This window comes from Dipodomys spectabilis, unplaced genomic scaffold (assembly GCF_019054845.1).
Source record: "Dipodomys spectabilis isolate Male_0828 unplaced genomic scaffold, ASM1905484v1 ptg000021l, whole genome shotgun sequence".
NCBI classification, from domain to species: domain Eukaryota; kingdom Metazoa; phylum Chordata; class Mammalia; order Rodentia; family Heteromyidae; genus Dipodomys; species Dipodomys spectabilis.
Window position 1 is genome coordinate 632,167 of NW_024870698.1, and position 72,089 is coordinate 704,255.

Below are 72,089 nucleotides of genomic sequence, written 5' to 3' on the forward strand. Positions count from 1 at the left end.
ATAATTCAGAAGTGATAGAGAGTGCGCATAACTCCTTTTTATGCTTAATGATTTAATTGGTTACATAGATTGTTTGTGCATCCATTTTACCTGTGGCCAAATTCTAGCTGCTCTTTCGCTATGTAGGACAAAATGTCCATTACCTCATCATTGACTAATTATTCATTCAGGGCATTTTGTGCACAAATTATATACTTAGCAAATGTTCTTTGTATAACGTCTTCCATGCACAATAATTAAATATTTGAGACAATACTGAAAAGATGAGGCTGAGCAAAAGTTCTTTTGACATCTGAGGATGAAAAAATGCACATTGATTTGTAAAAACCTGTCCTCACAGACTTGTGCTGGGAAATGTGTGCAAATCATTCATTTTCTTCTTTTTCTTTTCTTTTTTTTGTTGGTTGTGGGGCTTGAACTCTGGGCCTGGGTGTAGTGCTCTTCAGCTCAAGGCAAGTGCTCTACCACTTGAGCCACAGCCCACTTCCAGTTTTCTGATAGTTTATCGGAGATAAGAGTTTCACAGACTTTCCTGTCCTGGGTTGGTTTTGAACCGTGATCCTCAGATCTCAGCCTCCTGAGTAGCTAGGATTTACAGGTGTGAGCCAAGAGCTCCCAGCTTTCCTTCTTTATCTTAATAATACCTCTAATAGCTCCAAAGAAAAACAGGAATGGGAAAGATTTAAAATCAGCTTCACAGGGTTGCTAAGGAACATTTTCTTGTACTCAACTGCTCATACAGATACTCGAGTAGATACTTGAATATTTGCAGTTCCCCCATATTTGTCACCCTGCAGGATTCTGCTTTTCTGTATTCCTAGGAACAATCACTGTGTAAGGGGAGATTTTGATTGGATTGTGTTTAGGATTGATTAGCACAGTTCTCAGTGAGTTTGGGGTCAGGATGATTCTCAAGACCCAGGAAAAAAGTGCAGAAGAGACTAATACACTCTCCTTTTGATCAGCACTATATCTCATTTTTTATTGGATTAAATCAGTTATACTGAGTGAGGAGAACTCCTTATTACATTATTACCTCTCTGCTCTTGTACATTCCAATCAGCCACACCCCTTCACTCTCCTTGGCCCTCCTCCCCCTCAAAAACAGCATCTTTACAATAAAAATAGATATTAAAATGTTTTTAAAAATAAATGCACTATTACATTCACACATTAAGTGCTTCCTAAGAAAAATAAATCTTTTTTTTATATTTCAATATTTTTTATTGTGAAAATACTGTACAGAGGGGTAACAATTACATGGGCAAGGTAATGAGTACATTACTTATCTCCTCCTTTGTTTCCCCTTCCCATCCCTTCCCATCTCCCCCCCTACCCCCCCCCCCTCACCAAAGTTGTAAAGTTCGTTTTTCGACATAACGACTTGTACATCTCATTGTTGCAATGGGTCCACCTGTATCCCTATTTAAACAATTTGTTTTCATTTCCCCTCCCCAAATTATACCAACATCAAATACAGTGAAAACATGGGTTATACCATGAGGGAGGGACATACAAAGCAACAAAGAAATCATCTTATAAATATGTTAGAAACAATCGCAAGAAAGAAAAACCATTTGAGTCCTTATCTTGGAGTTTATTTCGCCTAACATCAACTTATCTGACCATTTCTGCTTAAGAAATCTTATGATGTATAAATTTCAAATCATATTTGTCACACATTGTAAGAAGAAGTTTAACTTACTCATTTTAAAAAGAACTGAGAAAATCTTTCCATGAAGAGAAGTGTATAGTACAGCATAGCAAAAATCAGCCACTTTGATTTATAAAGATAAGTTTTCAAATACTGATATTGTCCTGATCTTATCAGTGTGTATATTGTATTTATGTTCTATGGAGTTTCATTCATCCTTTGTAGACAGGCTATGTTAACTTTTCACTAGGAATTATTGTATTTTTTTCTCTGTGTAACAAAGGCAATACCCATTGCCTTATCATAGAAAATGTTCTTTTAAGCAGAACAGGGAAGTTGAGAAGCATTATTTTCAAACATAATCATTTGAACTCTCACTGGTTATTTTTCTCATTGGCTTAATTCTATTAAAGTATATACTTGTAAAAAAATTCCAAACTTTTCATTGTTCCATTTTCACTGTGACAGTTTATAGCCCCACTATTCAATCTCGTCGATCCTCTCATCCTGCTACCATGTGCCTCTAAATAAGCCTAACTCTCTTTCTTCAACTTCTCAACGCCCTTACTGTTGATCAGTAATTCTATCTTACTCAAGTAATTTGCATGAAATTGCATTGGTTGGACCTGACTTGTGCAGTTTCAGACTTGATGAGAACAATTTTCTTGCTAGTTTTTATTGTTTTGACAGATAATGGAGTCTTCTCTTACATTAAGTATTTGCAGTGCAATATCTGCTAATTTGATATGATTCCTTGAGAAAAAAAGTCTACTTACTTTTAGTATTTCTAGTTCTAAATAGATTAATTTTTTCTTTTTTGTTCCTTTAAATATTTTTCTTCACCGAGATAAATTCTCCTTCTTATGAATAGTATCATAATTTCAAATCATACTTGTTCTAAATGATTTAAAAGAATGAGGCATAAAATATGACTGGGTTCATTTTACAAAGTTTTCATATATTTTCTTCAAAAATGTACATAGGTTATTATAAAAAAAAAACAGAATAATTTAATTGGAATTTTTCCGAAATTCTCAAATATTTTGAAAGTAAAATATATTTTTATACTTTTTTTTCAGACGTGGGGCTTGAACTCTGGGCCTGACCGCTGTCCCTGAGCCCTTCAGCTCAAGGCTAGTGCTCTACCACTTGAACTACATTGCCACTTCTGGTTTTCTGGTGGTTTATTGGAGATAAGAGTTTCACGGACTTTCCTGCCCAGACTGGCTTTGAACCATGATCCTCAGATCTCAGCCTCTTGAGTAGCTAGGATTACAGGCATGAGCCACCAGCGCTGGTTTTTATACCATTTTAATAATATAAAAATACCAACATTTAAATTCAAACTATGTAAATAAATCTGAAAGTTTTCATTTGTTTCCAAATTTAAATCTTCAACATATTTTTGGTGGTAATACTATCTGCTCTTCTAGTATATACTTCCCACCTAGTTACTCACATAAAGTATAGATTTTGTCTTTTGTGCCTATTTCATGAATACTAAAAACACATAAAAGTTTAAAATCAATATGAGTGGTTGAGTACAAGAAAATGTTCCCTAGCAACCTTGGAAAGCTGACGTGCAATCTTTCTAATTCCTTTCTTTCTTTGGAGCTGTGAGAGGCACTATTAAGATAAAGGAGGAAATGAATGATTTGCACACATTTCCTGGCACAAGTCTGTTGTGCTTGTATTGTCTGTGAGGACAGGTTTTCACAAATTAACTTGTAATTTTTTCTGGTTGGTGTTTCTCCTGCTCTAGTCCCCCAGGCATCTGTCTCCGACATTGTCAGTAAGAGCACACCTGCAAGCCTTCCTGGCATTTAGATGCACTGACCTTTTGCTTCAAAGACAAGAGAGCTGGGGATAAGCTTTGCTCTGGGCAGCTCAGACATGCATGGGAAGGAGGCTCAGACTTAGCAGTCAGACTGTGTCGGTGCTGAGAAGTGTTGTCAAGAAGTAGAGGTGATGGTATATTCCTCTGACAAGTTCGTGTTTAATGTGTGTGTAATATACGAAGGTCTTTTAAAGACTTCATGCCCAGAATGGGAGCTCTTGTTATCTAATCCTAAGGGTAGGATACACAGGGACAAGTTGGGAAGGGATTAACTGAACATAGAATGAAATTGAAGATGAGCCCTAACAAGCAAGAGAGCAAGGAAAGAGAACTTGGAAGATAACCTGTTTTAACTCTGTCTATGAATATTAAAAGCCCATAGCTTCATGATTTCTTTGAAGTTTCTGGTTAGAATAATACCACAAGAGCTACTCTCTCTCTTTCCCCTCTCTCTCTTTCTCTCTCTTTAGGATTTACCACCTTGCCTTGCCTATGTGAAAGATAACACTGCTGCATACAAGGGCATAGAGAAACACACCTTCTTCCCCTTGCTCCTGACCCAAGTGGAACATAAAAGTGCCTACAAAGGGCTCATCCTGAACTAATCACTAATAACATTCCTCTAGAGAATTCAGGAGTCAGCACTTTTTCAGAGTCAACATATTTTAGAGATATTCAGATTTTTCATGGTGATTTACTGGATCATTAAGGTAAAGCTTAAATTGCAAAACAATGCAGATTACCTGCCCTCTGCCTCTCTGAATGATCTTTTTAAGACTTTCCACATTATTCCTGGAGAAGACACTAACCTGGAGAGCCAGCACTCTGAGCCGTGAGTCTGTCTTTGAGGAGGAGAGTCAGAATGCATTCCGGCTACAAGGGCAGACCTTGCTCACATGGTCAGGAGGTTGGTCAGTGGTACACAGATCCTCTTAGCTCCAAAATTGGCTATCTTCCTGTGCCTAACACAACTCTGCCTGCCAAGGACACCTAAAGAAGCTAATCAAGTTGCTGACAGCCTAAAGCTTATATTTGTTAGTATAGAAGGCAGTGGGCAAAGATCAATGTAAACCCATAACAGACACGAAACATTGGACAGGGGTGAGATCCCTGCTAATGTGATGTTTAAACAGAGACTTGAATGGAATGAGGATCCAAGTTGTGAATATACCCGGGCCAACTGCGCTGGCCACAGAAGAGAGGCCCACAAGTAGAGAGACACTGAGGTGCAGTTGCTCACACAGGGGTCAGAGGAGAGAGGTGGGTGAGACCGGCCACAGTGGTGGGGCCTGAGGTCAGAGAGGGAAGGGGTCCAGGTTAATGGGAGATTGACTGTTTTTACTCAAAGCAGGATGGCTGGCTTCTGGAGAGTTTTCAGCTGAGTAAGAAGTAATGTAATTTATTTATTAATATACGCTAGTTCCTCCACTCTGGAAAGCAGTATGGAAGTACCTCCAACAACCAAACATGGAGCTACCCTATGTCCCAGCAATTCCACTCAAAACAAGGTTCCAGAAAATCCACCAGCACAGTCATGTTCACTGTACCAACCATTCACCACATCTAAGAAATGGGATCAGCCTAGATGAATGGATCAAGATGAATGGATCAAGAAGATATGGTATATATACACAATGAATTTTTACTCATTTATTACAAAGAATGATATTGCACCATTCATAAGGAAATGGAAAGACTTGGAAAAAAATGATATTAAGTGAAGTAAGCCAGACTTGGAGAAAATAAAGATCACAAGGTTTCCCTCATTTGTGGTAACTAGAAAGTGCCCATAAATCTACAAGTTAACACAACGGGTGGTATGCAAGTGGCTATAAATGAACTAACTGAAGGATAATGGACAACTCGGAGAGCTCAAATAGTATAATTCTTTAGGTCACAACACAATAAAAATAATAGCAGGAAATAGGTATTTGCAAGAGGAGGACTAGGTCCCAGGGAAGTGGGGAGTCAAACAAAGAGGGGAAGAGGGAGGGGAATGGCAGCCAAGAATTCATTGCATATACAACAAAATGAGAAAAGTAAGGGAAGAGGTGGGTCATGGGGGACAAGACTGGAAAAGGGGGACATGGAACAACAGGCCCTAGATTTATAAACTGTCCGTTAAATGGCACCTTCTTTGAACAACTACTAAAGATAATAAAAAAATTTTAAAATGTTGTTCTGTACAGTCCTAGGAAGAGATCCAAGAGGAAGAGAGGAAGCAGGCAAGCAGGTGGGAGGCTACTGCAAAGAAGTGCTAATCACAGACATGCCACACTTACTCAGAATGTGCCACTGGCCAGGGTCTAGGTTTCCCTTAAAAAGTACTTTGTGTGTTTTGGTTTACAAGTGCTTACAACATCTCTACAAATCACATGACATCTCCAGGCTCTGAGGTTGAATCTCTTTAGAGATGAAGAGGCTGAAGAAGGGAGAATTTAAATCATTAGCCCAAGGTCATACAGAAATAGTCGAGTTTAGTCTCAGTAGTCATTTTGGAGGTGGTTAGATACAGTATGTGGGACCAACTAGATATATTGCTGGGACATTTTCAATTTTTTTATTTTAAATTTTATTGTAAAGGTGATGCACAGAGGGGTTCCAGTTATATAAGTCAGGTAATGAATATATTTCATTTTGAACAGTGTCACCCCTCCTTCATTTTCCCCCAGTTTTTTTCCCTCCCAACCTCCTACCCCCAAGTTGCATCGTTCATTTCCAACATGGTGTCTAGTGAGAATCACTGCTGAATTAGTTCACCCTTGTCCCACCATTTCCATGCCCCCTTCCCCAAATCAGATAAACTTACATACAAGATAAAGTGTACAAAAACAAAAAAACAGTGACAAAGGGGAAAAAAACAGAGAGAGGAAAAAAAGAACCACAAACAGCATTGTTTTCCATAGCTCAGATATGAAATCAACCCACATGCCCCTAAGTGGACAAATGGATCAAGAAAATGTGGTATATCTATACAATGGTGGTCTATGCTTCCATCAAAATATAAAAATCTGTAAGGAAATGGAAAGACTTGGAAAAAGTTCTATTAAGGGAAGTAAGCCAGACCCAGAGAAACAGTTTTCAGGTTTTCCCTTAGGTATAATAATTAGAATGTGCCTATAAATCTACAAGTAATCCCAATGGGCAGGAAAAGACAACAAATAAGTGAACTTTACAATTTAGGCAGGGCCGGGGGGGATGTAATTGTGGAGATGGGAAGGAAGGGATGGTAGGGGAAAAACAAAGGAGGAGGCAAAAATGCTTGATAAGAAATGTACTCAATACATTGCTCACATGATTGTAATCCCTCTGTATGGTATTTTCACAATAAAAAGCTTATTTAAAAATTACACTTGGATATGATAAGTAAACAGGATTCTACACATTCACATAGTGAGACCAATGAAGGATATTCTTAGTAGAGATCACAAGGGCTCAATAGCTATATGTATATGGTCATATAAAGTGATGCTTACTGAAAGGAGCTGAAGTTTTTGACACAGAGTCCTGCTATATAGCCAGGCTATCCTCAAACTCACGATCCTCCCTCCTCAGCCACCTGCATGCTGGACTTACAGGCAAGTATCACCATTTCAGGCCAATATTTTTAATAGCAGCAGCTCCCATTTATCAACCATGTATAATGGGACAGCTTTGAGGCTGAGCTGTTTGTGTAAATTCCTACGTGCAAATTTCACATACGAAACGTTCACTGCCCTGTAAGTGAGCTATTTTCACACTTCCTATTTTATAATTAAGGAAATCAATGCTCAGAGGATCAATAGTCATGATTGTAGTTGGTAATGCCTACATTCTGACTGACTGTATACACAAGGTCCCGGCCATGGGACCTCTATCTCTCCGCTTTACTCTTAGTTTCCTCTCCTCTGTGTAGTCTGTAACTTTTTTGTTCTTGTTGTTGTTATCATAGGGCTTCAACACTGTCCCTGAGCTTTTAAGCTCAAGGCTACTGCTCTACCACTTAGAGCAACAGCTCCACTTCTGGCTTTTGAGTGATTTATTGGAGGTAAGAGTCTCACAGGGACTTTTCTGCCTGGGCTGGCTTTGAACCACAGTCCTCAGATCTTAGGCGCCCGGCTAGTCAGTATCTTTTTGAATCACTCTCCAGTTTCTGTCTCTGTGTTTAGCCTTCTGGACAATACATTTGCGGTTCTGTTTTGCATCCTGTAATGATCTTTCTTTGATTTTTTTTTCCTCTTTCCGTCTTTGAGTCTTTGCAGCCTCAAATTTCTGTATCATGACGTAGCACATTGTACATATGGAAATCCACTCTCCATGAAATGATGTGTGTGTACTTCCCAAATTTGTGCTGAATATATAATCCCCCAAATCTTACTCAGCTTAATGATCATTGGAGGTGTGGACTTGGGGAGATAATTAGATTCAGAAGTCCTCAGGATCAGACAACTTTCTACATAAAAAGAGAAATCCCACAGTCAGTTTCCCCACCGGGTACAATTAGTATACACTAATAGAATTGTAGAAAAAAGAAGTATCAGGGAGCTTGCATGGACTCTTTGTCTCATTTTCTTCTTCCCCTGTCTCCTTTCTCTTTCAGGCAGTGATATGTCAAGACAGTGACCCATCAGAAGAGCCTTCTTCAGAATCTACCTGTGCCATAAGTGAGAAAATTAATTTCTATTATTTAATTCCTCGTAACTGAGTTTAACTTCTGTATTGTACATTGTTAAGGGGCCTGGCAGAGTAAAGTTAGTCTGTTTACTTTGTGCCTTCTTGATTCATTGTTTAAATCTTCAGACATTTGAATAGTTTTCAGCACATAGTAGGAAGATAGGAATATTGATTGAATGCATACATGAATCAAGGAGGCACAAAGTAAACAAACTAACAGAAAACAGATAGTATAATATATAATGCTGTGGAATATGACAGCATGTAGAAGTATTTTATTATATAGTGTAATATATGTAATTTTATGTGGTATTTATGTGCATGCTACTTTACTCTGCCAGTTGCTTTGAATAGCATCCTGCCAATTGAATTATTATCCAACCTGGCAATAACATGTTTGATCAGTGTCTCTAGGAAGCCTCCTGTTAGGTCCAGTTGAAAATCTAACTCATTACCTCCTCACTTACAACCAGTTAATTCAGTCCATCAACGTTTACTGAGCGACCTCAGTGCTGTGACTACGTCCACGGGAAAATCATTTCTCCTTCTTGCACATCAAGTTCCTTAGCCAGACGCCAGTGCCTCTAACACTAAGAGAATCTCCCAAATCATCGCCTAGGACAACATAACAGAAAGAGAAAGGTATGCCAGGAAATCTTCCAAGTCAGTAATTCCTCCCGGGAATCCAGGAGTGATCCTGCCCGTGCCGGGATGAGGGTGCGGCCGCAGAGCAGGCTGCTGATTGCCTCCAGCTGCTGGGCTTCCCTGGGTGGGGAAACACGCGCAGGCAGGGGCTGGGTTTTGTAATCTCTCAGCAGGCTGAGCCTACAGAAGCTGCAGATCAATTTGTGGTGCTAAAGTGCTCCTGCCCTTTCCGGAGGGGCAGCGCCCTGAATATTTAACAAGGCAAGTAAGAGTCTTAAACGAGGGTGGAATGGAGTTGGGTGGTTTTGGGTCGCCACAGCTTGAATTATGAAACTGAAAAGAGTGGACAGACCCATTTTTATTGATTCGGGGCCAATTTGCTCTTACTTTATTTGCTGCTCTGAACCTATGAACTCTGCTCCCAGCAGCTTCCTGTTTGGATAATAGAAAACACGTTCTCTAAGTGGCCAACATAACAGGCTTTCCTTTGTGCCTGTGTTACCAGGAGCCGGTTGTATTTCCTATCTTGCGTCTCATAGTTCTCCATTTATCTAGGAGTCATTCATTCAGGCAGCTTTGATTGAGTTTCTATTATGTCGAAGCTTTGCAACCCAGATGAATAAAATTGTTTCTGTGCTGCAATGAAGATGCTCCAAGTCTACAGAGCCGGACAGCTCAGGATTCATTGGTGATGTATGTAATGGGGATGTGCTCTGATGAGGAGAGAGCGGCGTCCTCCAGAAGGCTGGTGCACTCCCCACACAGGGGCCACCTGTCCAGGAGGACATTTCAGTAGCTGTGTGTCTGACTCCATCTCCACTCAGGTTATCTCCACACTCGATATTCAAATAGGTAATTCACTGAATACCTTGAAGCTCTTCCTATTTTTCAAAGTGAGTTATTTAGACTAGCTGGTAAGAGCTTTCCTGGCATCTTTACAAAACCCCTCTGGGAGTCTAGGCTTTAGTGGTTTGAGCAAAAGTGGATAGAAGTGGCTAAGTTATTTTGAAGTTAAAGAGCTGGGATTTAAATTCTGGCCTCCCTTCTCATTTTCTCTATCACACTGGGAGAAAAAAAGACCATAAATTTCTTATCTCAGGAATAGTATTAATAGCAGAAACTCTTTCACAGATACCTGGGAAATAGTATTTAACTAATAACATCTATACCTTTAGGTACATAGTAGAAACTCCATGGAAGCTTATTGTGGTTGTAAAAGAAAGAAGCCATGGGTATATATAAAACATGCTAGCTACATATAGAATAGGTCAGTATGTCTCAACCGTAGGTGGTTTTCCTTCCACAGAGGACATTTCACAGAAGGAAGCATTTCTGGTTTTTATAATCTGAGAGACCTTGCTAATGGTGTAGTGAAGCAAGAAAGGGTGGAAAACATCCAATAGTACATGAAAAACTACCACAGGAAAGAAGCATATATACAAAAGTGTCAATACAGGTAAGGTCGAAACCCTTTGGATTAGCTGTTCGGGACACTATTTATCAATAAGACTTACTTTGCAACCTGGGTGACAAAAATCTGTTAGTATTTTCAGTTACCAGTAACCTTGGTTAATTAAGATCGGTAAGAAGGTAATCAGACCATCAGTCACACCTGCTAACTTCTAAGTCAACAACAAAGTTTACAAATGTAAAGGAAGACTGAGGAGAAGGAAAAAAAAGGGAGAAAGAGTAAAATTAAAGAGGGGAATATGATCCAAGTACATTATTCCTATGTCAGGATGAAACCCCTTACTGTCTATAATTTAATGTATACCAATTAAAAGAAGAGAAATGTATATGTCATCTAATCTCTGACACTAAGTTGCTGACTGACTCAACCATATCTTTCTTTTTTTGTTAGATTTTTTTTATTGTGAAAATACTGTACAGAGGGGTTACAATTACATGGGCAAGATAATGAGTACATTTCTTATCAAGCATTGTAGCCTCCTCCTTTGTTTACCCTTCCCATCCCATCCGCCCCCCCCCACCCCCCAACCCTCCTCCCACCCCAAAGTTGTAAAGTTCCTTTTCAACCTAACGACTTGTAAGTCTCATTGTTGCAATGGGTCCACCTGTATCCCTATTTAAACGATTTGTTTTTTCCCTTCCTTTCCACAAATTATAACAACATCAAATACAGTGAAAGCAGGGGTTTTCTTAATAGATACCCAGAAACACAACAAATCAAAGAAAGGTTGGACAAATGGGATCGCATGAAGTTGCAGAGCTTCTGCATGGCAAAGGACTCATAGCTAGCAAGATCAATAGAAAGCCCACAGATTGGGAGAAGATCTTCACTAGCCATACAACGGACAAGGGTCTCATATCTAAAATATACTTGGAACTCAAAAAATTAAATCCCCCAACAATAAATCTTCAAAGAAACAACTGCCCAATAAATAAGTGGGCTAAAGACTTACAGAGAAACTTCTCTGAAGAGGAAAAGGATGGCCAATAGACACATTAAGAAATGCTCAACCTCTCTAGCTATAAAAGAAATGCAAATCAAAACAACACTGAGATACCACTTCACCCCAGTTAGAATGGCTATAATCAAGAACTCTAATAACAACAGATACTGGAGGGGATGTGGACAGGAGGAAATCCTACTGCATTGTTGGTGGGAGTGTAAACTTGCTCAACCACTTTGGAAAGTAGTATGGAGGTTCCTCAAAAGACTCCACATAGAGCTCCCCTATGACCCAGCAATCCCACTTTTGGGCATTTACCCAAATGTTCACAAACAAGATCACATTAAAGCTACCAGCACAACTATGTTTATTGCAGCCTTATTTACCATAGCTAAGATATGGAACCAACCCAGATGTACCTCAGTAGATGAATGGATCAAGAAAATGTGGTATATAACCATATCTTTCAAGTCCTTGTCTTGGATGAGAAATAGAGTATAAAATACATGGTTATAGAGATCATGAGAAATTTTTAATAAATTGTCCTGTGTGAGAGCCCTTTGTAGTTGATAAAAATGGTGTATGTATTATTGTGTAATTATTGGTTCCAGAAGGATATGGATAAAGGGAAGAATATCATTGGATTTTTTGACAAAAGTATTACCTGAAAGACTGAAAGCCAACCATTCCACAGAACTCATATGTAGAAATGAGGCAACCCTGAGTTTGAAGCGCTTCCTACTTGAGAGAAGTCATTCCATAGTGCATCTATGGAATGATTTCTCCTTTCATTCCCTCCTTTTTCTCTCATGACTTCTATTTATTCCTTAACTCACATCAGCTTTCCAATTCAAACCATTCCAGTTAGTGTTTGGGCAATTGAATAAGAATCCTGGCCAGAGATTGCAAAAGTCACAATTCGTAGAAGAATTCTTTTTTAAAATAAGTTTTTATTGTGAAAATACCATACAGAGGAATTACAATTACATGAGCAAGGTAATGAGTACATTTCTTATCAAGCATTGTTGTAGAAGAATTCTAAACAGAGTAGTAGCTTGCTCACCCGACTCACCATCCTGTGTTTAACTTAAAAGCTATTGGGTTGGTGCAAAATACAAACACACAGAGACTCTCACAGAGAAAAACTTCCTGGCTCAAGGCCTACGTAGAGGAGTGAAAATCTGAAAGATTCATTAACCAAAGTGGGAAGCAATTTTTTAGTGAGCCTATGTATTTACAACAGCCTTAGTAACAAGTTTAAACACATTGGTGGAGCTTGGTGAAACAATGTGGAGAATGGAATGTGGTCAGTCGTTAATTCCAAGTTGTTCTGAATTTAGCAAATTGTCACTTTAAGCCTTTAGGCAGAAGGCATGTGTTATTTATATATATACATATGTATATCACACACACATAATTTAGTTTTTAATGAAAAGACCAGGAAGAAAAAAATCAGAGAATAGGGGGATTGTTTATGATTGAGAAAGCTAGTGACTAACATGCTCATTAAAGGGAATTAATAAACACTTTTAAGATATGGAATGTCATGGTGAATGAGGTACAAATTAAATAGGGTATCTAGCTATAACTATGGAGTTGACTGTATTGTTTGTAATTTTAAAGTTTTTTGGTTTTCATGGAAAATATTCCACTGATACCTCTAAGAGATGAGTCTGTGGGAGCCAGTAGATGGATAGAGAAGAGGTAATTGGCCTGAGATGTCAGGCTAGGCAATGGTCAGTATTACATCTATTGGAGAGTAGAACATGCTTGTCCAGAAGAGGAAACTATACCATCTCTTCAGTTTCTTAGCTCATTTCTCAGATAGGTAAGGAGAGCCATGTGCTGAGTAACCCATTATAAGGTTCAAAAAAGAGAAGAATAACCCATTATAAGGTTCAAAGCTAAGAGATACTACAGAGGATTCTAGAAAAGTGAGAACACAGGGACTGTAACTGGCCTTTCAAAAATTCATGCAACTCAACAGATCAGACCGGAAGACTGGCATCCAAACGCAGGTAGTCTGGTTCTGGAACCTGTGGGTTTGACTGCCAGGCAACACTCTTTACAACCATGCTATCCGGAACATTCTATTCTATATTTGGGAAATTAGACTATAATTAGTAAGGGAGGTCTCCGTTACTAATGTTACAGAGACAGCCTTCACTTTCACTGCCGAATAAGGTGAAACAGAAAACTTGCACGATCAAATAGTTCATTCTCTCATATTCTCCTTGTAGTTCCCAGTCTCTTTTCCAAGATGATCTTACCTGCATAAACAAACCATTCGCCATTTCCCCCCACATAGGCTGGATCCATATTTGTTGTAGGGACTGTTTTCAGAGTTTGCGTTTCACTCTGATGACTCAGTCCGGGGTGTTGTCGTACTTGTGTGCTCAGGGCGAGGTACCAGGGAGAACACATGGTGACTCTCAAGAGCTTCTGTGCTTTGCAGTTCTTAGGATTTTCCACAGTTCACAGAACGCTGGTGATGGGATTGCTCAGTAGAAGCAGCCCTTTTAATTATTGGAGGATTTGCATTAATGACACGGCGGTCCAGCTGTTGAAGGAAAGTACGCTCTTCAATGTTCCTTTCCAGTGCCTGTGGGCCAACTCTAGAACTAAGCCCCTCACACCCAAAGAGCCACATTACACATGCACCATCGCTTCCATCCTCTCACCGTTGCTTGGCAACAGCAGTACTTATTCCACTTGCACGATGGGAGAGAGACAAATGGATAACCAGAAAAACCTCCAGCCTTGTAATTTTTCACACCATTTGTAAAAAAGGGCACAAAGTGAGTGCTTAGCTTCAGTGCTATCTCACAATTGCAGCCTGAAGATATTTTTGTTACAAGAAGAGAGCCATTAGTATCCACCACACTTAAAATCAGGGGCTCTGTTAGCTCCCAAGTTTCAGCAGTTAAGGGAGTGGTCTGTATTTATAAACCTGATTACATTGCTGACTTCTGGAGGCATGCGAATGGTAAATGACCTGATAGTTAGGGTGCAGGGAAACTGATGGAGAGAAATCAATCACTCATGCAATCTTTACTCCGGACTTATTAGGAATACTAATAGCTACCATTTAATGAGTACTGTCTATGTGTGTAGCTTCATGCTAAATGCTCTATACATCACCTTGTTTAATGCTTATGACATGCTTGGGAGATCAGATCTATTATTCTTGCCTTAGAGATAAGGAAATGACCGCTTAAACACATTAAATCAATTGTGTTGGTGTCATACAGGGTTTCAAAATAGAGCGTAGGGCTGTTTTTCTCCGAAGTCTCTTAACCTCTAAGATCATCCGTCTACTTACTCTAGCTGCTCTTCACTCTTCCCTCGCCAGGCTCTGAGCTGCTTTCTATGCCAGTCATTGTAAAAGATTTAGCATGCCTGCTTCATGTGGCTACTCACAGACGACTGATTAAGGCTGTTTGATTAATTGTAATCCTTGCCTTTAATTCCTTTATGTTTTGTTTGATGGCTTGAGAGTTAGGAAACCCTGGGATCAAATATTTGTTCTAGAGTTTTTAAGTTTAGTGACCATGGGTACCTCCCGTCGCACTGTCCCCGATGATTAACCTATAGCTACCATGCCAGTCATATCTTTTTAAGAACATGAAGGCTCTGGGATTGTTGCATTTGCAAGCTAATGAGTTGTTGCCACACACAGATGTTGGCAGAAGTTTAAGAAGGTGGTGGACTTTGTTTCTCAAAGCACCTGAACTTTCTTTGGGTAAACCTCACTTGCATGTGCCACATAAGAAAGACATGGATACTTATTTCTCTCCAAGGAACTAATGTAGAGTACTATGCACTCAGGAAGATGCTATATATTCAACAGGCCTACATCCCAGTTGAGCTAACCTGAGACAATAAAACTTCAGTCTTTCAAATAAGTCTGGTCAGTGTTTGTGCCAGAAGGAGATATTCTTTTTTTGTTGTAATGACCAGAAAGCAAATATTTCCTCTGCTCTGGAGGGAGATGCTAACTCTATCTTCTGAAGGTGTTTGTAAGGTAAACATTGTTGAAAAGCTCTTAGTTGATACGAGGCTACAGGAGTTGAGTAGTATGTAGAAAATTACCTCCCAACAATAGACTAGGAGAAATATTTTCTGTGTAGTATCTTTTATTAGTGAATGAATGACTGAAAAAAATGACTGATATTGGCATCCAAATGAGATGTAAAAAGCATATAAAAATGAAAAAAATATGCATGTGAGAAATAAAAATGGCAAAAGTATTTCAAAGTGTATCTTAGGAAGCAAATGCATTAAAAATTAAATCAAGTTAAATAAAATATATTCATGTATTGAAAATAGTATATATGTATGTATATGCCTACTTATATGTATTACGTATGTATGGTTGTATATTTCTGTATATTATTTTCCAGGAAAAAGAATAAAATAGCCGAATTAAAACTTCATAGAATGTATGCAAGTAAAAGAACAAAGCTTCGAAATGTAATCAGTTTGTTATCTTCCAATTGTGAGATCTTGGGTAAATAACTAAAAAAAGTACTTAAAAATTAACATGTTCATATATACATCATATAAATTTTTATTAACTACATAGAGAAGCATTCGGCACAATGTAAGGGCTTGATATATGTTATAATAATTTTGAATATTCTATTTCCACTTGAAATGAAGAAACAGACCACCTGAGCATTGAGTGTTTTTTAAGGTTTCACAAGCAGCACATAGGAACGTTTGTAATCTAAGATCTCTCCCTTGAGTCTCTTTCCAGAACTCGGCTAAGGTAACTCAGAAGGTACGCCTGTGCAGGCTTGCTTGCCTCCAGTAGGAAATGGGTATTTAGAGGGTTTCCAGTTTTACTCCTTGGAGCCACTGGGCTCCATGGAACTTTTCTTCATCTTGTATTCACAAAATAGAGAAGATATATGATTGTACAGCATAGTATTTAAACAGAAGTTATAAATTCAGTTTAGAGACTACAGAGGGGAATATTTTTTGGGCAGAGTAATTTGGACATGTGGACAGTGGAAAGGAAATTAATGACCACCCAGGGCCTCGTTTCTTTACCCGGAACTCTCCAGTGCTCACTTGGATCAAGCCCGTAGCACAAGTGGAGGAGAGACTCTGGCTTGTAGACACTTACTACTCATGATCAACAAGAGAGAGGTTAGTCTTAAAATAGATTGTGATCTGTGCTAAGCACTGGGGAAGAGGCAACATAGTCAAGCGCTTTAGCTAACAGGAGGAGAACACTAGATTCTTTCCTTTATCTTAAATTCTGCATAGACTGTGATTTTATTACAAGCAAGAGGGTTGATATGTAGAAATCCAAGAGAGAAAGACACACAGAGAGACACAGACAGGGAGACAGAGACAGAGAAGGGGGGAGAGAGGATCAAAGGAAAGAAGGAAGAAGAAAAGAGATAGAAAAGGAGAATGAAAAGAAAGAGGGAAAGAAGGAAGGAAAGAGAGAAAAGGTAGGAAAAATGAGTTGGATGAAGTTGATTTAAGGACTTCAAACTTCTCATACCTCTGGGACATATATTTTTGTTGTTGTTGTTGTTGTTGTTGGTTGTGGAGCTTGAACTCAACCTGATGTTTGTCCTTGAGCCTCTTTGTACTCAAGGCTAGCGCTCTACCACTTCAGCCACAGTGCCACTTCCAGTTTTTTAGTGGTAAATTTGAGATAAGAGTCTTACAGGGATATTTCTGCCCAGGCTGGCTTCGAACCATGCTCCTCAGATTTCAGCTTCTTGAGTAGCTAGGATTGCAGGTATGAGCCACCAGGGGCTGATGACATATACTTTTAAAGGTGTATACTTGTGAAATAAATAAGACTACAATGAACAATTATTTTATTTTTGACGTTTGTAATCTGACATTGAAAACTGTTGCTATGCGCACTCAGTCATGATGAAATAACCTAGGCTTTTTTTTTTTTTGTCAGTATTGAAAAGTATAAAGCAAATCCACATTTTGATAGGCTGATAATCCTTAGGTCAGAAAACAAAGGGTTCCGCACAGAGAGAAAATTCAGCTCCCCACAGCCTTGAGAGCCATGCTGTGACTCTTTCTATACGACTTCTCCACGGCTCCCCTTCCATCACCCACTGTCCCCAAATACCACTGGCTTCCATTAGATTCTTTCATCGTCAAGTTCTTTCATGTATAAAGCCTTCATTCACGTCTCTACCCTTTGCATAGACTGTTCTTCATGCAGTTTTGGTTTAAATGACATTTTCTCAGAGAAGCTCTGAGTCCCAGTTTATTTTCTCTCATTATTTTAAAAAATTCTTATTTTATTATAAAGATGCTGTACAGAGGGTCACAGCTACATGAGCAGGGTAATGAGCACATTTCTTGTCAAGCATTGTTACCCCTCCTTTGTTTTTCTCCTACTATCCCTTCCCTCCCTCACCTCTACAACCCACCCCCCCAGTTGTAAAGTTCATTTCCAACATAGTGTCTTGTGAGTATCAGTGTTGTAATGGGTCATCCTGTGTCCTTGTTTCAGCATTTTATTATTCCCCTATCCCTCCTCAAAGATGCAGGGTACCAAAATCAAGTACAGTGACAACAGGGGATATACCATAGGGGGAAGAACATACAAAATAAACAGAAAAAAGAGGAATCACAATCACTTTAAAACCCACTCTGCTTTTTTTCCATTCATTATCTTTATGGTGGCTTTCATATATAAATATATTAATAGATATATGTATTATCTTTTCACAAAGAAGCAAAAATCAATCATAAAATTAACATAAAATGTGAAAAATTATTTGAAGGTCTTCTCTACTAACTTTAAGAAACTCTCAGGGTCTGAGCAAGTTGTGGGATTAGCTGGTCCTAAATTATAGTCAACCTCACATAATCTCAGCCTGGATGTGACTGCTATTAGGACAGATGATTCAGGAAAGTAGGATCTGTGTATTATGGGATGTTTAGACATATCCTTGGCTTCGAACTGCTGAATGACAACAACACATCGCCATATTGTGACAACCAAATACTTCCTTCAGAAATGTCTCATAGGGACAAAAGTGTTTTCTGATTGAAAACCACTGACCTAAGATGGCAAGCCACAATACCCAATCTGAAACCATTTCTCTTCACCATCTCATGAACAGAGGCCATTAACATTCTTTTAATAATTATTTTTATAACACTTCTTTCCCTGTTATGTGCATAAAGCAATTTACCAGCCAAAAAATATTTAACAGTAACACACAAAGTTTCTTTGACTGATACAAGGAGAGGAATTTCTTAAAAGGCTATTAAGGGATTATAAAGTTACCAGAGAGCTTGGACAACCTGGGACAGAAACAAAACAAAACAAAAAAAACAGAATGAGGAAACCAAAGTGATCATGACCTGTGCCAAAATAAGGACCCATATGAGTTTGTTGCTTTTGCTCACATGCTCTGGAAGTCCTTATATTTCTTCTGTGGTCATCTGAAGTCTTCCTACCTTAGTATTTAGACATTGCTGCCACCACTACCATAGCTCTCCAGGGTGAATTCTCTAAGACCTTGCCTTTCCGTATCCCTTCTCTCCAGTTAATTTACTGCTGTGAGTGTTTGATTATTCGAGGCTAGGATATGTGCCGAGTCTTAAGAAGCAAATGAGGCTGGAGAAGTACGTATCTAAGCCAAAGTAGACTTTTGACTTGCAAAGTAGATTAGCATCTGCCTTTCACCAGAACCATGTGGAGAAGAATCCACTGAACACACTCCAGAAAACCCCATAGCAACTAATCACGCACCAACCAAGAGACAAAATATGGCAACCATTAGAAGTGTTTGCAGTGGAAGAGAGTCAGTTGGAAAGTCCTTGCTTCCGGTGAAGGACCAAGCACTTGCTGTGATTAGGTAAATCCACTCTTTTTCTCAAGAGATACTTGACCATCTTTTTTTTTTTTGAAGTAGCATTCCATAGAACAGCTTCAGCATCCTACTGCTTTCCCTCCATGCCCAAGTCAGGAAGAGAGAGACCCTGAGAGGCCACAGCCAGCCAGCCTTAAATAACCATTGCAAAACCAACTTCTTCAGTTCCCCAGGGTATACGGAAACGATTCCCAGACACAGACAGGCACAAGGTGTTCCAGCAGCCAAAGGGCAGTAGCTGTTGCTGGGTCTTCAACCTGACCTGATTGCATTTCAATGTGTGATCTCTGATCTCTGTGGACTAGCCTGCATGACAAACAGGCAGGACCTTCTCGGATAATTCAGGCTCCAGCAGTTTCTCAGCTCAGATGAATCAGCTCAGGCCTTGCTACAGTGGAAAACAGATTATAAACTGCAGACTCATTAATCCTACAAATGTTTGCTAAACTCAGAGAGAGCAGTTTCCTCATAATTTGCTTCTTTCCTTTCAAGAGTCACCTTGGCTCTTTGAACATTTCCTAGAAGAATAGCTCCAATGAACATGAGAGCTGAGAAAGAAAACTAGTAGGAGCCTAACTTTTCTTCGCTTCATTCTTCACTTGCGAAGTATTAGCCACAGTTTACTTGAGATTTGCAGAGGAATAGGTCACAAATTAACCCCCTGATCTCAAAGTCTTTACATCACCAAAAGTCATGTCCAACGTGCTTTCCCACCCAATTTGATTTTGTATATAATCACAAGGCATTGTATGAGCAGAATAGTATGACCAAATCCAGTTTGGACAGGAATGTAGAGACCTTGAGATATAACTTCAAGAATGTGAAGAAGGAGGTAGCTAGGATTTGGATAATTTTCTTTAAGCAAAATCATGAATATGAGAAGGAACACATGTGTGCAGAAAGCTATGACTGCTAATCATGAAGTTAGGGATACAAAAAGGAAAGACTGAAAACCCGGAAGAGATCAACTTGTGGAAGGTCAAAATGTTTTGGAAGCTGGACTACATATTATACAAAAGCTATTTGGGTTAGAGTACAAAGTACAAAGAACATTTTGATTGTGATGTGGAAAATCTGGCCAGTTTGAGACCAAGGACATGGAGAAAGACAGGAAGCTCCCAAGATTTCTAGGTAGAGAAATTGACTGTGCTAACTGATGAAGATGGAACAAAGAAGAATTCAATAAATATTTGAAAATAGAAGGGACAAAGCACAATAGCCATTGATAGGATACAGGAATAAAATGAGTTGTCACATTGTTAAATAAACAGATACAATTTACAGAATAAAGTAAGAGAAGAGGAGCAAGTGGAGAAAAATAATTCACATTAAATCCACCTGAGCTTAAAACACAAATAACAAGTATACTGGATAGTTAAAAAAATACACTGAGACGTGATAAATTATACAGGTCTCTAGACATTCACACAAAGGAGGATATTCATAGGAGCGGATCGTGTGCCTATGATAATATAGAATAATAATTTATGAAATGAACTCTAAGAAATGAAAACAAGAGATTTTGTGTTTGTTGTTGCTGTTTTGGTGTCTTTTCATTTTGTCTTTTAAGTTGGTCTTAAATGGGGCACAGAAAAGGTGGGACAAATGCACTAGTGGTACTCACTAAACTCTATGTGAAAAATGAATTATACGACTTGTGGGTGGGGACAGAAGGAAGGAAAAACCGGGAGAGAGTGGGTTAAAAAAGAAATGTACTCATCCCATGGCTTATGTGCGTGTAACCACTCTGTATGTCACCTCTACAATACCAATAAGATACATTTTGGTAAAAATAAAGTGCAAATGAGATACCATACTGAACAGATAATATAGCAAAATTAGAATACAGTAACTCAAGAGAGAAATCTAGGATGAACTTCAAAATACTGTTAAGTTACTCCACTCTTTGAATTTGAGTACTGAGGAGGTCCAAAGGGGAAAAATTACAAGGTACAGCCCTATTTGTCAATGGGTGCATCAAAAATGATGAAGTAGTGCTAATGGAGTGATTCAAGTGGTAGAGAACCTGATTAGCAAGCATGAGGCCTGAAGTGAATGCTTTAGTACTGCAAAAGAAAAGGAAAAATAAAAGGAAGAAATAGGTATTTGTAGATTGAGAAAGAACCAGCAGAATATAGGCAAATGGATTAGGAACATCAAAGAATTAGAAGAGAGAAACTCGGAATCTAAAGAAATCAAGGAACTTAAAGAAATCTTATGGTACAAACGCAGCAGAATACTTCAGGTAATTTAAGACAGCAATTTACCCTTTAGATTTAGTAATAAAAATGTCATTCTTATTAGTAATAATAATATTATAATGTCATAGCAATATCAGTTTTCAAATTACAGTGGATTCCTTTATTAAATATGCACTAAGCAGTTATTAAGTCCTTATCATATGCTGGGACGTGGGTGAGCATTGGGCTTTAGGGTGAGTAAAACAGCTTTGCTCAATCATTTGTAGAATTTGGGGTAGAATGAGTGGTATGATCAATCGCAATCAGACAGTATATCAATAATTTTCTGATGCATTATGATGATAAATATTTAGAAATAAATTGGAAATACGCATAGACTTTGTTCTGAGACTGGGTACTGACTGGGTACTAGAGAGACTGAACTGCACTTACCGGTTGAGTATAGTGTAAGTCAACCATTTGTAGGGTGAGAGAGCTGAACAAATGCATAGACTAAAGAAACAAAGTTCCAGATATATTTTAGATATAAGAGCTTTGTTCGTTGTATGGCTAGTGAAGATCTTCTCCCAATCCGTGGGCTTTCTATGCATCTTGCTAGCAATGTCCTATGCCATGCAGAAGCTCTGTAGCTTCATGCAATCCCATTTGTCCGACACTTCTCTGAATTATTGTGTTTCTGTGTCTCAATTAAGAAAATTTTGTCCTGTACCAAGGAGACCTAGGGTTTCTCCTATTCCTTCCTGTAATGTTTTCAGGGTGTCTACTTTGTCTCCAAGGTCTTTGATCCACTTGGAGTTGATTCTGGTGCAGGGCGATATATAAAGATCTAGCTTTAGTTTTCTAGAAGTGGTTAACCAATTTTTCCAGCACCATTTACTGAAGAGGCTGTCTTTCTTCCATCCTATTTTTTTAGCTCCCTTATCGAAGATTAGATGGCTATAGGTCTGTGGGTTCATTTCTGGGTTTTCAATTCTATTCCATTGGTCCTGAGGTCTGTTCTTGTGCCAGTACCAAGCTGTTTTGATTACTATGGCTTTGTAGTAGTTTGAAATTTGGTATTGATATTCCTCCAGCACTGTTCTTTCTGTTAAGGATCTTTTTTTGCTATTCAGGGTCTTTTACTGTTCCATATGAAATTTTGGATTGCCTCTTCTATTTCCTTGAAGAATAAGGTTGGAATATTGATAGATATTACATTGAATTTGGAGATAGCCTTGAACTCAAAAAATAAAATCCCTCAACAACAAATCCTCAAAGAAACAACTGCCCAATAAACAAGTGAGCTAAAGACTTAAAGAGAAACTTCTCTGAAGAGGAAAGAAGGATGACCAATAGACACATGAAGAAATGCTCAACCTCTCTAGCCATAAAAGAAATGCAAATCAAAACAACACTGAGATACCACCTCACCCCAGTTAGAATGGTTATAATCAAGAACTCTAATAACAATAGAGGCTGGAGGGGATGGACAGAAGGGACCCCTACTGCATTGTTCGTGGGAGTGTAAACTTGTTCAACCATTTTGGAAAGTAGTATGGAGGTTTCTCAAAAGACTCCACATAGAGCTCCCCTATGACCCAGCAATCCCACTTTTGGGCATTTACCCAAATGATCACAAACGAGACCATCCTAAAGCTACCAGCACAACTATGTTTATTGCAGCATTATTTACCATAGCTAAGACATGGAACCAACCTAGATATCCCTCAATAGATGAATGGGTCAAGAAAATGTGGTATATATACACAATGGAATTCTATGCCTTCATAAAAAAGAATGACCTTGCCCCATTTGTTAGGAAATGGAAAGACTTGGAAAAAAATATATTAAGTGAAGTAAGGCAGGCCCAAAGAAATATAGGTCCCATGGTTTCCCTTATTTGCAATAACTAGTATATGTCTGAGACAAGTGGAAAATGTCAGATAAGATGATGTTAGGTGAAACGAACCCCAAGATAAGGACACAAGTGGTTTTTTTCTTTCTTGCTATTGTTTCTAACGTATTTATAAGGTTATTGTTTTGTTGCTTTGTATGTCCCTCCCTCATAGTATGACCTCAGTTTTCACTGTATTTGATGTTGGTATAATTTGTGGAGGGGAAGGGGAAAAAACCAAATTGTTTAAATATGGATACAGGTGGACCTATTGCAACAATGAGATGTACAAAATACTATGTTGAAAAACGAACTTTACAACTTTGGGCAGGGGAATGTAGTCATGGAGATGGGAGGGCAGGGATGGTAGGGGAAAATCAAAGGAGGAGGCAACAATGCTTGATAATGTACTTATTACCTTGCTCATGTAACTGTAAACCCTCTGTATGGTATTTTCACAATAAAAGACATTAAAAAAAAGAAACAAAAGCATATAGAAATAAAGACACAGAAGAAAAGGAAATAATTAATATAGCAAGGTCTGTAAGAATCAAGAGAACTCTGTTGTATAAAAAGAATTCTAGCTTAAAACTCTGACATTTCTTGGTATGTCTGTAATTGTTTTTCAGTCTAGTCTATTCTTTTAAAAATGTTATTGTTATTATAAAGGTGATGTGCAGAGGGGTTCCATAAGTCAGGTAAAGAGCATATTTTTTTGGATGGTGTCATAGCCCATCCTTCTTGAAAAACATAATTTTAGTTAAATTTTAATCATATATTCATCTAAGTGTTTTGGTCTCATTTACTTTGATATAGTATGAGTTTGGCAGGATACGATTGTGTTTATTGTTTGGATATTCCGGTGGATTTCTTTTGGAAACAACGGATTAGAGTCTAAAGCATAAGGCTTGCTGTAACAAAGACAGCATTTCTTTATGGCACAATTTGTCCAATTGATAAGATCCTGCACTCAACCACTGGGAGCCATTTTTCCCAACCTATTTCTTTGCTTTCAAAATCAAATTGCTCCTCTCCACATGTACCTCAGAACATAGGTCTCCTCAAAGAGTCAGGTATTGATTGGCAAAGACAAAAAGAGAAAATACCTCTGTTTTCTTGAGAGAAATAACTCTACCTTCCAATTATCTCTGACAGAATAGAGCATGTAATAGGAGGTCTTTCAGAATCTTACAATCCAAGATTATAGAACTTAGAGGCCATCCATTTTACCTTTTATCTTTTTTTTTACATAGAAGTATTTTTTCCTACCCTGCTCTTCTCTTTTCTATATAAAACATTCAAAATTCTCCATCTTTCTTTTAACCACAGCTGGAGTTTTCTACCAGGAAAAGAAAATGACAAATATTCCTGTCAAACATATAAGAGCACTCACTTGTGGGTGCTCTTTGACAGAATCCCTTATAATTTTTCCTTCATAATTTTGGAGACTTTCCTAAAATAAGAATTTACAATAATCTTTGTAAACTTAGGTAATTACTAAACCTTTATATAATCCTTCATCCAGAGAGTGAAATTAATACCATCAAGTATTCCAATGGGAGTTTAAAAAACAGCACATGAAATATATGTAATGTGGTTTGTACAGGTTTGTGCACATAGTTTTAAAATTAGTTAAAATTAATACAAATGTAGTTACTGTATGTGGGTGTATAAGGTTTACTAGCATTTGTGTGGGGAGGTGGACATACTGCTGGTCACTGGACTACCTGTGATTTTGTTTCTACATTTCCGTTAACATCAGTTAGTTGTAGAGGGATTTCAGTTTGCCAGGCTCATCTATGCAGAGATGTACTTAGACTCGGGCACATCCCCTCCATCACTGGCCTTTAATGCCCACCCTTGCTTGCAATGTCTTTCATACTTCCATGCTCCTAGCAGTCTCAACCAAGTTCATTGTTCCATTTCTGCACATGTTGGAAGTACTTTGATCACATTCACCTTCCTCCATCCTCATCCTCTCCAATCCCACTAGTATACTAACATCTATCTATCTATTTATCATCAATTTATGTATTATCTATCAGTCTATCTATCTATCTATCTATCTATATGTCTGTCTGTCTATCTATCTCTAATGCAATTCTCAGGGCTGTCCTTTCTTGCACATTTAAGCCCTCTCATATACTACTTTCTCTGTTTTTGAATATTCAAACACTCGCTATACTGTGGGTTTTCAATGAGAACAAACTTTTCAGGTAAATTTTCTTCCTTTGCTAACTTGATGGCCTTTCCTTGCTCTACAGCAGCAGCTAAATCAAAGATTCTCTCCTCTATTTTCTTTTATAAAATACATTTTTATCATCTTCCAGTGGCTGTACAATTTTTCTTAATTTTGGAAGATATGTATTGATGATTACGACTTCATTCATTTACTCTTTTCTCCTTCTCCCCATCTAGCCCTTTGAGTACCCATTTCCTGGTGTTCATTTTGCTGGCCTGTGACTGAGCCTTTGTAAGGAATTATACCATTTGGTTCATCCTGAATCTACTGTATTTCTGTTAATACATTCGTGTCACCTGCATACCACCCCATCCATGTAATGCATACAACTTGCCTGCTCCAGGTCAGGTTACCTGTGTGCATGTGTGGGGAGCCTCAAGAACTTTGCCTTTGTGATTTGTAGCACATGAGTAGAATAGCTTCTATTTTCCACACAGCTGCTACTGGTCTCTCACTATTCAGGTATGAGGAAAACTGCTGCTCTGCCAGATGAGTCTTTTATGATTAAAATAAAGTCAACTTGTCCCCCTTAAATCTCAGTCTCTACCATGATCTCTTAATGACCTGCTTTCGTCTGTGCACCTGATAATATCATCATACTTAGTACCTACTCTCTCATCCACTTGAAAATGTGCTTTGAGGGCAATAAACGTCAGTTTTATTTCTTGTGTCATATCCACAGCCATGACAAGGCCTAATACAATGAAGAGCCACTGATCAGAAGACATTTGTTTACTGACTGACTGCCATCCCCAGTAGGCAGCGAGCTTCTCTGTGACAGAAAGTGTGCTTTCCATAGGAAGCCTGGAGAACAAGGTCTGGTACGTGTCCTGTGCTCACATAGACACTGATCAAATGCATGACCCTGACCGAGCCAGTCAGGGACAGGTTAGACAATGGACGGTCAATAGGCAAATTATGCTATGGATTGTAATTACTGGGGAGGGTGTTCAATGGCGATTAGCCATAGATAGCAAAACAAAGGAAAAACATCCACTAGGAGTCCAAAAGAAAACAAAAAGAGAACCCAGGTTTCCATGCCTCGCATATAGTACAAATTCAACATATGTTCCTAACATTGACCTGACAGAATGGGCTTTATACGTCAATGCTAATTCACCTTCTAAAAAGTACCTTTAGCAATGGCCGTGGGTCACCAGCTTTTGCATTTAAGCACACATGAAGGCGAGGGAGGGAAGGGGAGGGGGCAGGGAGAATGAGTTGCTCAGTGACAGGTGTCGGACAACATGCTAATAGCCAAGTCTATTGAAGGTGCCGTGTTGACTTTCAAGACAGCTTTCCTTTTCTTCCGCACCCCTCCCCCTCTCCACATAGAGAATGTGGCTCTCCCTAGGCGTCACAATGGCCGTCCACAAATGAACGTGCTTCCTTTGAGAGAGACTAACGATAGAGGAAAAGATAATGACTTCGTTCCTTTATCTGCAAATTATTTGTAATAAAATCTGAAATCACACCACAAGGTCTTTGGCGAGAATGTCATAAATTAAGATGCCTCCTCGTATCTGGTGCATCTGTTCTGGTCTCTGGCCCTTTGTCTCCTGAAAGAGCACACCAACCTCAATACCCAGCAGACAGCATTTACGCAAATGATGTCGTGGTCTATAGCATTAATATTCAGTGATTGTCTGTCATAGACACCTTACTGTACATCTGTTATGCAAATGTATGTTAATTCCGAATCCCTGACAGCTGCCTAGCTTCCCTCCCTAAAATGATCTTTTCCATTTGGAAGTTTGCAATCTGTTCCTCAAAATGTTAATCAAACAATTAGCTGAAATTGCTAAACAGAAATTGTACATGTTCTGTCTAAAATAGAAAGTAGCATTTTAAAATAGATGATGAACCTCCTTCCCACATCATTTATTTTCTAGGTGCTTCCACACAATGTAAACATTGATCTCCGCACAGCTTGTCTGGGGTAAGTGGCAGTGTTTCCTACCCCAGTCCTTAGAGAGTTTGACAAGAGACCAGGTCTGATCATGCCTCTCCTTCTAGGGACTGTGTCCTTCGTGATGAATAGAGTGTTACACTGTGTTTCTTTCCATGTCTGGAACCTCTGTGTTCCTCTCAACATTACTTGAATTACTCTGTTCAATGTTATGTTTTAAGAAAAACAATGGCAACACCCATGGTGAGTAATGGAGGCCATAGATCCATCCAAGGGAGCATCTCACAATACACAGAGCCCTACGTGTCCTAGGGATATGAAGTAAAAGAAGCCGCCACACTTCCTCTATTCCAAGGAAAAGGTGGAGAGCTCTGAATCAATGCCAGAACTATCCATTAGGAGCCTGAAAAGTATTACTGTGCTGGAAAGATGACAAAAGATTAATAATATCAAACATTCAGTGCATATTTTACCAATACAGAATACTTACTTAGAACAGGTCTACTGTGAGACACTCACCATGCCAGCCACAAGAGTTAACGCTGGGCTGGGAAGGTGGCTCAGTGGTAGAGCACTTGCCTTGCATGCTCAAGGCCCTGGGTTCGATTCCTCAGCACCATATAAGCAAAAAGAAAAAAGCCGGAAGTGGCGCTGTGGCTCAAGTGGTAGAGCACTAGCCTTGAGCTGAAGAGCTGAGGGACAGCGCCCAGGCCCCACGACCGGACCCAAAAAAAAAAAAGAAAAAAAAAAAAAAAAAAAAAGAGTTAACGCTAACATTCTTGGGAGGTGATTTCATTGCATAGCCCATTTTAATCAAGGAGATCAAAGAGGAGAGGGTTTGTGTAAGCTCACACTGCTCCCATCACTCTCTCCAATGCTCTGTTCCAGTTGTGCACACAGAGGTAAACCCAGCAGATGGAGGATTACAGGACGTGTGGAGTGAAGTGATAGTCAAAGGTTTTAGTTTTAATGGGGTTGCTTCTTATTCCATTACGAATAGATGTCGGACACTTGACCTTCTGTAATATCTAAAGACTGGAGTTCAAGGGAATGGATTCATTCTCTATTTTCAGAAGTCAGTGTCCACAAGGGTATGTGTAGATGAGACTCCATTTCTCAAGGGTTGGTGTTAAATTGGATGATTCCCAAAGATCTACTCTAGTCCTGCATGATGTCTTTACCACTTACCCTTTAATGATGAGATAATGAGTAAAATATATTGAACAGATACTAGATAGATGATGATTCTCCACCAATTTTCTTATAAAACAAACATCCATTAGGTTTTTTATTACAAGATTCTATAATTTAAGAGAAAGAGTTTTTAAATGTTGTAACTGTGTGTACGTACTTGCTTCATTCTAGTAAAGTTGATCTTCGATGGTTTGTTTGTCACAATTTCTTATTTAAATACTATCATTTGAATAAGTTAGGATAGCAAAGCTCTCATAAATTATTCTGAAGAATCAAGTGCAGCTTCATAAAATTTTATTTAGATAAGAATTTGGGGGGGGGGGGCTGGAATGTAGTTCAGTGGCAAAGAGCTTGCCTAGCAAGTGCAATGTCCTGGGTTCGATCCCCAGTACCAAAAAAGAAAGACAAAAAAAAAATACAGTTAAAAAAGATTTTTTTTGGGGGGGTGGCGGTCGTGAGGCTTGAACTCTGAACTCTGGGCACTGTCCCTAAGCTCTTCAGCTCAAGGCAAGCACTCTATCACTTGAACCACAGCACCACTTCCAGTTTTCTGGTGGTTAATTGGAGATGAGTCTCATGGACTTTCTTGCCAGGCATGGCTTTGAACCACGATCCTCAGATCTCAGCCTCCTGAGTACTAGGATAACAGGCATAAGCCACCAACTCCTGGCCTGGTAAGAGATTTTTTTTAAGTGAGCTTATATGCAACATTCATTATGAATCACTAATTACATTCTAGGTTTATGCTTAGGGAAACAGAGTCACAATGAAGTTAAATATATCTCCCCAAGTTCATAGAGCTAGTAAGGAAAGTTGAGATTTTTACCCTGGACTGGATCTACCTTTTTATGATGTTTCCCTATAAGCTATCTTTTCAATTATTTTTTCCTCAAAGTAGAAACAGTTACAATCAATTTTTAAAAGCATCTCCTAAATAAAGTATGATGTATTGTAATTATATACTGTCTTCATTCTTCTTTCAGTTCTTACATTTTGGCCAGAGCACACCTGTCCAATTACCTCTGAAGAGTCACCAATCAAGGATAACCTTTATATCCCATATTTTGTGGGGGGTTTTTTTTGGGAGGGGAGAGAAAAGGGTTGGTCATAGGGCTTGAATTCAGAGCCTAGACACTGTCCTTGAGTTCCTTTGCTCAAGGCTAGTGCTCTATCACTTTGGGCCACAGATCTACTCCTAGTTTGTGAGTGGTTAATTAAAGATAAGAAAGAGTCTCATGGGGTCCAGGGACTTTTCTGGCTGGGCTGGCTCCGAACTGTGATCCTCAGATCTCAGCCCCCTGAGAAGGTAGGATTATAGTCATGAGCCACTGGTGCCTGGCTATATCCTATACTTTTGATCCTAAGCCTGCGTACCTGACCTGACCCTTCTCTTCCTGCAGAAACAACTTGAACAGTCTTTGCACAATATTTTTCTCCTTCTCTCTCTCTTAATCCTGTGGCTGAATCCAGTGCATGTGGCCCAGTATGGCCACATGATGTATATATTCTCTGCAAGGAACTGTAAGTGAGCAAAACTCCAAAACTCTCAGACTGATTTTTGTCTTGATCTATGTTTATTCTTCTCATGCTTTACTGAAAGTAATAAAGTTAAAGGTAATTGGTGGGATTTAGGGATTACAATTCACTTAACGTTGGTGACTGAAATTTAGCCAGAAGGTCAAAAGACTGACCCATTTGGTCTTGCAGCCAGAGGACAGCAACTCTTCATGCCTTACTGTTTTGTCTCTAAAAGAAGATGGCAATATTTCCTCTCAAAGTAGCTGGTGTATGTTTAAGTGAGAGAATATAGATCACAGAAGTTGGTACTGTGTGCCTTTGGGATCATTTCATCTGAGTCATGTTGCATTTTTGGTGGAGGTGAGAAGTATTTACTTTCTAGGACAAGAGTGAAAAGATCAAGCAAACAAGGTCACAATTTTGAGATAACTGGATAACTGTTGATCCTTCCTTATACTATGCAACAGTTCATGATGCTGAAATGATTATCTTCATCCTGGAGACTTCTTTGTTCTGCTTATAAAGAGTAAGTTATTTGTTCCTCTGATCATCACTGTATTTGAGTGGATTTTTGTAGTCCTATTTATTTGTCCTACTATTTATTTGTCCTCTCATTCTCTGGGTTTCTGACAGGATGGGAACCATCAGGCGAGAAACTTCCCAATATAAATAGACTTTCACTTCCAGGTTGTAGTCTCCATAGATAATGGAACAGAAGAATGAAGTTTGGAGCAGGATCTCATTCCTTGATACACCAAAGAGGAATGTCTTGGTACCAAATAAATCCATGAAGAAAGTCTGCCTTTGTTAGTAGGAAAGCCCTGGCTTCCGAGGTTTACGGTCCACTCTATAAAAGGTTCACAAGCTAGTGTGAATGTACACTTGGGAGTAACCATTGACAGAATAGTGCAGAGAGGTAAACATCAAGAGAAAAAGGCTGCTTTGTTTTTTAAGTTATATTTTAATTACCTTCAAGTAGTTGTACATTCAACGATTTAGTGTGTAAGTACAAGGCAGCTGGATTGTTGTCAGCTTTGTCATCATTTTCCCCATTTCTCCCACTCCCCTCAATTTTCTTAAGATAGGATAATAGCCCAGGTTCCCTCCATGGACAAACAGATCCAGAAAATGTGGTAGATATGAACAAGGGAATTTCACTCGTCCATTAGGAAGAATGGTATTACATCATTTGCCAAGAAATGGATGGGCCTGGAAAATAAGTGAAGTAAGTCAGGCCCAAAGAGACAGAGGATGTATGTGTTCTCTCACATTTACAGGCTAGAATGAACTTATAAGTAAATGTACAAGTAAACACTGTAAAGAAGTTATGGGCTGTATGGAAGGACATACAAATGTACTACCCTCAATATGATATTGGCAGTGGAGAATTTAAAAGATGCAATTGCTTAGATCAACTAATTCACAGCACCACAAAATGAATACCAGAGAACTGGCACTGAAAGGCATTGAGGGGGGGAATCAGTGGGAGGAGGGAACACGAATGAAAAGAGAAAGGATGGGAGAGAGCAGGCCTAATATGCAATGGACAGAGTCTGTGAAACTAAGAAAATTGAGAGGCTCCTTTCTAAAAGAATTCAGGAAACTGTCTTTTTCCCATTCACAAGACACCTCAGAGGCAGGGAGGGTCGAAATTGTGAAGCACATTTTATAGTTGAGGAGATTAAGACCCAAAGTAATTTTATAACTAGGGTCTTCCTATTGGGAAGATTCCCAGCCAAACCTCAAACCCCATTTTCTTTGACTTCTGCTTCACAGGTTTTCCACTTTCCCAGATGGTGTCTGAGGGTTTGGCTCTCACTTTCAAGCTTCACTGACCCGGCATGATGGACGAGGATTTGCTTTGGACATCTGAGCCCAGGCTGGAGTGCAGGTGCCAGACTTACTGGAGGCTGCCATCTACTCTTGTAGCATCTTCAGGCCCCACGACTCCCAGCAACTGGAGGAAACATTGGAACTGTGATGTGGCCAGAAGGTAAAGATAACAGTTCTCTGTCTTCTCTCTGAAGGAGCTCTAGTGGGGGGTCAGCTTCCCTCTGTGTACAGCTGACAGGCTGCTCAGCTGACTTGGGGAAGACTCCAACATGCATGAGAGAGTAGATGGACAGAGCCTACCTAACCAGAGACCCAGCATTACAGACAGGCACACTTAACAATATCGTCGCTCTCATTGAAAATGTGTCCCACACTCCTTTTCAATTCTAGAACCCATTTTTTTAAAGATTATTTTGTACTTTTTATTTCTTTTATTCAATGCCACCATCACGACTCATTGGTCATCTAATCAGAAAGGTTATTTCAACTGAAAAAAATACATGAGAAATTATCCGTGCCTCTCCTAAATATTTCACTATAATTCACAACAGAACAATGTGTACTAATTCAGGAATGTTTTGATAGAAGGGCAGGCCTGTTATTTAAAGACAATACTCTGATTAGATTTCCTCATTGTATTTTCTATGTAAGCTCAATCCTGATGAATTTGTTATAACTTCAAGTGTTCAGTTTTCTTAATGTGAACTAGGACTTAATGACAGCTGTGGGGTATTGCTTCTTTCTTACATTTTTAATGGTAACTTCACTGCCTTTAAGGGGATATATTGGTTAGTTAACATTACACAGCCTATGAAAAATGTTAAATTTGGTTATATTAGAAACAATAGTAACTTTTTGTTTATGTCTATGATGTGTCAGTTTATGTAATATTTAATTGAATTTTTAACTACAGAAGCAGGCAGGACAATATAAGTTTGCAAATGAATCTCATACAATTTTTCCAACTGTAGCCAATTTGATTTAGAAAGTAAAAGTATATGAATACTAGCATGTGATTTATTGGCAGCAAGTATATTGATGATTGGTATGATTTTTCTGTCACAAAAGCAATGGATTTATATATGTTAGTCTGAAGAGTTACATACACACTGTTTAAGATTCTTGTACTCTATTTTTAGAGTTTTATAGCTACTCATTTGTATAACATATTATAATATCTTATGATTCATATCTTTAGGCCATAATTTTCATATCCATCTTTTTGTGGTATTTATTCAAACCATACTAATTTTATAGTTCAGGAAACTGAGAAGAGTTTCAAGTTATAAACTGTTAATTTGCCCAAAATAGTCAGATTATAAACTGAAGGTAATGGCCTCTTTCTGTAATCCTAACAATTTAGGAAATTAAAAGCAGGAGAATTCTATTTCAGAGTCATCCTGGGCCAAAATCTCATGTGATTCCCTCCTCCATCTTAACCAATAAAAATTCTAAGTGCAGAATATGTGCTTATCATAATTTTATGGAAGAATAAATAGGAGGATCGTGATCCAGGTGTGGAAATATGAAATTCTAGTCTAAGCATTCTTGAGAGAAGAAAGGGCAGAAGGCTCAAGGTGTAGAGTGCATGTCAAGCAAGTACAAGGCCCTGAGTTCAAACCCAAGTACCATGAAAGTTCAATTCATATTATAAGGTGAAGAGTGATAAAAGATCGCAGATCTAACTAAAGGTTTTCTTTGGCTTTGTACAATCGTGTTTTTTTCCTTTTTCAGAGCTTGAAAGACTCTGAGTACCATTCTTTTCAGAGGCAAATTCTCACAGTCATGATCTTTTGTCTCTGCATACTTTCCTCCAGAACTTGAAACTTCTAAGTGGAAATGCTTGAGTGTCCACATGGACATATTGTGCAAGGGAAATCTGATGAGCTTCTATTCAATTATTTGTTCTTCTTCCTTCTTTCTTCCCTTTCTTCCACCTCCAGGAACAGCCTGGATTCTTTTGATTTTGTGGTACCCGTTACCTCTCAGAGGAAGAAATGTTGTGCATAGGAGAGGAATAGATTGTCCAAGCTAATAATGTGTTAATGGTGCAGCTGACACTGGAATCGGTTTCCCAGTGTTCAAACCAGCATGCTGTCTACTCACATAGAAACCAGCATGCTGTCTACTCACATAGAAACCGGACAATACAGATGCTTTGAAGGACTTGTAATTGAATTCACTTCTGAGATACTATTGACAAATGATAAGAACAAGTAGCTCGAAATACTTCATTTCACAATGGCCGAGATATTTGTCTTTATTTTCCACTGAGAGGTATCAGGCTGGGGACTGTCTTTGCACGCTTCGTTTCTAAGATACTAACTCCCCTGACATGTCATCTTTTCTATTTCCTTGTTATTATTACATTAAAGAAAACCATAATATTCAAGGTAGACAACATGGATAAAATGGCAAGATTTTAAGATAAACAAAACCCACACAAATCCCTGATTGAAAACAAAATGGAACGGAGAACTTATCCAATCATTCAGCAGAAGGCAGGACAAAAGATATCAGGATTGATTACTTCAAAGGTAAACCAGCAGAGGTGGAAAGGAATAGAAAAACATGAGATGCATGGGATACAGAAAAAAACAACAACCATTAGCATGTGTGATAGGAGTCAAGCATGGAGAGAACACAATGGGTTCAGAAACAATACTTAAAGGGATAATAGCCTAGAATATATAGAGATATATTAAGAGATTAATCCACATTGAAGCAGATCGGGAAATTCTAAGCAAGAGACAGAAAATGAGTTCTGGAAAAACAGTCACCAAACTTCAGAAAACCAAAGATAAAGAGGAAATGTTTAAATAAACACAGAAACAGGAGCCACACAGTCTGCCAGAGGAGGAAAAGAAAACTTAAAGATGTATTTTCTTGTAAAAGTATGGAAAGCAGAACACAACTGAGTGACACCTTAAAACGTGATGGGGATAAAAAAATAACTTTCAAAATAGAGCTCAAAAACAAGGGAAAGCCAGGCACCAGTGGCTCACGCCTGTAATCCTAGCTACTCAGGAGGCTGAGATCTGAGAATCATGGTCCAAAACCAGCCCGGGCAGGAAAGTCTGTGAGACTCTTATCTCCAATAAACACTAGGAGACCAGAAGTGTTTCTGTGGCTCAAGCGGTAGAGCACTAGCCTTGAGCTGAAGAGCTCAGGGCTGAAGAGCCCAAGCCCAGAGTTCAAGCCCCATGACTGACAAAAACAAACAAACAAAAAACAAGGGAAAATGTCTTTGAAATGTGAATGTTCAATGAAGACATTTTTCTTAAACAGATAAATTCTTAAAGAGTGTCCTTAGTAGACCCACTCTGGGAGAAAACCATGACATCGTAAGGATTATCTAAGTGACCAGTGGGCATATGGACCAGCGCTGAAGGTAGTATTTTTATAAGGAAATCAAAAGCTATTACTGTATATTGATTTGTGCTGACACTAGGAAAGCACTGATTATAGACTGAGTACCATCCAGAGCATGTGAGCTTTGTTTCCTTGGCTGAGCGAGGGTTAATTGGTAAACTCACTTCAGAAATTTGTCAGTGATATCTTTTCCATAAAGTAGCTGTATATGTTTTCCCCAGCTACTCTTTGGTCCTTTTGAAACTAACTTTGTTATTACTGGAGAGCAGTAAGCTCATGATACCAAATTTTAGTAGCTGTCTATACCTACTAGAGCTTAGAATCGACAACATCCTCAGCTCTCAGTAACAATTTTAGACTATTTTGAGGTCGTTTTTAATGTGAAGCATTGTGTAAGAATTTTTTTTTCCTGGCAGCAGGCTCCCGTGGCTCACACCTGTAATCTGAACTATTCAGAAGGCTGAGATCTATGGTTCGAGGTTCAAAGCCAGCCCAGACAGGAAAGTCTGTGAGACACTTACTTCCAATAAACCACTAGAAAACCACAAGTGGGGCTATGGCTCAAGCAGTAGAGCTGAAGAGCTGAGGAACAGCGCCCAGGCCCAGAGTTCAAGCCCCACGACCGACCAAAAAAAAAAAAATTCCTGTGAGCTATTGTGTCATCCCTAGTTTATTAATTGCCCAGTGGTTTCTTTATCAATTAGAAATACCAATTTTGAAATTCTCTTTGCCAAATGTTCTGGATTTATTTACCTATGCTTTGGGTTTATTTTAGACTTTCAAGCATGTTCCATCTGCTTAGTTATATTTTAGTATATATTATGTTAAATATTGAGGCCTTATTAGATATGAGGATAACTAGTGGAACTATTTTATTCTCATTAAAATAAAATTTCAGTGTATGTCCCTTTTGCCATTATTATTGATTTGTTGTTATAAATGTGAATTCAATCTATTTTTAAAGCATAATCATTGATTTCTTCTTGAGATCATGTCAAAATTCTTCACAAAGTTATAAGGAATTGATACATTTACAGTGAATCATTCTAGCAAAAATTATGGATCCTCTTCATATCTTTTCTTGAGTTGTTTAATATGTTAAATAAAGTTTCTGTAAACATTATCTCGGGTATATTTTGGCAAGCATTGTTCTGTTTCTCCCCCACAAATATCAGTTACTATTACTGGGTTATACATTGGTTTGTATTTAACTCTCTTGGAAATTGCTCAACAGCAACAGGGAAGGTTTTTCTGAGCAAAAACAATATGTATATATCTGAAATAATATATGAAATCTAATAGTCACTATTTTACTTTCATCTCTTCCTTTTACCTTTCTTTCACATAGATCCCACAAACCAGGACAACCATGTGATCTGGCCCCATAGGCTAGCTGCTCTCATTTAAATGGCTATCCTATTCTATCCATTTTCTCCTGCAATGTAGTTTTACAATCTTTTCAAGTTCAGAGACTATAAAGAAAAGAAATCTATAAATAGTAAAAAATATAGACATATCGATGATATTTATAAAACAGCAAAATTCCCTACATTGCTTTTGTGTTCCAAAACAATATAGACTTTAATCAAATTAAAATTAAATGCTTCATAAATTGGCTTAGTGGTGAAGGAAAGGGTAAGGTTTGGAAATGCCTTCGTGAACACGTCTTTAAACAAGTTTATCTTTGCCTTGCCTTGTTAGAGTCTCTGATTTTTTTTTTTTTCCTGATCCTGGGGCTTGAACTCTGAACTCTGGACCTGGGTGCTATTCCTGAGACTCTTTGTGCTCAAGGCTAGTGCTCTACCACTTGAGCCACACCATGAATTCTGGCTTTTTCTGAGTAGTTTTTAGAGATAAGAGTCTCACAGACTTTCCTGCCTGGGCTGGCTTTGAACCGTGATCCTTACATCTCAGCCTCCTGAGTAGCTAGGATGACAGACTTGAAACACCAGGTATAGCTTGAATTCTTTTTTTTAAATCTCAAAAAGAATCTCAGCATCCACTATATGCATTGTCATTAAGAAAATATTCTACTTTTTTGCAATTTCCTTTCTAAAAATTTTTATGATTTTTTAATTTTTTATTGTGAAAATACCGTACAGAGGGGTTACAATTACATGGGCAAGGTAATGAGTACATTTCTTATCAAGCATTGTTGCATCCTCCTTTATTTCCTCTTCCCAGCCCTTCCCACCTCCACCTCCCCCTGCCCCACCAAAGTTGTCAAGTTTGTTTTTCGACATAACGTCTTATACATCTCATTGTTGCAATGGATCCGCCTGTATTCCTAACAACAAATTAGAGAAAGGTTGGACAAATGGGACTGCATGAAATTGCAGAGCTTCTGCATGGCAAAGGACATAGCTAGCAAGATCAATAGAAAGCCCACAGATTGAGAGAAGATCTTCACTAGCCATACAACGGACAAGGGTCTCATACCTAAAATATAACTGAAACTTAAAAAATTAAATCCCCCAACAAAAAAATCTTCAAAGAAACAACTGCCTAATAAACAAGTGGGCTAAAGACTTAAAGAGAAACTTCTCTGAAGAGGAAAGAAGGATGGTCAATAGACACATGAAGAAATGCTCAACCTCCCTAGCCATAAAAGAAATGCAAATCAAAACAACACTGAGATACCACCTCACCCCAGTTAGAATGGCTATAATCAAGAACTCTAATAACAATAGAGGCTGGAGGGGATGGACAGAAGGGACCCCTACTGCATTGTTTGTGGGAGTGTAAATTTGTTCAACCATTTTGAAAAGTAGTATGGAGGTTTCTCAAAAGACTCCACATAGAGCTCCCCTATGACTCAGCAATCCCACTTTTGGGCATTTACCCAAATGATCACAAACGAGACCATCCTAAAGCTACCAGCACAACTATGTTTATTGCAGCATTATTTACCATAGCTAAGACATGGAACCAACCCAGATATCCCTCAATAGATTAATGGGTCAAGAAAATGTGGTATATATACACAATGGAATTCTATGCCTCCATCAGAAAGAATGACATTTTCCCATTTGTTAGGAAATGGAAAGACTTGGAAAAAATTATATTAAGTGAAGTAAGCCAGGCCCAAAGAAACATAGGTCCCATGGTTTCCCTTATTTGCCATAACTAATATATGTCTGAGACAAGCAGAAAAGGTCAGAGTTGATGTTAGGCAAAATGAACCCCAAGATAAGGATTCAAATGATTTTTCTTTCTTGTGATTATTTCTAACATATTTATAAGATGATTTCTTTGTTTCTTTGTATGTCCCTCCCCCACAATATAACCCCTGTTTTCATTGTATTTGATGTTGGTATAATTTAGGGAAGGGAAGGGAAAAAACAAATTACAAGTTTTTTATTGTGAAAATACTGTACAGAGGGGTTACAGTTACATGAGCAAGGTAATGAGTACATTTCCTATCAAGCATTGTTGCTTCCTCCTTTGTTTTTCTCCTACCATCCCTTCCCTCCCACGTCCACAACTACACTGACCCCTCTTATCCCCCCAACAATCCCATTCCCCCACCTAAATTTTAAAGTTCATTTTTCAACATAGTGTCTTCTACATCTCATTATTGCAATGGGTCAAACTGTATCCCTAGTTAAACATTTTGAGTTTTTCCTTCCCCTCCACAAATTATACCACCATCAAATACAGTGAAAACAACTTTTTAAATTTAATTTTATTATCAAGGTGATACACAGAGAGGGTAGTTACAGATGTAAGGTAATGAGTACATTTGTTGTTGCACATTGTTACCCCTCCCTCATTTTTCTCCCACTTTGCTTCCTCCCCAATCCTACACTACAAGTTGTAAAGTTCATTTCCAACATATCCTATGAGTATGGCTGTTGGATTGCGCCCTTTGTCCTTTGTCTCAAAAAGAAAGAGAGAGACTATTCTATGGCATTGGATGCTAAGGACGTTTCTGACACATTACTGAGGAGCAGATGAAAGGTAAGGTCAGCTCCGGGACCTAGGGTGCCATCTGTCTGGGAGCAGAACTTCACTGTGGATCCAGTTAGTCCAGTCATCTCTTTGTTGCAATTCCTATTCTGAGTGGTCCTGGCTCCAACAGCCTCCTGGAGGCACAGATCTGCCCAGATCCAACCAAGCTTTCATTTATGAGATTGTAGTGTATGAATGTTCCAGGGTCCAGTGATTTTCTTCCTGTCAACATGTGAACTCCGAGACATGACTGAGCCATACCTCATTCTTCAGTGAGAGTTCACATCATTTCCACAAACCCACAATCATACATGCACTGGATTCTTCCTGGTTCCTCTCTTCATTACTTTTCTGTTTCTTTTTCATTCTGAGCACTTTTCCTTATTTATCTTAAATATTAGAATTTAAACTCTTAGGTATATTCACATTTAAATGGAGGACTGGGTCTTTTCTGGATTTGGAAAAGCTTTGGGATTTTTTTTTTAAATGAACTTCTAGAAGGTTCTTGGGTAAAAGCTTTGTCAGAAGTCTGCACAATGAGAAGCCTGAGCTCAACTTAGATCAAGCCATTCATCAGTTCTGGAGAGACTGGATTCTTTGAACATCTGTAATGGTTCCCAAGTCCTTACCATTGCGATCTCATGGCTGCACAGGCTCCTTTCTCAGTCAACAAGAACTATACTGGCCTGCCTCTTCCTCAATTCCTTTGTCATTGTCTCATCTCTTAGTTTGCTTTTGGCTTAGGAGATCTTCCCTTAATCTTTCCAGATGGGTGAGAAAAGACCAATACTATCTTAACCCTGAAACTTCTTGTTTTCAATGGACAAGTCTTTTGTTTTGATTTATGAGTCATGTCTTCTGATTTGTAATTGACATAATAACTATACAAAATTATTTATGAGAACCACTTCCTCTCTCAATAAATATTCATACTTCATAATGATCTAATCAAGATAAGTAACACACTCATCACCTTAAGCATTTATTCTTTCTTGGTCATTTGAAGTCTTCTTGCAAATTTTTTAGGAAATAAAGAACATTTTTCTTTTTTTTTTTAATTTAATTTTATTTTAAAGAACATTTTTCTTGGCCCGTCCTGCGGCTTACACTCACAGCCTGGACACTGTCTCTGAGCTGCTTTTGCTCAAGGCTAGTACTCTACCACTTGAGCTCCAGCGCCACTTCCAGCTTTTCTGTGTATGTGGTGCTGAGGAATAGAACCCAGGGCATCATGCATGCGTGATGCAAGCACTCTACCATGGAGCCATATTCCCAACCCTAAAGAACATTTTAAAGATGCATTTATTATCTTCAAATAATTGCACAAAGGAGTTACCACTGAACAAAGTAGTTTATGAATACAATGTGTCTTGATCATGTCAACCCCTTCCAACCTTCTCACCCATCCCTCTCCACCTACCCCTCCCCTTACTTTTCTTAAATGGTCTAGGATATACATTTAAGTTTTTACTGCATTTCCCTCATACATATCTCTTCTTTAATCATCTACCTCCTTCCCTCATCTCACCATATCCTTTTCAAGTTCAAGAACATTAAAAAAATAATCCTTAAGTTTTTGTACAGAGGGGTTTCACTTCAACATGTTAGTTTATGATCATTAATATATCTAGATCAATGTCATTGCTTCTATCATTTTCTCCTATCTGCCCCTACCCCAACTATTCCCTCAAGTTAAATGGCTCCATTTTCACATATGTATATGGAATATGATGATTGTATTGACCACAGCTATTTTGAAGTATACAGTGCGTTAATGTTGGGCTAGAGTTACCTCATATGAACTCCAACAACAGAATTTAATTCTTCTAGATAATTGCAACTTTTTCCTTGGTGACCGATCTTTCATTATCACTGCTTCCACATACTCTTCTTCTTCAAGAGTTTCTTTTTGCTGCCTTAGGATGATTTATATGAAAGTGCACAAATTAGTTCCCAGAAATGCCTCTTTTGATGTTTGACTGAAGCCCTGAGAGTCCATATTAACTCAGGCACATTGTTCTAGCTTATTATTTGCAAGATGAAGCTGATCATTTATTTTTCATGGCTTCTGTGAAAACCCAGTCACATTTATGAAGTGCTTGGACCCTAACCAGTGGCCCCTCCCACTAGCTGTAGAAATTAGAATAATTTACTTTCCCTCTCTGTGCCCCAGAATTCTTCTAAGGATCTCTGAAAAAGGTTGTAAGAAAGATTAAATGAGGAAATTCATGTGAAACAATCTAAGAATGTATCTGGTAAATATTAACAGCTCAGAAATAAATAATTATCCATATTAGCAAAGGATTTTCCTCTGGTTCATATTTACTCTTGTTAGTGTGTAGGAAAGAGAATTGCGTACATCTGTGTGCATTCTCAACCCTCTCTAAACACTGCATATGACTGCTAAGCAGAAGCACATTCTTACAAGGCCAAAGAGTACATAGACATAGTACATGAAAAGTCTCTTAATGCATTTTAATGCATAATACAATAGCATTAAACGTAGAGGAATGCACACTTTGCCCTACTGATAATGCTCCCATACTTGTTACCTCAACACATAAAACCACTAAGAAATGAATGTCAAATCAATTTTGACAGTCAAGTAAAATTTACTTTGTGTTTTTGTCCCAGTCCACAATTTTATTTGGGAAATGAAAATGCGCAAAGACATTCCTCACAAATGGTGTGGTTGTCCCTCTAACTTCAGGCTGCTTTAGTTTTAGGACAGGAGACCACAGTGGGGTACATGCTCTAGACAGATGACATTTCTTTTTCTAATTTAGATGAAAGGATTATGAAATATCGGCATTTGGTTGGGTCTACCAGGCTGTTCCAAACTAAGACTTTTGATCTTGAACGCAGACCTGCCAGGACTCTATATTTCAGATTGATGGATGGGACTGCCAGCCTCATATTCTCATTATTTTTTGCTCTGCTGGTTTATGTGCCATAGCACCACTAAATCACAGATACTAAACACCGAATAAAGTCAAACATCTATGAATTAGAAATGAGTCTTTTCACTTGTTTGATTCACTTATCTAGGCCCATGCTACATTTTCCATCATTCATCTGATTTTCCCAATCTTCCTGTACGTCCTTGCCCTTGAACTTTATTGAAATTCCTTACATTTTATAAGAGGCAGCCTGGGGCTGAAAAGGCTTTGAGCTCAGAGTCAAAAAAAAAAAAAAAAAAGAACTATCTCCAGTCTTAAATTTGCTTTCAATTCTCTTGGTGACATAGCGAAGCCGTTTCCTTACCCATCTGTAAACAAAAATGTACCATCCCAGTCTGTGAACTCTTTGCAACTCCATCTCTGACTTCTGATTTGTATCTCGAGCTTTGTCCCTTGATGTTCTACTGTTTGGAAATGAGTTCTTTGTTCAACTTCTTTCTTCTATTTTTTTTCCGTGAAACTCAAATTATATCCAAATTACATCTTCTATTTTTCACCACTCAAAATTATTTTGAAGATTGATGAAATTATCTAAGTATCCTCAAAAATTTTCTCCTTTTTGTTCTTTCCTTTATTCTGCCAACTCCCTTTCCTCTTCTGTTTTGTTTTTATCCTTCCGTCTACTCCAAATCCTTCTTTGATCCTCCTCTGTTTTCTCAATTTCAAATTGAATATATTAATAAATTCTTCCATAAATTTGTTCAACAAAAATGCAGTTAAAAGAAGCCAAGAATTAGGATGTATTAAGGCTTTGAAGGGTTCAATAAATAAACTTCCTATTGTCTGCCTGTGTTAGAAGCCAGTTGAAGACGAGAGCAAAGAAATTAAGAAGTGTAGGGGCACAGGAATAAGGGGGGGGAAGGGTGAGGAAATGCAGCCATTACATTCAATGTAAAAGATAGACTTATGTAACTTGAGGATGGCGATGGGGGGCGGGGGATATGGAACAGAACAAAGCGAAGAATGACTGTGACCATGTAGCATTATGCTCACAGCCTGATCTATGCAATTGTAACCCCTTTGAACAGCTACTTAATAATCTTAAGGTGGGAGGCTCTCTTTGGAAGGGGGATAGAGGAAAATACCTTGATAAAGCCCTTTTAGAAGCTGATGCTTTTAGTTATCCAATTGCCCAAAGGAGGAGAGAGACATTTTCTAAATTCCTCTCCCAAATGATCACTCAGCTAAATACTTTCTCAGAACCTGGGGGAGAGTAAGGATGAGAGCTGAGTGTAGGGTGAATGGGAGAGAGGGGGACCAGACTCTGTCCAAGAGCAACAGGAGAATCAGTGGGTGAGTGGATCCTAGCCATGCAGGGACTGGCTCTAGGACAGGGAATAAATGAGCTGGGAGCATCATTTGTGTGGGATTTTCAGTGTTGTGAGGAAGAAAGTGCTTGAATACTCATCAGAAATGAGCTAACTCATTTCTGTACGTTCTCCCTGTGTGGGTAGAACGTGCATGGAACATGAACAGTAGAGTAGGTCTCTGGGACTTAAAGATGTGACCTGAGGTGGAAAGATGGGAAGGAACAAAGAGCTAACTAATTGCATAAGGAGAGTGTCCCCAGCAGTGGCAAAAGTCCAGGAGAGCTCCTTCTGAAAGGTACATTCGGAGGGATGAAGGAAGACCAGAGCCTGAACTGTAGGAAGGTGAAAGACCCTGGATTAGGAGGAAGGGCAGGAAGAAATTAGGAAAGATGGTATCATAATGACCGAGAGAACACCTGGAGGGATCTTAAGCATCTCCAAGTAAGAATGTCCACAACAGATGAAGGCATCTGAAGAAAGTAGAGTGTAAGATGCATAAACTTCAAAGGCATGGAAAACTAGGTAATTACTCCATCATAAAAATGAATAAATACAATTTTTGTCTATTTAGCAAGCACTCTGACTATAAAGGAGAGTTTATGAGAGGTCCCGAGGTTTGCTGATATTTAATGGCTTCGTGGAGGAAACGAGAACATTTACCGTAGAAGGAAGAGCCTTTACATGAAGCACTGGGAGATGGGAGCAGTGGCTTTGACCGGATGCCGCTCACAAGTCACGATGGCGGGGAGATGCAGACACAAGACACGGCATAACGTAGCTCCAGTGGTATAACCGGGAGGAATAGCACCGCAATGAGTTCATGAAGGAGCCAGCTTGGAAGATGTTTGAGAGTACTTCTAGAATAAAGTTTTCATCTAAAACGTTTCTGCAGCATGATATTGTACCCTTTGTAAGGAAATGGAAAGACGTGGAAAAAATATATTAGGCAAAGTAAGCCAGACCCAAAGAGACAGAGAGTGGTTTCCCTCATTTGTGTAACTTGAATGTGCTTATAAATCTACAAGTAAACACACTGGATAGTAAAAGACAAAAAAATCCACTTGGGCTTGATAAATTACACAGGACTCTAGACAGACAAGCACACAGTGAGACCAAAGGAGGATATTCTTAGGAGAGGATCACAAAGGCTCCCGAGCTATGTGCCTAGGATCCTGTTGAATGGTTTTTATTGAAATGAACTCTAAGAAATGGAATCAAGAGGATTTTTAATTTTGTGTTTTTTTTCTCTTTTGTCACTGCTTTTGATTTCTGAACTTTATATATTGTATGTAAGTTGATCTGTTTGGGGAATGCAAAAGAGTAGGACAAAGGATGAACAAAATGCAGAAGTAATACTCACTAGATACTACCTTGAAAATGAACTTGTGGGAAACAACTTGTGAGGAAAAGAAGGTCCAGAGGGAAAAACCTGGGAGAAAGTCAGGGAAGAGGTCACATTGCTCAAAGTGAAATGTGCTTATTACCTGATGTATGTGACTACAACCCCTCTGTACATCACCTTTACAGTAGCGAAGATAGATTGAAAAATAAAAAGAAATAGATAAAAAGTAAAAGAGAAACTATCTAGTTCTTCATATGGACAACAAATGCTCTGAACTAAGGTGGGCTTTCAAATTTATTTTATAAATCTAAAATATTTTTGGCATCATAATTTTTAACTGTTGTTAAATTAGGAGAAAATATTACCTGTGGAGAGAGAGAAGAAATGGAGAAAGGTCTTCCTTACAAGATCAGAAGTGCAGTGTAACTGTAAGGTACTTAGGAATAGTATTTAAATTATAACTGAAGTTAAGATCAAGGAATTTACAGAAGCAAAATTATCTGGCCAGGAGACTCAGTAGATCATATGAAAATGAAGAATTATAAGGTTTTTTTTGGGGGGGAGGGGTCCGGTCATGGAGCCTGAACTCTGGGTCTGGGTGCTGTCCCTCAGCTCTTCAGCTCAAGGCTAGCGCTCTACCACTTGAGCCACAGAGCCACTTCCGGCTTTTTTCTTTTTATGTGGTGCTGAGGAATCAAACCCAGCGCCTCATGCATGCAAGGCAAGCGCTCTACCACTGAGCCACCTTCCCAGCCCAATTATAAGGGTTTTTAGGACAAAAATCTATGTCCTTGTGGTCATAGAAATATAAACTTGTGCCTCAGGTATGGAAAAAATTTGGCTTTTCCAGATGAATCATAAAGTCTATATACTTTGATACATAATCCCATTATTTGGTAATTACATTATCAGATGGTGTTTTTAATTGTATTTTATTGCAAAGCTGCTGTACACAGGGGTCACAGTTACATGAGTAAGGCAATGAGCACATTTCTTGTCGAGCATAGTTACCCCTTCCCTTGTTGTTCTCCCACTATCCCTTCCCTCCCCCACCACCCTCACTCCTTCCCCCACCTCCGAAGTTGTAAAGATCATTTCCAATATAGTGTCTTGTGGGCATCATTGTTGCAATGGGTCATCCTTATCTGATGTTTTAAGCATTATACAAACACACACACACACACACAAACACACACACACCTCTATAGCCAACATTTTAAACATCTAAGTATACATCAATGAGATACTAAGTAAACCAGTAAAAAGTAAACTAAGTAAAAAGAATACATGATGTGTGTACATAATATTATGTATATATTTATATGCAATATTATATTTTATATGAAAATAGTGGAGAAAGGAAATAGAGACACGACTATTACATTTTCTGTGTGGTCAGCACTAAGGTTAGAAATGAAGGTTTTGCGTTTGCTAGGAAGGAATTGGCCTACTTGAGCCATGCTTCTGGCCCTAGGCAGGTTTTTATCGTGAGGTATAAAGATCTACAATTTATGAGGCATGAAGATCTATAAAATTAAAGATCTATAAGACATTTGTCAGTATTTACTACCTCTGGGAGGTCATTTCTTATGAATTTGGAAATGTGTAACTATTAGTAAGTAAGCAACAAATCAAGACCGAAATCTTCAAAGTCAGTGTTTCTTCTCTCCCTCCCTGTCTTATTTTCATCCCTCTCATGTTCCTCCTTCTTTCTTCCTGGTTTTTCTTTGTCTTCTCTTGTCCTGCTTTCTCCCTTTCCTTCTCCTCATTCTTCTATCTTTCTTCAGTCATGACTGGTGGATCATAAGGCGTTGTTTGTCAAGGATTTAAGCTGTAATCTAATTGCCTTGCATTCAAGTACTGTGTTCTGGAAGTTCTTCTGGAGCTCAGATATGTGTGTGGGAGGTGTGTGTGTGAGTGTGCACACGAATGCTCATGCACACATATGCATGGGTGTTATATTTTTTGAAATGTTTTAATTCTTAGATGATATGAAGGAATCTGAATTTCATTGTGCATGTTGGATAAAGGCAGCCATTAAAATCTCCCTCATTGTCCCTTAGCCTTTTAAGGTACTCAGTATCACACACTCCAGTTAAGCATACTAATACTTCCTCAGTCCTAACTTGGAGGAACAATTCCGTTGTATTTTCTATTGGCTAATATCATTTATAGGGAGGCGGTGGGGGGGATTTCATTGTTACATCTCCACACATGTTTACATAGTATCCCTGTCAGTTTCATCTCCTGTATGACTCTCCCCAGAGTCTTCCCTCTAAAAAAATTAGTGTTGCCAATAGGTTCCACTTTATTTTTAAGTGTATGTGGAACAAAGCCATGGAAAACAAATGAACGTGAATCATTTGCCATATCGAGGATAATTTGGGCACAGAATAGAGTTAGGAAACTTGCTCTACAGAAGCCTAGATACATTAAAATAATTTCCCTTTCCATTGGCATTAGTTACCGCTAACTGAATGTGAAACCCAGGATGATACATGGACATTCTGCTTTGTCTTTGGAGAGGAAAGGGGGAGAACAAGTTTTGAACTGCCAACCTCAGTTTCAGTGAAGTGATCATAATAGCACACAAAGAACCAAGTGAGAGAGATCATGTTTCACTCCTGAATTCAGAGACATTCTCTTCAGACACTAGATTTGATTAATTATTCACATAGGGTGTAGATTTCTTGTACTTTCTGCTCTTTTCTCCCTTGGCAATTGAAGATATTAGCTTTTGGGTAAAATAAGGAGCTGAGCACAGAAAATTTCCAGATCTGTCCCTTGCTAGCTTTTGTGTGTGCCATGCTGAGAAATCTTATGTCTTCATTTCAGCTTGCCTCGGGAGAAATCATAAGCAGAGACAAGCTCATTTCTCTGTACCTGTCTGATGGAAGGAGATGGAAATTTCCTTGGCCTTGGACAGCTTTTTCTCTCAAATTGAGTCATGTTCCAAGAATCAATGTTGTACCTTCCCTGACCATCCTTGTCCTCATTTCCTTGTTTCATTTTAGCTAGCTTTCAAGTTTCTAGTTTATTACACTTAATCTACACCAAAAGCATCTTTTAAGTCACAAGGATAAGTGATTTTTTGCAATGCTAAGGCAGGCTAGAGGGCTTGGTTCAATTCATCCAGATTTCAGATAATATTATGAATGCTGTAAATTCTGATTAATAAGCATAAGGAGTGTACAAAAGAAGAGCTACCCTCCACTACCAGCTTTGCAGTCTGATATGCTGGTTTTATTATTATTTGATAAGGTATGTTTCCTTTTGGACTTTAAATGACTTATATCTGCCATGCAGAATTGGTGTGCTGCTTTAGAAGTTCACTGTGGTGTTTTTCCTATTCTGTCAGTCTAAATAAATAAATGCATTTATGCCCTAATCTATATTTGCATGTTTGTGATATACACCTATCATCCTTGTCTATAGAGAGGTTTAAGGTAGGTTCTCTGATGTTATTTCTCTAATCCCTGCCTTCAAAATGGTCAGCATCTACTGATGAAATTTTTATCCAGGATTGAAGAATCCTCTAAAATAATTGCACGCAAAGTTGCATGTGCCAAGGCAATTAGAGGCGACGAGACGTTATCAAATATAACAGACTCATAAAGGAGACTGTACCATCCACAATTTGAAAGTTTGGACACTAAAAACTAACATCTACAAACAAAAATTAGGAGATGGAAAAACTACTATCAAATGGGAACAGTGACCTAAATAATGTGAACCCAGATGCTTACGGGACAGAGTGATGGGAAGAGGGATGTTTCGGATTGAATGATTTGACTGTATGAGTGACAACAATGGCACAGGAGAGAAGAAGAGCCCTGTGTTCCTTTCTCCACACATGCACACCTGGGAAAGCGAAACTTTTATATAAGTATTTCTGCTTGCTTTGTTCTCTGTTGTTACGTTGTTTTCCTCCTTAGAGGAATGCTAAAAATGTGCTTTGAATGCATGTCTTTGTTCTCTATTATATTTCCTTCAGTAGCTGGCTCTTCTTCCCTTTCTCTATAGCTACCATCTCTTCTCCTTATCTATAAATATAAAAACAAATGCATTTCTGTGAAGAAGCTGTATATGTCCTTTGCAGTCACCTTGAGATTGTATTATTTTGTGTATAAGTCCTACTGTTCCGGCCACAAACCTGAGTTTTAAGCTTGCCTGTGGGGGAAGCTAAGACCTTACCATTCATGGAAGCTAAGACCTTACCCTTCCTCAAGCCAGCATAAAAACAGACTCATAAAAATCACCAACTTCCTGGTGATCCACAGCACTGCACACCAGTGTGAGTTACTTATCAAGTGAATACACCACGTTTGGTCAGATCAGTCCTTTGGTTTTATGCTGTCCTAGGTAAAGTTTTAATTGTAAAGTTGCCTGCATATTATAAGTACACATCAGTCTTTCATAACTTCTATCTTTGGCTTTTCGATTGCTTCAGTCCTTCTGGAGAGCTATGATTTTAACCACTTCTGAACTCAGGAACTTCCCGTAATTCACACAAGAACAAGGCGGTAGAGATATAACATCAGATTTTGGCTTCATATCTAAGTGACCTCGAGAAAGTTTACCATCAAGTTTAGTGCTCATCACTGTAAAATGATATAACTCCTGGCTATTTTATTTGGGTAAGTATGCCTAAGAGCTTATAACCTCTAAAATACTATTCAGTGTGTTCATTCATTGTCCTCACATAATAAAACTGGGACCCTAACTCTGTTGTTCAAAGCCTCATTAGATTTCTTCTCTCCCCCCCACCCCACCTCCCGCCGGGGTACTGAAGTGTGAACTCAGAGCCTTGCACTCACCTAGTTTTCTTGCTTGGCTAGGAAGCTACTATTTGAGGCTGACTTTTTGCTAGATTTCTTTGGAGATGGAATCTTATGGCTGTTTCTACCTAGGCTGGTTTTGAATCACAGTGGTCTAGATATCAGCCTCCTGAGTTTCACTCAGAGGTCTGACCCACTGAGATTTCTACTTACCCCTTCATTATCTACCCCCTCCACATCCGATGTGAAAAAACATTTGCAGAAGGCAGACTGAGTAGTTGTCATTTTCAGAGATTCTGCCCTTCATAAGCATTCATCAGCCTAAGATATATACATATATGTAAGATGCACAGATATTATATATAATATATGTATTTAAGTATATGAATGTACTCACCTCCCAGGGATGCCTTCACTCAGTGATAAGAATCTAAAAGGAGACAAAAAATAAGTTTAGTATGTATATAGAAAATTCTAACCCTGTTAGTAAACTCTAGGGCATATAATAACTTTATAAGCTCCACATATTCAGAACTAATTCACTCGTTTTTGCTCTGCCAGCATTATATCATCAATCTCTGCAAGCAGTCTCAACCTCCTCGCATGTTAATGCTGTTTTCTGATCTTCTTTCTCCTTCACTATCCAATCAGTACCAGAGACCTGAGTTCCCCTACTCTCTGCTGCTAATCTTTTTTCAATTTCGATTTCCCAAATTTATTTTGTAAATGATTGCCCTTGCCCTTCCCCCTTCCTTCCTGTCTGTCCAACATCAGTTTCTTTTTTTTTCTTCTTTTTTTCTGGTTGTGGGGCCTGAACTCTGGGCCTAGGTGCTGAGCCTCAGCTCTTCAGTTCAAGGCTAGCGCTCTACCACTTGAGCCATAGCACCACTTCCAGCTTTTTCTGCTTATGTGGTGCTGAGGAATCGAACCCAGGGCCTCATGCATGAAAGGCAAGCACTCTACCACTGAGCCACCTTCCCAGCCTTCCAATGTTTCTTTTCATTGTGTTCTTCCATTTATCACTGCATTACCAGAATAAGTATTTTGGAACTGAAACTTAAGATGATATTTTCCAGCCTTAAGGGATATTGAAAGTGATTCAGGAGCCAAAGAGCTTCTTTTAGATGCCACCACTCATGACCGTGGCACACTAAGTGAAATCATTTCCTAGGTCCTCCATGTCTCCACTTACTGGCCAGGAAAAGGCGCCTCTTAGTTCTCTGACTCCAGGAAATACCACGTGATGGACTAGGGGCCCCAGCGGCTCTGAGCTCTGAAATATGCCACCACGTGGGTGATGGAGGGGGGGTCTCTAGAAGAGGACTGAAGACAGCAGGTAAATGAATCCAGTCTCCTCCCAAGGAGTCACAGAACTCCTCTAAGAGCTGACTTTGGTCCACAGAGACCTCACAGATCTTTCCGAACATCTGCAGGCTATAATGCAGTGAAAACAAAATCGATCCCTTGGTATTTCTTTCTTCCTTTTCTCTTTCTTATAGACTAGACCTGCATTGCAGGCTTTGCAGCTCTTCCGCCCCGCCCCCCCCCCCCAACTCTTCTCCATTTTCTCTCACAATTGTTTTCCATAGTAAGTTGTACATTCCGCTTTGTCTTGGCCTTCCTTGTAAGGATCTAACCAAATGTTCTTCATTTGGAAAATGGGTGTAATTATATCAAGTAAAGGCACTCATTCGTTACCTCCAATGGCTGGGTGCTTCACGGACTTGGACATTGTTTTGCCTGTGATTCTTTACCTCCAATGCCTGGTTGTTTCAAGGACTGGGATTTTGTTTTGCCTGTTCAGTTATGATGTACAACAGCTGGCAAATTTAGAGGTCAATGAAGTATTTTTATGTGTTTAGCAACTGGATGGTTGTACTTACACATCATCTTGATTTGGTACCAATACAGGGATAGAAAGAACTACATGATCACTCAGGCTGGAGCAGATGGACTTCCTTTGCTTGACAAGACTCCGTAACACTTGGAGCTTGTTAAAATTTTCACTATCAACCTACAATTCCAAGACTGAGGTTCCTGAAATACAAGTTAAATGGCTGTCCTTGATTTTAGTGAGAAGGAACCACTAATGAAAAATAGATGTTATTCTTCAATAAATCACTTTGTCCTTTTTCAAGTTCCTCTGGCTCTAACAGCCTATATTTCTAAGACAAAGTCAAGCTGAAGCTACTTTCAGCAGTATTTTTAGTAGTAGTAGATTTTTCAAATCGACATCAGTCTTATATTTTTATTTCATTAATTCAACAAGGAGTTTAATGGAGAAAGTTTTGAAAAGATAAGACTATCCAAATCATGCATCTCATATTCATATCTAATTGATCCTTAGTCTGGATATTCATAAAATGACTAATTCTCTCTTCTACTCATATTAATAAATGAGCAATGATAACCATCATAAAGCTTTCAAATTTTGTTTACTCATTTAAAAAGATTTATTGAGCATATACTATAAGTATTGTTTTAAGCACTCAGAGAACACTCATTTTGTTTTTAAAAAAGACAAAAGTAAACACAAAACACGCAACACACATACTGGTGAGGAGAGAGAGACAATAACTGAATAAATACACAGGGTATAAAATGGTAGAGGAGCAAAAAATTTGGGCAGGGAAGAACATGATGTCCTGAAGGTTGGAGGGTGTAAACATTTTAAAATAGATCAACAAGGGATAGCCTCAGTGTGAAAAGACATTCGGATAAATATCTGAATTTTTTGAAGAAGTATAACAAAACGACACATAAGACAAAAAAGAGAAAGAAAAAAATGCCAAGTGGATGGATTCAGAGCAGACTTGGAATACTGCAGGAATAAAAGAACATGAGGCTAGCTGGGCAGGAAGAGCTCAGGGAGAAAGTGGGAGGAGAGATTACAGAACTACCTAGAAGCGAATTGTAGGTCATAGTCACAATTCTGGATTAGACTACAAGAAAGATACATAGACACTGGAGATTCACAAATACGTTTTCAAAGGTTTCTGTATACATCCATGTGTTCAAAAACTTTCACGTGATCCTCTGCCCTTGGTAGGATTGGCACGTTGCTTAGCAATCAAGAAGAAGAAGAAGCAGGCATGTCCCTCTGTATTGTCATATGACCTGATGCTCAAAGGTCACAAGATCCTCTGGTTACAAAAGGACTGTGGTAGTAATGTTTTAGTTACTGTAAACAAATACCCAAGAAAGTCAACTTAAAAGAAAGAAAGCCTTGTTGTTGTTGTTATTGTGCCAGTCCTGGGGCTTGAACTCAGGGCCTGGGTGCTGTCCCTGAGCCTTTTACTCAGGCCTGAAGCTCTCCACTTGCACCATGGCTCCACTTCTAGTTTTTTGGTGATTAAATGGAGATAAGAGTCTCACAGACCTGCCTGCTCAGTCTGGCTTCAAATTGCTACCCTTAGATCCCAGTATCCTGAGTAGCTAGGATTACAGGCATAAGCCACTGGTGCCCAACCAGGAATATAATTTGGTTGTTGTGCCTGTCCTGGGAATTGCATTCAGGGCCTGGGTACTGGCCCTGAGATTCTTTTACTCAAGGTTAGCACTTTAACACTTGAGCCACAACTTTACTTCTGGTTTTATTTTGGAGGTGGTAAGAGTCTCATGGACTTTCTTGACCTGGATGGCTTTGAATCAAGATCCTCAGAACTCAATATTTTCATTATAGACTATATGTATAAGTTAATTTTCATTACAAGAAAAATTAGGAACTAAAAATAAGTTGTTTTGAATGTCAAATAAGAGGAACTTAAAGCCACTCTGGTTGTTTTTTTTTAAATTTTTCTTCTTTTGATGAGACTTTTTCAGAACCAATACAATGCCAAATACCCAATGCCAAATGCAGCCTTTTCTAAAAGACTGAAGGACTTATCAGTGTTTTCCAAAATTTATTTGTTTCTTCTTTCTTTGGACAACACCTCACCCACATGTGGTTCTGACACTGTTGAAAAGTTGCCTTTAGGATTTTCCAGCTCCATGATTCTCAAAGTGTGGTTCATTGACCCACATCTGCAGTATCTGGAAGCTAGCTGCAAAATCAAATTCTATGGCTCATTGAAACTACCACATCAAAAACTCTGACTCCAACTATGGGCCTAATGATCCGTAGTTTCACAATCCCTTCAGAAAATGATGCTGATAGATTCTAGAGTGTGATGAGCATTGATCTCGCTTAATGGCATCTTCTTAGAGGGGAGGAAATTACATCTGAGAAAATGTCAGGGTCAAACAACTTACAAGTGACACAGCAAAAGTCTTGGGTTCAAAAGACATCTTTCTTCTACATACTTGCGATTACTTTGAAACCTTTATCAGTTCTCAGCATTCCTTGGGTATATGACAGACAAATAATAAAACCTGATTTGACTATAGAGAAGACAGTCATCTCGTTGGTATTTAAAAGACAACCTAATTCTATAAATATGAGGCAGTATCTCAGATGTGGTCAGAACTTTGTCCCTGAAGTACTCAAACATGAAGAAATGTCCATTTTGGGGGGTGGGATGGAGTGGGGGGAACGGTATCTTCTAGGATTTGAATCCTCTGGGATTCCAACACAGGATGAAGTTTGGACTAGAATAGATGGAATATTCAGGGCACTCATTTATGAAATTTAATTAGGTGAGGGGATGTTAGCTATTTTATTAAGCAGATCAGGATATTCCTGCAAGAAGAAAAGTTGCACTGAATTGACATAAAAATCCTTCTGGGCTCTTGTTCCTCATCTGTCTTCTCTCTCTCCAAAAGCCTGCGCCTGGCCAGATGCTTCTCCTTTTCATTTCCCATTTAGATGGCATTTTCAAATATAGAAAACAATTTTGTAAACTCCCTGCCGTTTCTGTTTAGCTTGGGCTCCACAGAGGCCCAAATAATTTATGGAAAAACAGCACCTGTGTTTTCAACCAGGAATGGCTTTGACAACATTGATGAATTTCAAATGAAGGGCATTTACCTCATTCAAGTTAAATGGAAAGCAAGTTCTCTCTCCATTTCCAGAAATTGATTGCAGAATGTGCTCGAAAACGATTTTCTTGTCCTATAAAAACGTTACACTAGGTGTAAACATTTCATACCAGGCTCTACCCTTTGAGGAAAAAAGTAGATAGTAGGCTCTAGCAATTTGATCAAAAGAAGGAATTCTAAGGTTGATGTTTTTTGAAATTATATCCCCACTAGATTGATGTGCTTATTCATACAGCAAAAGAGTATTCATTAAAGAAATAATTCATTCAATACCTACTTTATCAGGTATGAGAAGCAAATGGATCTAGTTTAGTGGGATACAGTTATGTATACTTCACATGGCAGGTGGTTCTCATAAATCACCTCTGCGTTCATCTCAAATATAGGTGAGCAAACTATGGCCCTTGAATTGGCCATTTTCTTTTGTAAATAAAGTTTTATTGAAACATGGTTACACGTTCTCATTTCCATGCTGCTTTATAGTGTCCTATTTATTTTTCTGTTTGGTTCTTTTGTTCCTTTGGGGTTCACTTTGTATAGTATTTATTGCAGGGTCTTCTTGTTCATTAATCTTTTATTTTCCTGCAGTATTCATGTACTTTAGGTCTCATTTATTTATAGTTTAAATTTTCATATCTTATTTTTTAGTTCTAGAAAATAGATTTAAATGTGGATTTTTTGTTCCTCTTCCTTTTGCTTTCTTTTACATTTTTTTTCTTGTTTCACTTCTATCTTTTTTCCTTTTTTCTTCCCTTCCTTTCCTTCCTTTCCTTTTTTCTTTCCTTTTCCTTCTTTCCTTCCTTCTTTCACTTCCCCTCCTTCTCCTTTTTCTTCCCTCCCTCCCCCCCTCCCTTCCTCCCTTCCTTTCTTTCTTACTTCCATCCCTTCCGTCCCTTCCTTCCTTCCTTCCTTCCTTCCTTCCTTCCTCCCTTTCTTTCTTTCTTTCTTCCGTCCTTCCTTCCTTCCTTCCTTCCTTCTTTCTCCCTGGGTTTTACTATAGCCCAAGCCATCCCTAATTTCACCATCACCCAGCTCTGAGCCTCTGAAGTGGTAGGATTATACGCATGTGCTAACATCTTTGGCTTTCATATTCTTTTTTTCCCTTTTACTCATTCTTTCTCTTTTTTAATCTTTTATGTCCCTAATTTCTTCATCTGTGTCATTTTTCAGTTTAGATGGATGTCTCATTTTTCCTCATTATGAATAATGTTTTCTTGTTTCTTTGTGTGTCCTGTTAATTTTTCATTGAATTTCACGTTGTGAATTCTACCTTATTTTATGTTGGCCATTTTATCTTCCCATAAGAGGAGTAGGGAGTGAACTATGTGAGACCAGAAGGAACCCTAAGCTAACTGTGGAAAGAGTGTTTGGCCCAGCTATCCACTCCACTCCCTTCGTGGAGTGAGGATTACAGAGTCTAGGGCTGACTCTGCCAGCTATTTAGCCAAGACCATTTTATTCACTTCTGCAATGCCTCGTGCATCGCAGACTGGATTTCCAGTCTTCTTGCTGAGAATAGGCACTGCCTGTCCTTCCACCACCAGGGAACTTGGTTAAATCTAATCCTTCTGACTTGTTAGTTTACTCGCATGTTAGTTTACTCTGCTTCTTAGTGCTCAGCTGAACACTGGCAGGAAGCCTCTGGAGTCCGGGAGAGCTCTCCCTGGGGACTCCTCATCTCTCTTGTCAGTTGATTTTGAAAATTCTCATCATGTTATTTTTTCTGAACTGCTTTGACCCTCGTAGTAAACACAGAACCCACCATGGCTCTTCCTGGAGCCTCCCATTCTGGGTTGAAAAACATAACAACTTGAAGAAAGCTTAGACTTACCCTCTTTGTTTTGAGTCTTTTAAGAATCACTATCCTTTCGTAGGTCTATGATTTAACTATAATTTGTTTTTTTAATTGTTTTCAGGCAGAAAGGCAAAGCTAGTCTCTGGTGCTCTCTCAAAGATGGGAACAGAAGAGCAGACCTTGAAATGACCACTTGGTTATGTTTGCATGATGTGTGGAGAGCAAGGAGCATTCCTTGGATCACCTGTTGATCACCTGTTGAGAGTCCCCTTTGCTCCCAATAAATGTATCCCTTTCTGTCTAAGTGCCATACTGCTGTTGTCATTTTCTATGTTTCATGGGGTAAAAAGTGAAGGAAGAACTTTTCTTACCTAATGGATTCTAAGATAACTGACTAGAGCGAACTTGTCAATATCCAGAGCCTGCTTTCCATAGGGAAGACCAGCGACGAGGGTTTAAAATTGACGGAATTAGGAAGAAAAGATGAAAAGCTAGTAAAATTCCCAACAGATCTATTTACAGATGTTTGTATAGATGATCAGAAAAGTAAAAGTTATACAATCCTTTTCATTATTTATCATTTTAAAGCGAATTCAAGCCACGTATGATTTTATTTTGCAAGTAAGTAGTCATCATACCCCAACCAATAGCCAATGTTATTTTGCCCATGAAGGCAAAGGTAGCCAAAAATGGTTCATCAGGCTAGGTAAAGCCTTGTGGATGAGTATCCCTAAGGAATTCTTCTATCTGCTAGTCCTTGGAGAACTAGATTCCCTTTTGAAAATCCTCAGCAGGTGTGCAAAGATTTGGCAAATTCATTATCACCTCTAATAGCTTCTAATTGAACTGTTTCAGTGAAGCTGTGGAATTGAAAAAAATTGCCAGTGTACAATATTGCCTGTTGAGTGTTTTGATATGCTGTGGGTAGATACACAAACTGTCTATAGCTGCTGGGTGGCATGTTGCCCCTCTTAAGTGCAGGCACCAGGCAACCTCTGCCCGATGGAAGGGATCGCAAAGAGAACATACTTGAGATTTGTTAACTAGCTGCTCTCTGGCAAAACTCCAACAGGGCTGGCAGGAGGATTTGGCAGTTGGGTGGTGGGGACATGTTTAGATGTCTTCATCAAATTATCTACGGAAATAAACTTCTGTGATTCATTTTATTTCTAGATTTTGGCGTTTCTCAGAATATAGGACATATATGATAGACCTATGAAATGTCTACATTTTCTGATCTGTCCCTATGAAGATAAAACACAGTAGTACTATGTTTTCTCAGTGTCTTGTAACTTAAAATACAAGTCCATGTAAATCATTACAGGCTCAGTAAATTCTTAGGTTCCTTTGAGACTTAGAACAACTGGTCTCCATCCTAGAATACAAAAGAGAGGCCAATGACCTCACCAATATCAGAACCCAGCCAAGGAGGAGCAACCTCCATATAATGAGCTAAATCTGGTCATTTCGTTTACCTCTTTTACCCCCAGTCATTTGTGGAGGGCACAGTGGATGTTCTTCACACATTCTCTAATTAAAATTTAGTTTATACTTTTGCCACAAGGTCATTCCTTTGTCAGTGTCATATAATTTATAAGTCACCCAATAAGGAACCTTGTTCTGGTTATTTGGGACTCTCCTTTGTTTCTCTTTTCCTTCCAGCAGGCAATTTTTAACAACCCCATGTTCAGGAGCCTGAGCCTCTCTTAGCAGAAGGTTGTAGAACACAATAGCGACACTAATATTTATAAGGGAAATAGCCGGTGGTATTTCCTACTAAGGGAACTCGAAGAATGTGTAATAACCCCAGACCTTATTTGTTTGCATTAAAGCCATTGCAATAAAAACCAAAGAAAAGCCAAAATTCTCTGCCCCTAATGAAGCCAATAATTCATTATGATAAGGAGATAAGATTGCTCTGTGCATTAATTGTTCTTAGTTTGGAAGTCACAAAGGCAATAGAAACAGGCCTGTTGGGTGTCAGGGGAGGGCCTGCCAGACTCTTGTAGCATGAAACAAAGAGGACAATTCTGGCCTCCTTTTGGGAAAATTCTTTGTTTGCAAAGAGAGAAGGGATAAACAAATGATATGGGATGCTATTTTTATGAGATGAATTCGCTTTTGGGCATAACTAAGGTTTACTGCTTTTTCTGGCTATGTTTTTCTTTTCCTGATTTTTTCTTTTCTTTTTCTTTTCTGGATAGAGTTTCAAGGGGGAAAAGAGCATAAATTCTTGGCCCTCAAAGAATTGAACTCAGCATGAATCCTATCACAATCTAGAAGCAGCTCAAAATAACATTTGCTGAGCCCTTTCATTATTCTATGTTTAGTTCAAGTGCTTTCACATATCTCTACGTGTGTGTGTGTGTGTGTGTGTGTGTGTGTGTATGAATCATCGGGTTTGTCCAGTGTGTTATAACTCAAAACACAAGCTCCTGTGATTATCTGTTACTGTGCTTGGGCTTCAAGGTGAGGTCATGTGAGTGGGCAGAAATATACTGATAAGCATGCATAAATAATACAATATAGTTAAACTCAGTAATTATGCCCACATGATAGTAATTAATAGAATAATTTTAACAATCATGAAAATGTACTTAACACTTATGAATTGTCTATTTCTTGAATGTTCTACTAAATATTTGAGGTCTTTAATGACTACAGGTAACTAAAATAATGTAAAACAAAAACATGGATGAAGTGGTTTGAAGGCTTGTATTTTTATTTGCCACAAGACACAGTAATTTAATAAAACGCATTATGGAATCTCCTCTGGTTTGACAGAAAAGGAAAATAAAATACTTATATAATTATGATAAAGTAGCTATCATATAATCAGGTCTTTGGAGAACAAGCTTTGCTTTGGGCATTTTGTCATATACTAGTCCATTGTAAAGAAATATAAAAATGAAACTATAAAATTGTTATTAATGAAAATGATTACTTATTTAAGAATAAGGAAATAAATAGAATTAAAAGCTTGCTTTTTTAAATAATTGATAAGCAATAGGGCTAAGATTTGAACCTAGCAGGTCCAGTCACAGAATGTATATTTTTATCTGGTCTTGTACTATGTAGGAAGCAAGCATCCACCTGTGTTTTCATTCCCAGTGGCTGCTATTAGAAATGACCATAGACTGAAGATGTAGTTCATGTGGTGCAATGTCAGGTGAGCAAGAAAATTAAGTGAGTTTAAGGCCCAAAGAAGATGATTCCGAAAGAAGAAGGAGGGGGGGAGGAGGAGGAAGAGGAGGAAGAGGGAAGGGAGGTGGAGGAAGAGGGAAGGAAGGAAGGAAGGAAGGAAGCAGAAGCTTAATGGACTTTAAAAAAGTTTATTATCTCATGATTCTGGAAGTTAGGATAAATAAAACCAAGATGTTATCAGCACTGGGTTCCTCTGTGAAAATTCTATGGAAGTATCAGCTCTCTACCTTTTTCTAAATTCCAATAGGTGTCCACATTCTATGAGTTAATGGTGCCTTTTCATTTGGAAGACCAACCTTGGACAGTGGAGTCATTTTGGCCAGATTGTGTTGCTCTGAGAATACTATTCCCACCTTTCTCTTTGCTTGTGTTTATTTTGGATTCTCCTTGGTCATTCTGAGTAATAACTCCACTTCATTGTTGCAATTTAATGCCACTGGAAACTCTCGTGTGCCAAATGAATTAAAATAAATAACCATGTCAATTTTATGCAGCCAGAAAAAAGGTAGAGAAAGTAATGAAATACAGGTTTTAAATCTGTTTTAAATCAAAGATGGTTTGCTATATCACATGATCCAACAAGTCCATCTCTGAAGATACAGACAAGACAAATACAACTGTATCCATAAAAATTCATTCAAAATTATCCAATACAATCAATACCAATACTATACAATAATATATACTATATAATAATGCAACAAAATAATATCAATTACCCAATACTATCAATACTAGACCAAAAGTAGAAGGAATTAAAATGCTTATTTATAGGAAAATGAACAATCATGCGATACAATATCGACATAGTTAAATATTTTTTAATAAAGGATATGAAATTATTAAAGTAACAATATGGATGAATCCCCAAAACATGTTGAATGAAAGAAGACCAATGCAAATGAAAACCTCTGTATAATACTGTTTATAAAAATTTTAAGTACAAAGTAAAGTTCATCAAAGATGATAATCAGAATAGTGATTGATTTTTAAGAAAAATAAATGGAAAAGAGAAGGTGGGAATTTTCTGGAACATGATAACCCATATATATTTTTTAACCAAGTAGTAGTTATATTGGTGATATAATTTGGCAACAAAACATTGAGCTGGGCATTTATGATTAAGCTATTTTGTTACTAGTATGATGAATAAGTAAGAACCACTATTACAAAAAACTTCAGTCTTCCTGATTTTTTCCATTTCAGTGTGTTTATGAATAATAGAGACTGAAATTTCAACTGCTCCTTTTCCTGGTATTTCTTCTTATGTTATCCAATTATACTCCTTTACAATACTCTTCATGAAGAAAAAGAACAACTTGTTTGTAATGCCCTAAGAGCACATACATAAAACTTGCAGGAAGTCTCTGGATTATTAAAAGTTTGAATGGGAAAACATTTTGGTCTAATGTATGCAATCCAATACAAAACAATGCCTATGTCTAGGGAATATATTAGCAAAAATTACTTTTTATTACAAAGTACTGTCCCTTCAAGAATTTTTTTATGCTCCACTAAAATGGTAACAAAGTGTGGAAGATTCTGTCATGATTGCTGCATTTTCCAGAAACCACACACCTTATATTAAATGAATCTATAATTGTGAGGCAATTTCTTTTTTCCAACTGAACAGCACTTTTGAGACTGTGTTATTCTGAGAGGTCATGAAAAGAAAATTGGAAATATCCCATATCTGCTGACATAGCATAGAAAGGTCCTTTCATTTTGCATTTTTTTATTGTTTCTGAATGAAGGCAAAAAGACTCTTGAAAGGCAAAAAAAAATGCTTCCTTTGGGTTTCCTTTCCTGAATGAAAACCACTTGTCCCATTATTTAAGGCAACATGTCTTACAAATAAAGTTGTTTGGTTACTTTTGGACATGTGAAGTTCTTTCTTGCTCTTTGTATAAATCAAACATATGCTATGAAAACACCAAGTGTTCTCACTTTTATATTCCTTACTATATTTTCCTTTTTATAAAAGGAAATTGCATCCTCTCTTTCTCTCTTTCATCTCAAGTTGCAGCATTTACTATAAAAGCTTCATTGGTATGGTCTTTCTCTTCTTGCCTTGAATTGCCACCATATTTGTAGGCTTAATACTGGAGCTACTATCAAACAATGAGTCATGTTTATGACCTTGCCATTTCTTTTATCCTCATTGTTTGGAAACCTGGTTTGATTGGATCTAGTGAAGTAAGTCAAGTTTAGTGAAGGCCAGGGTCTGGACACAGAAACAACCCTTCCATTTAATTAGTTCCCAAGATGCCTTTCTTTATTTCAGGGAAGAGCTCAGTTCCTTTCAACGCAGTGAGTTCACAAAGAACTTAATAGGTACTTCCTTTTCAAAGTTTCTATTAACGTAGTTTGGGGACTCTTCATTTCAACCTGAATCATTCTTTATGAGTGATAGCTGTTCATATACAGATGAGATTACACATGTGATTACATAGGAGATGATTTGAACTTGCAGAGCAAGTTGATGTTTCCAAGAAAAACATATGTTTCCACCTATGCTGGTTGAAAAAGATATGCTTAATAGCCAGGTACTGATGGTTCAGGCCTCTAATCTTAGCTATTCAGAAGACTGAGGTCTGAGAATCAAGTTTTGAAGCCAGCCGGGCAGAAAACTCTGTGAGATTCTTTTTTTTTTTTTATTGTGAAAATACCTTACAGAGGGGTTATAATTACATGAGCAAGGTAATGAGTACATTTCTTATCAAGCATTGTTGCCTCTTCCTTTGTTTTCTCCCAACCATCCCTGCCCTCCCATCTCCACAACTACATGCCCCCCGCCCCATCTTGTACATCTCATTGTTGCAATGGGTCCACCTGTATCCCTACTTAAAAAATTTGTTTTTTCCTTTCCCCTCCCCAAATTATACCAGCATCAAATACAGTGAAAACAGGGGTTATGCCATGGGGGAGGGACATACAAAGCAACAAAACAATAACCTTATAAATATGTTAGAAACAATAGCAAGAAAGAAAAAATCACTTGTGTCCTTATCTTGGGGCTCATTTTGCCTAATATCATCTTATCTGTGAGATTCTTATCATCAATTCATTACCAAAAAAGCTGGAAGTGGAGCTGGGGCTCAAGTGGTAGACCTTGGGCACAAAAGCTCAAGCTCTAGGACCGCACACACTTCCTGAGTTCAAGCCCCAAGATGACCTCCACCTCACCCCCCCCACAAGGTATACCTAATATAAACAGTTTGGTTCTTTATATTAATAAGCCAGTAATATAAATAAGTTACAGTAATAAAACAATAATATAAAATAAGCTATAATAATATAAATAATTTAATAAAGTATAAAGAAAACATGGGGTTTTAGTCTTTTTTTATCCTTTTACTCCACTTTTAAGTAGAATACACTTCTGAAGGTGACTCTGATCCCTAAAAGATATAGTTTTCCAACCCACTTTCATAATTTAGAATAACTTTTACATAGTAAATTTATAAAATTTGTAAACTTCATGTAAATCTAAAGTTTCTGTAATTTATAAATGTTATGATACTAAGAAACAGACATACACATTAACTTTGTATATTAATATAAGTGCAGATTCTTAAAAATGAGTCCAAAGACTAATATACTGTTACCAAAACTACAGTTAGAAAACTTATGATAATATTTCATTATAAAAAAATCAACATACAAAATCATACGTCTCTGTCAGTAAGGGAGCTACCATTGCTACTACAAATTAACATAAAATAAGAACTGAAGGAAACTATTTAGCACAAGAAAAAAATTACTTCCCCGTTGCAAACATCCAATTAAAATAGGACATGCATAAAATTACTTCTACTAAGTAAGGGATAAAGTCCAGGTATCAGCTCTCATTATTTTTGGATATTTTAGTTAACAAATATGTGACACTAGCATAGAGATCAGATGTTAAAATGATCTTTATTTAAAAACAAGATAATTGAGAATGTTAGAAAGGACACTAAGAATCAAGAAAAGTAGAAGGGGAAGTGAAAGGGAAAGAAGGAGAATAACTCTGGAAAACAAATTTATTTGGGGGGTTTTGTACATTTTTTATTGTAAGAATACTGTACAGAGGGGTTACAGTTACATGAGCAGGTAATAGTACATTTCCTATCCTCCTTTGCTTTTCCCCTACTACCCCTGCCCTCCCATCTCCACAACTACTCCCCACCCCCCCGCCGAGGTTGTAAACTTCATTTTCAACATAGTGTGGAAAACAAAATTTATTTATTAGAATCAAATGTACACAATATCAGGATCCAATATAAAGGCACAAAATAATGTTTTGTTTGGATAATAATATCCATTACACTTAAAATTACAGTAGGCACATCTATAAACCCTAAGAATGTATTTAAAAAGGAAAACCACAACATCTACATTCAAAAATCCATGGAAATAAAATAATTGCTGAACTAATGGAGAGAAATTATTGTTTCTAAATAGTCATAACTAACATATAGAAATATAAACCATTCCAAAAATAGCAGACATGACCATTCTAATTGCAATGCTATCTAAACCTGAATACAATTTAAAATGAATACAATAACAAATACTTTTGAACAGCATAGACTTTGAAAGGAACAAGGAACATGAAGTGTATTAATGAAATGAGTCATGCTCTCCTTTCTTTGACAGAACTTTCTATAAAGCTTTACAACTTAGAGCACAAGTACCCATTCACCAATAGCTACCTGGTATGGGGCTACACACCTGTAATCCAGGAATCAGGAGGTGCAGGTAGAAGGATCATAAGTTCAAGGCTACCTAGGCTAAAGAGCATCACCCTGTCTCCAACAGTTATTTTTTTTTAAAGCTAAATCAACCACAAAAGAATAAAAAATTCCAAACATACTTAAAATTCCATATTTGATATGTGAAAATAAAATAATTTCTTAGCTGAGGCTATTTTAGTAACAGAATATACTATAGGGTTCACTATTCTATCATTCACTTAAGGAAACAAGATGAAAAGAATATAAAAGATTTAAAACGTGTTACTATTTAAGTATCTTTTAAAGCTAAAGTATTGGAAAAGAAATTCAGATAGTATAAACCTTTTAACGAAAAAAAATTTTTTTGGGGGGGTCCGGTCGTGGGGCCTGAACTCTGGGCCTGGGCACTGTCCCTCAGCTCTTCAGCTCAAGGCTTGCGCTCTATCTCTTGAGCCACAGCGCCACTTCCAGCTTTTTTCTTTTTGCTTATGTGGTGCTGAGGAATGAAACCCAGGACCTCAAGCATGCAAGGCAAGTGCGCTCTACCACTGAGCCACCTTCCCAGCCCCCCAAAAAATTTAATTAAAGAAATTCAGGATCTATGCAACTTAAATTACAATATAAATATATAGTGAGATATAGCAAGACAGGCAGATATACATATGTGTATAGGTTATCTGTACATTTATATCTGTGTACATTTATATCTGTGTACATTTATAGCTATATATTTTAAATGCTAAAGCTATTATAATAGGCTACAAAGAATACCTGAAATAAACATGGATGACAATGTGTCAAGAGACGAATGTTATCTCAGAGAGATCTAGATAATATTATTAAAAGGCAGTCCCAAAATGCTGCAAAGGAAACAGCCAATAAACGTGTAAGCAACTAATCAACTGATCTAGTCATCTCCACTATTTAGTCCAGGGTCTTTAGCATCTGTAATCTTATAGGCCACATTGAGTAAGGTTGTGGAGAAAGGTTTTCATTATCAGTGTCATAGTGGAAACTGAATTAAGTTCCATTAGAAACAGCCTCTGATCCTAAAAAGAAACTTTTTAATCAATCCTTCTGTGCCAGATAACTTTCCCACGGTGGGAATTCAGGTAAGAGTCATCCCAGTTCTACAAACAGTATGTCTTCAAAAATCAACCAAATAAATACAAATTTCACACAAGAATGGGGAGACCTCTATTAAATCAGGAAACAAATAGCCAATTTGGGGATCATTGATGCCTTTGCTTTCACATCTTCCTCCTCCATTTGCTAGGGCTTTTTTTTTCTATTTCCTCTTGAGGTTGGGTAAGATCAGAAGGAAGATCAAGCTGAAATCAGTCAATTACATCCACTTGTCAGTAACTGAAACATAAAGGATGAAAGGCTACTGGGCAAGGATTCCAAGACAACTTGTGGGATTAGCTGTGAATTTCAATTACCCTTCCACTTCCACTTCCATTAGCGTGAATAGCAGAATCTAGAAACGGGGAAACCTCAAAGACTAAACAAGTCTACAACTGGATGGCACCTAAGAGTCGTCTTATCAGCTCCATTTATAGATAAGAAAAATTAGGACCCAATGCACAACCAGCTTGCTAATGACAGATCAATTAGCTTCCAGATATTCAACTCCTTCGGATGGATGATAGATTGATCTCTATCTATCTATCTATCTATCTATCTATCTATCTATCTATCTATCTATCTATCAATCTATCTTGACTTTCAAATTAGTAATAGTATGATTCAAGATTTTTCTGGTAGCTAAGTCCTTTGTCATGTAGAAGCTTTGCAATTTCATGCAATCCTATTTGTCTTTGATTTGTTGTGTTTCTGAGTCTCTTTTAAGAAAATTTTGGCCTGTGCCAAGGAGACCTAAGGTTTCTCCTATTCCATCCTGTAATGTTTTCAGAGTGTGGATAATGTTATAATAAATCATGGCTTCTTATGAGGGGAAAAAAAGATATTTCTGGTAAGATTCTCACACCGTGAGCATTTCAAAAGGAGCATAGCATGATGGGAAAATTCCTAGCAAGCAGAAGGATTTGGTCTGTAATTATGGCTTAATACTAAAATGTTGTGTGATTTCAGTTTTCTCATTTAGAAGAAAGGGGAAGTATCATTGTCTTGGCCCTCTCACAGGGTTTTAGAAAAGGTCAGGGCAGAGAAAATTAGCAATAGACTAATGGTAAAATCAGGGGAGTTTTTAATATGCCAGCTATAGTGCTAAATGTTCAACATCTCCTCTTCTAATCCTCACGACAGCTTTACGGTTCAGGTGATCTGGAAGATCACCAGAAAAAGTCAGGAAAGAGAAAGACTTTATTCATGACTATATGAATAGGCATTTGGGATTTTTTTTTTGTTTCTATAGGTTGGAATATGAGAAATAGAGAGAGAAGGGTAGAGAACAGGGGGACTGAGAAATGTGACTGAAAAGTGTGTGAGAGAGAGGAGAAAGAAGAGGAGAAGAGGAGAGGAGAGGAAGGAAAAGCGAGGGAAGGGAAGGAGAGGGAGATGGCCATTGCTAAGTCACAATGTTCACCTTGTAAGGGAATGCACAATGGCAACATTGTGAAAAACTGTTGTAGATCTCCCTTCTCAAAATCAGTGAGGGAAGAGAACAAGAGGGCTGTCAGGGTCTTCTGATAATTTAGACTTCAGCTGAGGAAACTACTAACCATTGGGGTGGGAAAGTAGATTCTTTATTGCTTTCTTTTCTTTCCGTAGTTGTACAAAGGAGCTGCCATTCAACAGAGCAGTTTATGAATAGAGCCCCTCCACCTATGTCATACCTTTTAACATTCCCACCCACCCTTCCCACCTCAGCACGCCCCCTCATGGTTCTTCATTTTAGGTTATGTATTGAATTTAACCAAGGTACTGTTGCAAAAAGATTAAGCAAGTGTGAACTCTAGTGCATGCCTGTAACAGATCCTAGCACTTGGGGTGTTGTGAGGCAAAAAGATCATGAGGTCAAGGCCATCCCCATCTATAAAACTGAGACCCTAACTCAGACAACAACACCAAAACACAACAAAAAAATAAAGAGCAACTCATTGTCTGAATCTACATAGGATGGGATATTTATAAACAAGATGTTTCTTTTGGAAGCCTTGAATAGTTTCAGTTTTCTTTGTAAAATTATGTTGCCATCAAATACAGATCTGTGTGATTGTTAGGAAAGTAAGGGAAAGGAAACAAGAATATGTATTTTTTTTCTTAGCCCAAACAAATACTGGTCCAGAGGGACTTATTTACATACCACAAACTTTGTAACTTGGAAAATATTAGAAAATGAAGCTCTAGAGGTGGAGATAGAGTACCTCCTCGGTGAAAGGAAGGTTCTGGTTTCTACCTGAATAAAAACAAAAACAAAAAAAAAAGAGAGAGAAAGAAAACGAAGCTTTAGTATCTAGATTTTAAACACCTCTTCACTTTACTAAGCTTTAAATTCAATGCTCATAAACATGCTTGAGTAAGGACCTAGCTTTATACTGAGCTTTAAGCACTGCTCACTTCCCATTACAATTCATTCATTATTCACCCAAGGATCCACTCTTGGGTGCCAATTGTTGGCAGGAGCTGTTTTGGGTTCGTAAACTATAAGGTAAGACAGAATGTCTGTCTTTATAGAAGCTACTACTATCTAGTGTGATTGACATCTAAGTGGTCCATGGCAGTCCGGTGGAGTATGGACATCAGAGTGTTCTATACAACAGAGTCTGGCCAACTTGGGTTTGGAAGCTAAACCCAAAAGGAAGCCCTCTAGATTATTTCTGTAAACAAAATGTCATGGGGCAAAGTTATGTCTGTTTGTTGGCACACTGTCCTGACAGAATTAAAATGGTTGTGATCGGGGTTGAACCACAGGCTCTTGGTGTGGAAAACCACAGGCCCTGCTGTAGAAGGCAGGGAGTGTTTAACGGAACACTGCAGAGGAGGAAGCTGTCTGCCGGCTGCACGGTGGAGGCCAGGAAGGAGTTCTTGAGACGAAGGAAGCCCAGACTCTACCCTCTCCATCTCTGTCCTCTGCATTTGTATCCTTGGTTGTGAGAATAAGTGCTATTTCTTTAACAACTCAGAGACACAACCTAAGGATGCCCATAAGCAATCTGAACTGAAAATAAAGACTCCTGAGAAAATGGCCTCTCCAGCAATTCCTAGAGGAAGAATATCAGGTACCAGTTACAGAGAGAGGATAAGAATTTCTTCATGTGCCCAGAGAGTACATGGCCCACGTGGGAATCTGGATGGATGCTATGGATGGAGAGCTGGCTGGAGGAAGTCAGAATTAGGAGAAGAGTTAGAGACAAAGCCATGAACGTGAGGGATCCCATTTGAAATGTGTAAACTGCATTTGTGTGAGAGAACAGCCTGGTCAACCTTGCATGGAATCCTGCTGTGGCGTTTGGGTCATAGCTGGGGAAGGTAAGGGGACAAGCTACAATGTGAGCTACAAGGAGACAAAGCCAGGACTCCGCCCAGACCCGCCAAGGCCCTCCACCCCCTCCCTGAACAAGATAGTCCTCTGACTCTGTTGCACTGTTTGTCCTGCTGGTGCACCACTGCCAACATTCAGCACCTCTCTGCTTCTCTCCTTCACCCCAGAGGACTACATTCTCGGCCCTTGTCCCTTCCTTTCATCATCACATTCCAGAAGACTACGTTTTCACTACCTTTGTACATTCTTCTTCAGCAGAAGAACGCATGCGTACGTATCTACCTGGAAACAAACATGCGGAAAAATAAACAAGTAACTATACAACCTTTTGTTGTTTCTAGGCAAAGAGTGTGACCGGATGGTGGTTCATACTTGTAATCCCAGCTAATCTGGCAGTGGAAACTGGATGACCACAGTTGGAGGCCTGCAGTGGCAGAGCTAGAGTGAGCTAAAGGAAAAGGGACTGGGGACATGGCTCACATAACTCAGAGGAAGCGTTCTTGCTTAGGGAGCTCCAGGCCCTAAGTGTAAAGGCAGGGAGACAAGGGGAAACAAAAGAAAAGAGGAGACAGAGGAAGGAAAGGAAAGGAGGGAGGAATGGAAGGAAAGAAAGAAAAAACAAAGAAGGAAGGAAGGAAGGGAGGGAGGGAGGAAAAAGTCAGTAGCACAAGAACAACATGACCTGGCTCAGGTGTCAGAGACATTTGGTATGGGTCACAGGATGCCTCCTGCTTTAGCGAGCATGCAGGCAAGTACGTGGGGCTTGTAAATTAACCTCTACCAGCCACTTGATGCAAAACCAGCCCCCAATACCACTTCCCATACAGTGAGAAGATCTCCCGTCAGGTCATTCTGAGTTATATTGGATCACACCAGGGGTCAAGCAAACCCATGCTCTCTGAGGCTCACCTTTTACTGGAAATGATTTTTGTAATGATTCTTAGAAAGTTTATCTCATTGCTCTTCCTTTTCTGAGAGCTCGTACTGGCCTAGGGTGTGGTTTACTTTCCCATTTCAATAAGAACCAGGCAAAATGTCTCCTGTCCATGTTGAGAATCTTCTGTTCTTCCTTTTATTGGTAATGAATCCATTGGGGTCATGTTTGAACAAATACCGTCACTTATCTCTTTTTGGCTCTAATCTCCTGATACTGAAGCATGTGTGAAGAAAGTTGAATTATGCTATCTTTAATGAAGCACAGTGGATTTTCCTTCTTCTTGTTTTTTTTTTTAATGTTAGTTTAGTTTTAAAACATTATAAATGTTGGCTAGTTCTACTTGGCCCAAACAGTCCTTCTGCCAGTATGTACTGCCACTGCTTAATTTCAAATGATTCAAAAGGCAGGGGGCCGATAATGCCAAGTTCATGCTGTTAGGAACATCCCCGTGCTTGGAGACATATGTAGCCACAGAAGGCTGAACAGATCACAGTAGCTTAAGGCGCTGGAAGATTAAAGGGCCCGCATCGTTGATGGGGGCCCCTGAGATGTGCCGCTGCCTGCGTACACCCCGCAGGCTTCTCTGCTGCTGCCTTTCCTCTCCCTGCTCGCTTGCTCTCTCTCTCTCTCTCTCTCTCTCTCTCTCTCTCTCACTCAGTATTTGTATTTCCTTAGCAAAACTATGAATATTTTAGAGCAGCAGAAGAAAATAGGGAGCCATAGAATGTATTGATTCAACCTTATGTAAGTGGTTATCATTTTATCTACATGTGGCATGAAGCTGAAAGTCTCGTCTCTCCTTTTTTAACATGAAGGAAAAAAGAACCATTACATATGCTCCTATGAAGGTAAGACACCATGTGGCTGAATGAAAGGAATAAACTCCACTCATCCACAGATGGAACAGAGTACAGAGACTGAGCCTGTCACTTTTGAAGCTAAGGACATTGGACAGCATCTACATCTAAATGGATATTAATCCCCACATTTTTTGAGATAGTTAAAAGGGTAAATAAAATTGTTGGGATTCAATGTCATGTGCGGTCTATTGTACAAATGTATACTCAAACATTTTACTTCTCTTCTAGTTCATTTCTAGATGAATAATGTCAAGGGAGTCTCTTAAATATGCATTCAAATGACAAGGTATTAGAGCCAAAAAAATGTTAAGTGACTAGTGTTAAGTTCTGTGTTACATGTATAAAAATGAACCATGATTGACACACAGAGTAGAGTCTAAATATGATAACCATTCTGGATAGGGTGTGAGGTCGTTATTTGTGGATTGGGAGCGTCACTGGGTCCTGGGTACATGGCCACATTATCTACGTAAAGTGTTACAGCCTCTATTCTACATGCTTTTGGCATTTTACTTCATTTAATTATCTCATCTCTCCTAAGCTAATTTACCACAGCTATCCTCATTTTACTGATTGGTAAACTGAGGTACAGAAAGCAAGTAGCTTGCATAAGATCATATCATAAGTAAGTGAGAAAATAAGATTTGCAGGCAGATAGTCTAGATCAAAACACTTTCTTTTTTTTTTTTACTCATAAGATTATATAGCAACGTAATGACTTGGTTCTAAGCATTCTCTGTATCTATAGCTTGTATCTTCAGTTGAAATTATTAACTCTTGGGACCATGTAACTGATAAGATTCAATATCATGTCTATTTACTGCATTAATTCCAAATTTAGTTAGATAAAGTGCATTATGAACAACATGACCATCAATATAGAGATGCCTAATTTGCACCTTTCATAGATATTACTCTGAAATTGGGCCTATAACCTGTCTTGTATACTTGTGAATCTATTTAAATATATATCTATTCTCATGAATGTGAGGGGCTGTTTACTATCCTCCTCTGCATGATGTGCCATTAGAAGACATACAGGCCAACTTCGAGAAATAATTAAAACGAGGGGCTAAATCATTACAAACATGGTCATGGACTTGCAGTTACAATCTCTAAATCCTAAAACACCTTCTAAGAACTTGGATAGTTGGAAATTTCCTCTGTTGGACATTTTCTTCCAATCTTCTAAGACACATTCTGTTTCATTAGCCCCTAACAGTACGAATTGATCTTCTGTTTTCAAGTTTTCCATTCCTAACTCGACCAATGCATTTGTTGCTAAGGAATCAGCACAGTAGAAATTAAAGCAAGAATAAAGGATGGTACAAGGTTGAGAAAAAGCAAGACAATATTTAACCTACGTGTGTGTGGTGTGTGTGTGTATGTGTTTATACAAATATATACATGCATGTACATCCATTTTTATATGCGTGTCATTTCTATGGTAATATGTAGACACGTACAATTTATAATCAGTGTTACTTTGTAAGAGGGTGAGAGATGTATTATGTGTCCCAAATGTATCACAGTCTTATTATGCTCAGTATTAGAGAACGACAGAAAACTACCTGATGTGGACAGAGTGTTG